Genomic DNA, 70536 nt, shown 5'->3' on the forward strand with positions numbered 1-70536 from the left:
GCTCCGCCACTTTTACACTTAAGTTCCTTCCTATAAAGATGTAATAAGAGAAACTTCAGCAGTTCATTTTTATCAAAGACAAGAGTGTTCCAATGATTGCTGTCACTTTTGTTTACACACGAAAACCCCCAGTGGGTGACTTAGCCGCGAATCCGTTTCGCCTAAGTTCAAAAAAAAATCCTACCGAGTGGAGAGCAAACCTCCCACTCAGGGGCTTAGCTGCAGTCCAGCACTCGCCTAAGTTCTCCTACGAAGAGACTTAGCTGCAGTCAGCACTCGCCTAAGTTTGAAAAATCCTACCGAGTGGAGAGCAAACCTCCCACTCGGGGGCTTAGCTGCAGTCCAGCACTCGCCTAAGTTCTCCTACGAAGAGACTTAGCTACAGTCAGCACTCGCCTAAGTTTGAAAAATCCTACCGAGTGGAGAGCAAACCTCCCACTCGGGGGCTTAGCTGCAGTCCAGCACTCGCCTAAGTTCTCCTACGAAGAGACTTAGCTGCGGTCAGCACTCGCCTAAGTTTGAAAAATCCTACCGAGTGGAGAGCAAACCTCCCACTCGGGGGCTTAGCTGCAGTCCAGCACTCGCCTAGGTTCTCCTACGAAGAGACTTAGCTGCAGTCAGCATTCGCCTAAGTTTGAAAAATCCTACCAAGTGGAGAGCAAACCTCCCACTCGGGGGCTTAGCTGCAGTCCAGCACTCGCCTAAGTTCTCCTACGAAGAGACTTAGCTGCAGTCAGCACTCGCCTAAGTTTGAAAAATCCTACCGAGTGGAGAGCAAACCTCCCACTCGGGGGCTTAGCTGCAATCCAGCACTCGCCTAAGTTCTCCTACGAAGAGACTTAGCTGCAGTCAGCATTCGCCTAAGTTTGAAAAATCCTACCGAGTGGAGAGCAAACCTCCCACTCGGGGGCTTAGCTGCAGTCCAGCACTCGCCTAAGTTCTCCTACGAAGAGACTTAGCTGCAGTCAGCACTCGCCTAAGTTAGAAAAATCCTACCGAGTGGAGAGCAAACCTCCCACTCGGGGGCTTAGCTGCAGTCCAGCACTCGCCTAAGTTCTCCTACGAAGAGACTTAGCTGCGGTCAGCACTCGCTTAAGTTTGAAAAATCCTACCGAGTGGAGAGCAAACCTCCCACTCGGGGGCTTAGCTGCAGTCCAGCACTCGCCTAAGTTCTCCTACGAAGAGACTTAGCTACAGTCAGCACTCACCTAAGTTTGAAAAATCCTACCGAGTGGAGAGCAAACCTCCCACTCGGGGGCTTAGCTGCAGTCCAGCACTCGCCTAAGTTCTCCTACGAAGAGACTTAGCTGCGGTCAGCACTCACCTAAGTTTGAAAAATCCTACCGAGTGGAGAGCAAACCTCCCACTCGGGGGCTTAGTTGCAGCTCAGCGCTCGCCTAAGTATGAGACACAACCCTTTTCCCAAGGACGACGAGGGGCAGGTCGACTGCCACCTTCTCCTTCGGAGCTGCACCACAGATACAAAGTTATTTCGAGTGAGGACCAAGTTTCACTCGACGGATCATCCAGAAAGAGATTCAACGACAAATCAAGTTGAAATAAAGCCTAAAAGGTCCCAGAGACCTCAGATCAATGTACTCGAGCCCCCGGCTCGGCAGAGTTTAACTGTTACACTTCCACTCGGCATTCCGAGGCAAATTTAAAGCAGAGTTTAACGGATTACAAAATACACTCGGCATTCCGAGGCATGTTTTTTCATTCCTCAGGAGGAGGAGGACTGGCAGGGGCGACAAACTCATCCAAGTCGATCCCGTCTGCGATGCGGGTAGCAGCAGCAATAAATGTCTCCATGAAGTCCTGGAAGTTGTGCTTTCTCGTGTTGGCGACTTGGATGGCGGCCAGCTTCTCCTCCCGCACTTCCTTGCAATGGACGCGGACCAGAGACAGAGCCACGTCAGCACCACACCGAGCTGAAGACTTCTTCCACTCCTGCACTCGGTCAGGGATTCCGTTGAGTCGAGTCATCAGAGACTCGAGATCATTCTGGAGCGTAGACTCTGGCCAAAGCATCGGGTCGATCCGCGCCATGGCAACCTTCAGTCGAGCCAAGTAATCCACGATGCCGTCAACACGGGATTCCAGTCGGAGCAGGTTCATGGCAGCTTCATCTTGCACCGGAGAGTTGATTGGATCCAAACCTGTTTCGATCCGCCCAGTCTCCTCTTCAAAGTTCTGGCAAAGTTCTGCATACACGACCCAAGGATAAGTCAAATTCCATAAAACTGAGTCGACACAAAATAACCAGTCGGAACTGAGTGTGCACCTTCGAGCTTGATGTACAATTTCTTGGCAAAGCTCCTCAAGTAGCCCTCCAGGTCATCCCTCCTGCGAGCGATGCCTTCCATCTTCTCGCTCAGGGTGAGGTGCTCCTTCTTCCAACGCGAACACTCCCTGTTGGCTTCCTTCAGAGCGGTCTTCAACTTGGTGTTCTCTCCTTCTAATTGGTCGACCGAAGCCAGCTTCTGCGCAGCCAGAGTGGTCTTGTCATCAGCCTCCTTACGGGCAGCAGCCAAGTCCTGATCCTTCTTCGCCAGAGCTTCTTTCAGTTTTTCTGCAAAAAATGATGATTGAGTCGGAGAAAGCGAAAAGATACTCAAGCCTGAAAATTAACCAGTCGACAAAGGCGTCTTACCTGCGGCGCCGTCCCTGACCTTCTGCAGCTCTGTCCTGGCCAGCTCCAGATCAAGGTTCATTTGAATTGCTGCTTCTCCAAGTCAGCCAAGCGGGTTCCAAGATCACAAGATTTCTGAAGTCAAAGGGGAGGAGTTACAGTTTCAGTAAAAAAAAGCAACAAAGGCAATAAATACTAAGACTACGGTCGACTGCCAACAGTCCACCATAGTCTCGGGGACTACACCTAGTGGGTGCACTTAGTGTGCCCCCACCGGTTCCTATCCCACCCGACCGACCCCTGAAGTCGAGTCCAAGACAAGTTGCTTCCGAGCAGCTAAGAGACAATAATGGAGTTTCTAAGACTACAGCCGAAGCAAAACATTCGACAGTAGCCTCGGGGACTACACCCAGTGGGTGCACTCAGCGTGCCCCCACAGTAAAAAAAAGAGAGAGAGAAAAAGACGTCGACTGCCCGCAGTCGACGAGATACTGTTCCATTCGACATGGCCCGATCAGACAGAGCGAAGAAACTCAACTACGACTCAATTTAAAGACTACAGTCGACTGCCAGCAGTCGACCGTAGTCTCGGGGACTACACCCAGTGGGTGCACTTAGCGTGCCCCCACTCGTCCAAGAATCGGCAAACACACCCAGTGGGTGTACAAACTTAAAGATCTTCGGAAAAGAGATTCTTCAAAGGACATATCAAAACAGATCAAGTGTTGAAGTCGACTGACCTGGACATTGCTCTGAAGAGCCGAGCTTGCGTCATAAGCCGCCTGGCAAGCCTCCCGAGCCACTTTTACCTGTTCCATCATGACTCCAGCCTGGCGTACAGCCTCCTTCGTAGCAGCCGCTTGGTCCTCAGGGACGGGGTACGCAGCAAAAAGCGAAGACGGATCTGCAGTCGACGCTGAAGGCCGCACACTCATCAGAGGAACAGCGAAAGTCACGGAAGCCCGAGTGGGTTCGCCATCGTCCTGAACTACGGCCTCAGGTGCCGGAGTGGATTGCGGAGTCTTGCCAGCCAACGCCTTCTTCTTCCTCTTCACCCTCAGTGGTGCGTTGTCGTCGTCGTCCGGGAGGTCAATAACATGAGGAGGAGCTGCAAGGAAAACATTCAATCGACCAGAGTCGCAATAAAGTTTCAGTCGACTCGTAAGCAGGACGTCAGTGATCGTACCAGGGTTGGAGGTGACAGCGTCCTCCATCTCTTGGTCGTCGTTCCTGGCGGAGACCTCAGAAGTTGCACCACTGCAAATCTCGAAAGTTAGTCAGTTGGCCCAGTGAATCGACCAAGGATCCGTCCACAGTCGACAAAGGAAAGCAAGTGTTACTGTTACCCGGAAATGGTGGGAACGACTATCTTCATCTTGGGCAAGGCCTTGGGCGGCTTGGATGGCGTCGTTCGTGGGTGCTTGGGAGCCTTCCCGGTCGGCGGAGGAGAAGAAGTCCGAGGGCGTTTCGACGACTGCCCAATAGGAGCAGTCGCCTTGCCACGTTCCTGTGCTGGATCGTGGGCGAGCTTGGACCGCCCCTCCGGGCGGGAGGGTTTAGCCTCCTCCTCCTTTTCGCTGGAGAAGATGTCGTCGCCTTCCTCTCCCTCGCCGTCGGACTCCCACTCGACCTGGTCGTCCCCGCTCTCGCCTCCGCTCCCCTCACCTTCCTCAGTCGACCCTTGTGCCCCGTTGGGCGTCGAGTACATCTCAGTGGTAGCCTGGAAGACAACAGACAGGGCGAAAGTCAATCGACTTACCCAAAGAAGACTAATACAGAAGGCCAAATATCCAACACAAAGACATACCTGATCCACTTCATATGAGTTGTCGAGTGGAATTACCCTTCTGGCTCCTCGGGGGTTGTCTTTGTTCCCCGTGATGCTTGACAGCCACCCCTCCAGCATCTCGTCGGTGACCTCCTCCGGGTGGATCCGAGTGGTGTCGTCAAGGCCAGAATATAGCCACATCAGGTGGTCTCACGCCTGGAGCGGTTGGATGCGCCTCTGGAGAAAGACCTCTAACAGATCCATCCCAGTCACCCCCTCACGGACAAGCTCAACCACTCGACCCGCCAATATCTTGACTTGGGCACTTTCCTCTGGCATGACTTTCAGAGAGACAGGCTTCTCGGCTCGATCGAGGGAAAAAGGAGGAAGACCAGTCGACTGTCCGGGGGTCGCCTGGTCCTGGCAGTAGAACCAGGTCGACTGCCAGCCGCGGACCGACTCCGGGAAGGTGATAGAGGGGAAACAGCTCTTCCCCCTCGTCTGGATCGCCAGGCCCCCGCACAGCTGGATCACTTGCGTCTTCTCATCACTCGACTTGGCCTTTTTAACCGACTGAGAGCGGCAAGTAAAAATATGCTTGAAAAGCCCCCAATGCGGACGGCAACCCAGGAAGGCCTCGCACATAGCAATGAACGCGACAAGATAGACTATGGAGTTGGGGGTAAAGTGATGGAGCTGCGCTCCGAAGAAATTCAAGAAGCTCCGGAAGAACAGATGGGGAGGCAGAGAAAACCCTCGGTCGATGTGGGTGGCGAGAAGCACGCACTCACCGTCGCGGGGTTGCGGTTCGATCTCCCTCCCCGGGAGACGCGCAACCTCGTGGGGAATGGCTCCTCCCTCGACCATGTCGTCGAGATCTTCCTGCCGGAGCACCGATGGCATCCAGTCGCCCTGAATCCAACCCTTGGGCAGGGTGGTCCGGGAGGAAGATCCGCCTCGTGAAGACTTCTTTCCTTTCCCCGCCACCGCCACCTTCTTCGCGCGCTCCAAAGCAGTGGTCTTGCCCTTCACCATCGTCGCCGGCGAGGTCTCGTGCGGGCTAACGGCGCTAGGGTACGGCCGAAGGTCGCGGGAGGGCTGGCGAAAGGAGAGAGGAAGAAGGAAGAAGAAGAGAAGCGCACGGGTTGGAAGCCCCGAGCCGGCAACTTATAAGGGGCCGCTCCCGAGTGGCTGACTGGTAGGCCCAGGCAGTCCAGTCAAATCCCACAACAGACGCGCGCGCAGTACGTGGCGAAAAAGGCGACGCGAGGATCGAGGAGTTTCCGCTTTATCGCTTCCGATTACTGCGGCTGCTCCCGTCCCGCGCGCTTCCCAAAATCCGAATCCCGTGAGATCCGCGGGCCGCAGAACCATTTGCCAAAAACAGAGTATCCCGCTCGCACCAACACTCGGCATGTCGCAAGCAAAGATATTCACTCGACGAAGGGCCTGGAATGGATCAAGGCGACTGAAAGAAGTTGATGACGTCATCCGTGGCAACCGACCCTAAACGAGACACTCATACGGCCCCGAAGAACCAGTCGGAAAGGATCCCCAACTCTTTCCCCACTCTAACCTCGATCCATTCGGGGGCTAATGATGAAGCTATGTACCTAGGGTAGGGACACGGACCCGTCCAAAGAGCCCTACCCAAGGACATCCCTAGAAGAAGTCACCTATCAATCGACTTGAAGGTATTCCACTCGACAGGTTCAAGACACTCGACCAAGAAGCTACCACTCGACCGTGAAGCTAATCACTCGACTGCCAGGAGACCTACAGTCACTCCGTAGGCAAACGGTCAGCTGTTAAGTAGTCTTCATGAACTTTTTAGCACTTTATTAGAGACGTTACCAGTAACGCCTAATCTTAAATGTACCTTAAACCCTGCATTACTGAGGGCAGGAGGGGGCCGGCGAACTCTATATAAGCCACCCCCCTCCTCAGTAGGAAGGGTTCGCACCCCTGTAATCCATACACGCATAATCCAGTCGACCGCCTCTGGGCTCCGAGACGTAGGGCTATTACTTCCTCCGAGAAGGGCCTGAACTCGTAAACCTCGCGTGTAACAACTTCCCAATAAATAGGATCTAGCCTCTCCATACTCACCCCCCTACATCACTGTCAGAGTTAGAACCACGACAGGGCGCGCCTGCCCCCCCCAGGTGCGCCCTCCACCCTCGTGGGCCCCCTGTTGCTCCACCGACGTACTTCTTCCTCCTATATATACCCACGTACCCCCAAACGATCAGAGAGGAGCCAAAACCCTAATTCCACCGCCGTAACTTTCTGTATCCATGAGATACCATCTTGGGGCCTGTTTCGGAGCTCCGCCGGAGGGGGCATCGATCACGGAGGGCTTCTACATCAACACCATAGCCCCTCCGATGAAGTGTGAGTAGTTTACTTCAGACCTACGGGTCCATAGTTAGTAGCTAGATGGCTTCTTCTCTCTTTTTGGATCTCAATACAATGTTCTCCCCCTCTCTTGTGGAGATCTATTCGATGTAATCTTCTTTTTGTGGTGTGTTTGTTGAGATCGATGAATTGTGGGTTTATGATCAAGTCTATCTATGAATAATATTTGAATCTTCTCTGAATTCTTTTATGTATGATTGGTTATCTTTGCAAGTCTCTTCGAATTATCAGTTTGGTTTGGCGTACTAGATTGATCTTTCTTGCAATGGGAGAAGTGCTTAGCTTTGGGTTCAATCTTGTGGTGTCCTTTCCCGGCGACAGTAAGGGCAGCAAGGCACGTATTGTATTGTTGCCATCGAGGATAACAAGATGGGGTTTTCTTCATATTGCATGAGTCTATCCCTCTACATCATCTCATCTTGCTTAAGGCGTTACTCTATTTTTAACTTAATACTCTAGATGCATGCTGGATAGCGGTCGATGAGTGGAGTAATAGTAGTAGATGCAGGAAGGAGTCGGTCTACTTGTCTCGGACGTGATGCATATATACATGATCATACCTAGATATTCTCATAACTATGCTCAATTCTGTCAATTGCTCAACAGTAATTTGTTCACCCACCGTAGAATACTTATGCTCTCGAGAGAAGCCACTAGTGAAACCTATGGCCCCCGAGTCTATCTTTATCATATCAATCTCCTACTACTTAGTTATTTACTTTGCCTTTATTTTACTTTGCATCTTTATCATAAAAATACAAAAAATATTATCTTATCATATCTATCAGATCTCACTCTCGTAAGTGGCCCTATAGGGATTGACAACCCCTATTTGCGTTGGTTGCGAGGATTTATTTGTTTTGTGAAGGTACGAGGGACTCGCGCGTAGCCTCCTACTGGATTGATACCTTGGTTCTCAAAAACTGAGGGAAATACTTACGCTACTTTGCTACATCATACCTTCCTCTTCGGGGAAAACCAACGCAGTGCTAAAAGAGGTAGCACGCGCCCTCCACCCTCGTGGGCCCCTCGTGGCTCCCCTGATGTACTTCTTCCGCCTATATATCTCCATATACCCAAAAACGATCAGGGAGCACAATAGATCGGGAGTTCCGCCGCCAGAAGCCTCCATAGCCACCGAAAGCCAATCTAGACACGTTCCGGCACCCTGCCGGAGGGGGCAATCCCTCTCCGGTGGCCATCTTCATCATCCCGGTGCTCTCCATGACGAGGAGGGAGTAGTTCTCCCTCGGGGCAGAGGCTTTGTACTAGTAGCTATGTGTTTGATCTCTCTCTCTCTCTCGTGTTCTTGATTTGGCACGATCTTGATGTATCGCGAGCTTTGCTATTATAGTTGGATCTTATGTTTCTCCTCCCCCTCTACTCTCTTGTAATGGATTGAGTTTCCCCTTTGAAATTATCTTATCGGATTGAGTCTTTAAAGATTTGAGAACACTTGATGTATGTCTTGCCGTGCATATCTGTGGTGACAATGGGATATCACGTGATTCACTTGATGTATGTTTTGGTGATCAACTTGCGGGTTCCGCCCATGAACCTATGCATAGGGGTTGGCACACATTTTCGTCGTGATTCTCCAGTAGAAACTTTGGGGCACTCTTTGAGGTTCTATGTGTTGGTTGAATAGATGAATCTGAGATTGTGTGATGCATATCGTATAATCATACCCACGGATACTTGAGGTAACATTGGAGTATCTAGGTGACATTAGGGTTTTGGTTGATTTGTGTCTTAAGGTGTCTAGTACGAACTCTAGGGCTGTTTGTGACACTTATAGGAATAGCCCAACGGATTGATTGGAAAGAATAACTATGAGGTGGTTTCGTACCCTACCATAATCTCTTCGTTTATTCTCCGCTATTAGTGACTTTGGAGTGACTCTTTGTTGCATGTTGAGGGATAGTTATGTGATCCAATTATGTTATCATTGTCGAGAGAACTTGCACTAGTGAAAGTATGAACCCTAGGCCTTGTTTCCTATCATTGCAATACCGTTTATGCTCACTTTTACCATTAGTTACCTTGCTGTTTTTATAATTTCAGATTACAAAAACCTTTATCTACTATCCATATACCACTTGTATCACCATCTCTTCGCCGAACTAGTGCACCTATACAATTTACCATTGTATTGGGTGTGTTGGGGACACAAGAGACTCTTTGTTATTTGGTTGCAGGGTTGCTTGAGAGAGACTATCTTCATCCTACGCCTCCTACGGATTGATAAACCTTAGGTCATCCACTTGAGGGAAATTTGCTACTGTCCTACAAACCTCTGCACTTGGAGGCCCAACAACATCTACAAGAAGAAGGTTGTGTAGTAGACATCAAGGATCCGGCGGCTGGGTGTCGAAAAGCAGCGCGGGGTGGTGGCGGCGGCTCGGAGTGGCCATCGGTTGGCGTATGAGTTGCTGTGACGCAGTGATGTCGGTGGCTTGGCGCCTCTGCGGGGTGCGTCCGGCGCGTGGTGGCAACATGGATCCCGCTCGGATCTGGCATAGTGGTGTCGTTCGGGTTCCTCCGGGAGATGCCCGGGCGGCCTGTGGCTCTCGGATGGTGGTGACCCGTGGTTCCAACTCGTAGTGGTGACCTGGCATGGTCTTACCTGTTGGCTGGGGTGGCGCGGATCTAGTAGAAGATGGTTTATATCATTCGTTGGGCGTAGGCATGGGGAGCCAACCTAGCCGCTATGATGGTGCAAGTTGTCACGTTGGTGCTCTCCTTCCTCCTGCTCGTTGGTGGCGGTGGTCTGTGTCGGGTCACGTGACACCATGGTGCTGTCAGTCCGATCGGCGACAATGTCTATGGGTGTGGCGTTGTGTGAGGTCGTCTGGGCCTAGGCAGAGGCTTGCTCGGCCACGGACGTCGGCAGCAATCCGTTTGTGCCCCTCCCCATAGGTTCATCGGGACTAGTTGGGGACTTAGCGCGTACGCTTCCTACAGTGGAGGGTTAACCCATGTTAGGCCTGCAGGAGGCGCCTTTCAGTTTACCTTCCATGGCTGGTGTGTTTTGAGGCAGAGAGTTGGCAGTGGCTCGAGACATGGGTGTCGAGATGACGGCCCTGGATGGCTTCTGCATGACTGGCTCTTTGGTGGGCATCATGGCAGCGGCAGTAGCTATGCTTCTTGGTCTTTTGGGCGAGAGGGGTGTAGTAGGGGTTGCTTGGGCTCGTCTTGTGCTAAGGCAGTGGCGACGCTCAAATCCAGGACCCGGAGACTTGGTTTCATCGCGACTATCCTAGCTACCTCATGGTGACATGGGTGAGCTGCCGAGCGAAAGCTCCGCGCTTTGGTGCCGACGACGGTGCCGCCTACAGGCGACGCCATCTTCTTGAAGACGTCGATGTGGTTCTTCTCTCCGTGTCAGAGTTCCGGGTGAAGACCATTGTCTGTCTTGAACTCGACAGCGGTGACACCTAGTGCCGTTTCTCCCCTCGAGGGCGTTGTCGTGGATCCTATGTGTTCTTGGATGTGTCGTAGTGTTGTATTCATGGTGTTAGCTTTCGGCGACGTAGTCGTCACTACTAGGGAAAAGGCTACTAGCAGCGCGGGTAAAATGGCTACTAGTAGTGCGGGTACTTGCGCTACTAGTATCGCGCTACAGCTAAAAGTTAGTGGTAGCGTGGGTCGAACCCGCGCTACTACTAACGAAGTTAGTAGCGGCGAGGGTTCAATCCGCGTTACTGCTATTATGAACCGCGCTACTACTAATGAAATAGTAGTAGCGTGTCTATAGTCCCAACGCTACTAGTATCCTAAATACTAGTAGCGCGCCATTTTATCCCCCACGCCACTAGTAACTTATTAGGAATTAAAAAAAATCAACCAAATTCATTCTATCACACAGTTGTCGTATCTTCTCTAGTTCCTCATTGTAGCAGCAACTCATGTATAATTTCATTCTATCGCACAGTTACATAAGCAACTACGTTCCTCCTTGTAGCAGCAACTCATGTATAATTCCATTCTATCGCACAGTTACATAAGCAACTACCTATGTAAGTTGTTATGGCCCGACCCGAAAATTGGACCACTCGTCAGTGTGAGGCGCCTGCCCGGCCAGATCTCGCGGCCTGCAGCTGCGACGAAACACATTGGATAGCCTCGAAGAGCCACACCTGACTGACGGCAGCCGCCACCTTGAGTTGCGACTCAGTCACGTCCCTCGCTCTGGCCATCAGCTCCAACAGGACCGGTCAATGTCGTCCTTGTGCCTCGCCACCAGCGAACGGAGGAAGCCATCGTACACGTGCCCCACTCCCCGCACTCTGAAACCCAAACATCATTAAGATTCAGATTCAGAATTGGCCGCATATCGAATCAAGTATATCTAAATGTTGATCATCTCTCGGGCTCGGGGTGTCTGGTCGACTGCTTACCCGTGTGCTGGGGTGACAGAGGTAGAGAACGAGCAGCAGCTTCGCTTCTCTGTACATCGGCAGCCACGACACCGTCCAGTCCACGAACCTCTCGACGACCGTCATCGTCGCTACCAGAACCCTGCAGCATTACAAACAAAGGTTCAGAAACTTCAGATTCTTCAGAAGAATGGCACGAAAAAACAATGCGGTACATGTAGATGCCAATGTGCAACATTTTTTTCCAGAGATTCTTATTTAAGCCGTAATGCACAATTGAAGCTATAAGCTATTTCCTAGTAGTGAAAAGTGCAGAGAATAGTTATATAAGAACGCATATAGATTTGACAAGTGCATAGAAAAACATAAAGCTCAAAAGAAACACAAAATCAAGCAAATCATGCAACCACATAATCAGGAGAAACTAAAGAAAAGCACTATCCAGTATAAGATACTTCATTAGTTGCACATCAGGAGAAACTAAAGAAAATCACACAAGGTGTAGTTATGTAGTTAAGGACACAAACCCTAGAATAGATACCAGTTGTGACAGTATTTGGATGCGCAAGGAAAACAAACAGTTCAAAAATGAAGCTAGCTCTTCATATAAACAATAGATACCCATACCAAGTAGTTCAGATATTGATCTATCTACAATCTGATGCATTTTTTAGTTTTAACCACCTAGCTGTAGTAAGAAACCAACGTTTCTATGGCTTTATGGTTAAAATGGAATTTTTTATTCCACTTGGTTAAGTAGTCGTCTTTTAATTCACACTACCACCACAATTGGCTCTACTCTATACAGTTATCTGGTACAAGAGAGGTAATTATAAGTTTAGCAAGGTTCTTTTGCGAGGATTGATGGGTCAAAGAAGTTGCAGAATATAATTGGCCAGACATCCACTAAGTTGGTTCAACACAAATCGATGGATGCACTTTGGTGGCTCAAAATCATGCTTATCTGCAGAAAAAATAGCATGTGTAGCATACTTTCGACCTGCACTCCAGAAGCAAATATTCATGCTCACCCAATCAAATTCAATCCAGATCAAGATGCATATGGCTCTACTCAATACTATTATCTCGTACAAGGGCGAGGTAATTATAAGTTTAGCTTAGCAAGTTTCTTTGCGAGGATTGAGAAGTCAACAAGATTCCTGAACATAATTCGCTAGAGATTCCTGTGCTAAACCAACTAAGTTTGTTCAATACAAATCGATCTAGTAGACGCACTCATGGCGGCTCAAAATTATGCTTATTCTGCAGACAAAAGCCAGCTTGTGTGGCATATTTCTACCTGGACTCGAGAACGGAATAATTCATGCTCATCCAATCAGATTCAATCGAGATCAAGATGCATAGGGCTTATCTATACGATCTAGCTGCAACAACTGCAATCGCGTCATCCTTGGCTATGAAAAAATAGGTAGAATTACTGGATTCCCTTGCACAAGCTCACCTGTGAAGAACTGGAGGAACTTGACGGGCAACATGACGGCCTCCTACAGCGCCTGCTTGGCGCTCTCGAGCCCGGCGACGATGTTTCACTTGATGTTGGGCTTCTCAGTGATGATGGCGGAGTTGAGGACGGCCCTCAGCTTGGACTGCTCGGAGTCGTCCCCGCCGGCGCCGCGCCCCCGCCGTCCTTCCCCTTGGTCTTGGGGCGGGTGGCGACGGCGGCGTCGCCGCCGTTGGGCGTGCCAGGGGGGCCGCCGCCGCCCTCGTCGAGGACGGCCCAGATCTCCTTGAAAAGCTGGAAAGGCTCCGCCTTTGCTGCGGATTCCGGCGGATCGGCGCGGGGGGCAGGCCGGGGGAGCGCGGGGGCGGCGGATTTGGCGGGGGGAGGGACGGGGCGGGGCGCACGGCCGCCGGCGTGGCGCACGCGGCGGGGGGCATGTGGGCGAACGTACGGAGGAGAGGAGGTGGAAGGGAGGCCGGCGGCGAGTGGGTTGGGAGAGGAGAGGAGGTTGGGGATCTAGATCGGGCTGCGTGATTTTTTTTAGACAGACGGGGGTGGGTGGTGTGCGACGGTTGGTGAGGTGGGAGTGTGGATCGGGCCGGGGTGGACAGGCTTCGTAGTAGAGTGGGTCTTACCTGCGCTACTACTATTTATTTAGTAGTAGCGCCGGTTTTATATCCCTCACTACTACTATGACCTATCCCGGGGGCATTGTTGGAGACCATTTAGTAGCAGCGCGGGTTTATACTCCTCGCTGCTACTGTCAATTTAGTAGTAGCGCAGTTTTTATACCCCTCGCTACTACTAATTAGCAGTAGCGCCCATTTTTAAACCGCGCTACTGATAAACTTCTGTGTATAAGGTTTTCCCAGTAGTGCGTGGTCGTTCCTATTGTCCGGTTATACCCAAATCTGCCCTGTAACTAGGCTCCTTCATCACCTTGTATTCTTTGACCGTATATTTTATGGTTTTTGTTTTACTAGCAAAAGAGCCCGTGCGTTGCAATGGGAAAGAAAACATAACACACGCTCTTAACTCAACAACTATCACTCAAGACTACAAATAGGTCCATCTCTTTTTTTTTCCGAGGCATCATATTTGTGTTGCTGCTTATTCTCCTTCTCATCCTCGCCGGCGATGGTCTCGGTGTTCACACAAAACAACAAAAAACATATGTTGAATATAGTTAATCCTAAGGCGTCTCTCTCTCCCTCTCTCCTCCCTCTCCCTCCCTCTCTCTCTCCCCTCTCTCTCTCTCGCTCGCTTTCTCTCACTCTCGCGATGAGAAATCTGTTGTTTTCCCCTGCGACATTTTTCAGAGGTATGCATGTGTAGTTATCGATGTTTTCATTTCCGTATATGGTTATAGTGGGGTGTTTATTTGCAATCCGGATCACCGCCGATATGAAAAAAAAGAATCTTGCGCAATAAATTATAAGTTTGCTTCCATTACAATATTTTAAAAATATTTAACAGGTAAAATTAACATCATATTTAGATTCCACACATTTTTCTAATAAAATTTCATATATAATATGTTAAAATCGAAGTTACGGTTTAAAAGATACAGATAATTTAGAAAATTATTTGGTTTGACTCAAATATATTCCAAAATAATATTTAAAAATACTTAATAGGTAAAAATAATCTCATATTCATATTCTACATATTTCTCTAATCAAATTTCATATATAACATGTTCAAATCGGAGTTACGATTTAAAAGATACGGATAATTTTAAAAAGCATTTGTTTGACTTAAATATGATCCACGGATGAATTACCTAAAACATCAGGGTTTTTTTTGAAAAATGTAAAATAACGGTTCGGGTGTGACTTAAATCCGGACGGCGGATTGATTTCAAAAAAATACAGGGACTTTTGTGTAAAATACGAAAATAACGATTCGTTTTAACTTAAAACAGGACTGCGGATTGAATTCTCTGAGATAGAGGGACTTTTCTAAAAAATGCCATGACGGACGAAAGAAACCTAATTTACTTTATTATTACTAGCAAATATGCCCGTGCGTTGCAATGGGAGACAAAAAATTATGGCTAACCAACTAAGTATGACTCAATATTCTAATATATGAGCGTACTCTATTTTAACATAGTGGCTCACAATGTTGCCATTCTCATCCTAGCCGATGATGGTCGCGATGTCTACGTGATCACAATGCATTCGACACGGTAAATCCCAAGGCTATGAGTTTGCCAGTGCATACCACACTTGTTATTATGTTGCGCAAGGAAACGTTTAAAACTTTAAAAACAAATCTCATTAACCACGAACTACTCCCAACGCCAAGACATATAAAGACTTTCGAAAAACTAATCAAATCCTAAACATAAAATACTTTTGAATCAGTGAACAGTTTTTCGAATTGACAAACATTTTTTTTGAAATTTTTGATTTTCTCAAAATCATGAACATTAGTGTTTTTACAAAAAAAAGTACAAACCGGTTTCGAATTCATTAACAGTTTTTGAACCAACGAACATTTTATGAATTGATGAATTTTTTTAAAATTGGGAACAAATTTGAAAAACAAATGTTTATTTTTATTTTTGTGAACATTTTTTTGCGGGAATTTGTGAACATTTTCTAAATTGTCATGAACATTTTTTTCAGATTCCCGAATATGAACATGATTTATTTCCCGACCATTCTTTCCAAATTGTGATTTATTTATAATTTTGCGAACTGTTTTACAAAACCAACGAACATTTTATGAATTGATGAATTTTTTTAAAATTGGGAACAAATTTGAAAAACAAATGTTTATTTTTATTTTTGTGAACATTTTTTTGCGGGAATTTGTGAACATTTTCTAAATTGTCATGAACATTTTTTTCAGATTCCCGAATATGAACATGATTTATTTCCCGACCATTCTTTCCAAATTGTGATTTATTTATAATTTTGCGAACTGTTTTACAAAACCACCAACATTTTTTGAATCTGCAAAATTTTTATGATTTTCAATTTTTTTAATTCACATATATTTTATGATTTCTCAAAATTGTTTTTTGAAAAATCACAACTTTTAGAATATTAAAATCCTGAATTAATTGAAAGAAGAAAGAAAACAGAATGAGAAAAGAAAATACAAAAAAATAAAATAAAACAAACAGGACAGCGAAGCCCCGCACATGGGCTGGCCCATGAACGCATAACAAAGGAGGCGGCAATTTTTGGTCCAAAAAATTGAATCGTTTTTTCACTTACGGGTGGCATTGGTAGGCCAACTTAGAGGGTAATTTTAATGACGGATGACCAGAAGCGATAGCCGCTTTATTAGTAGGTAAAGATATATATAGGTAAAAAAGATTTACAAAGCAGGGAGGGAGCCTGTTGCATGGAGATGTAGAGCCGAAATCAATTAGCGAATCTTGACACAACTGCACAAAGTACTCTATGTGATGCAGCGTGGCTAATTTTTTTCTTTTCGAAATGGCAAGATTCCTGCGTCTATTAAAAAGAAAAGAAAAAAGTTGCTTGATTAATTAGAGAAAACCAAGCGAACAATCAGATTGCACAGTTAAATAGGCAGACTGAGACGTGCCGGGCGACGAACGTTTCCTTTTTACAGGCACGAAAAACTTGCTGGCTTCCGTTGCTCGTCAGATTTAACTGGAAGTTGCACTGAAACGACACCTATCTATTCATTGCCCTCGGGAGTGGAAGCGAGGACTGTCTCAGCTCTCGAGGAGACGGACGGCGCAGTCTCCTCATTTTCCTAAACTTTTGCAGTCACGTTCACATACGAGAGACGCGTGCGTTCCCGTACTGAAAGAGTCATCCCCTAGAGCAGAGTATATATAGCGGGTGTGCATTGTGTATAGATGGTGCGTCTTCCTCGTCTCCAATTTCCCTCCTTGCCAAGTGGTCGGGAGCTCACCTGGGTGGAGTCGCTTCGTGGATCATGCCCTTCACCGGCGTATCTGTCATCACCGATGAAGGAGCGCGAGCGCCACGATCGTCCTCGCCAACCACAAGCAGCAACACCTCCAGCGGCTACCACCTGCTCATAGTCGAGGGGTACTCGCGCACCAAGATCAGCACACCGACGGGAGAGTGCATCAGGTCTCGCCCTTTCATGGTTGGCGGCTACCTTTGGTGCATCCAGTGCTACCCCAATGGCGACAGCTCGGAGAACGCAGATTTCATATCTCTTTATCTTGGTCTTCTAAATAATGATGCTGCACTTGCAAGCCCATTGAAGTTGCAGTTCAATATTAGCTTCGTCGATCAGATATACAATCAAGAAACCCCGCAGATTCGAGCTAGCCAAGTATATGAATTGCCTAGAAGCAATCTATGTGCGGCCTATCACCAGTTCATCAGAAGGGACACCTTGGAAAGATCAAAGTACCTTAAGGATGACGCTTTCGCCCTCCGCTGTGACATCGTGGTCGTTGGGGATGCCATAAACAGCATGGACACAGCCACCGCTTCTCCGTCCATCAAGGTGCCGCCTTCGGACATGCAACAGCATTTCAGCGATCTTCTTCTGGCTGAGGAGGGAACGGACGTGACGTTCAAGGTCGGCAGCGAGACGATCGCAGCGCACCGGTGTGTGCTGGCGGCCAGATCTGCCGTCTTCAAGGCAGAGCTCTTTGGCACCATGAAAGAGGGTACGGCCACTACAAGCGTCATACAGGTCGACGACATGGACGCGCAAATTTTCAGGGCGATGCTTGGGTTCATTTACAGTGACTGGCCGCCGGAGATAGAGGAGGAAGAAGGTGCAGATGTGATGTGGCAGCACCTGCTTATCGCTGCTGACAGGTATGATCTCCGGCGACTAAGGCTGATGTGTGAAGAGAAGCTGTGCGAGTACGTCGATGTGTCCACGGCCACGACAATCTTGACGCTAGCTGAGCAGCACAACTGTCGCGGGTTGAAGGAGACGTGCTTGGAGTTTCTCAACTCTCCTGCAAACCTGCAAAAGGTCATGGCGACCGGTGGTCTGGATAGTCTTGCCGCATGCTGCCCCTCTGTTCTCAAAGATCTCATTGCCAAGCTTGCCAAGCTTAAGCAATAAAAGTAGAGTAATATGCTAGTACTTGTTGCTATCTCAAAACATGTCGCCAAGAAGAAGTATTTGATCCTAGAGAGATCAGATACGGGAATTTTTATATTTTCGTCATATAGTATTTGATCCTGTTGCACATGGCTGCAAGAACACTGTGTGCTGCCCTGCCTCTACATCGAGGATCACGCGGTCGAGAAAAGCAATTCTCCCATGCACGGGAGATACCGTGCATGAGAGAGTCTTTGGATTTGCTTGGAGATTTTGTGTCATGCATGAGTTCTATTCATACCTAGTCAGCTTTTTCTCTCACCACATACTACAACCATATTGTTCACCATCCCATGATTTTTATCATCTGTTTTGTTTGGCGAGCGGGAGGCCAGAGTTTGATCCACTGGATGGCGAGATACTTGGCGATTGGTGCGCAAGGCAAAGTGCAAAGGGGTAACCAACGAAGAAACAACCATGCTCTGTGTCATTTGGGCATGTGAAAGATTTGGAAGCACCGGAATGACATCATTTTTAATGGAGGAACAGCGTCGCTGGATAGGCTTACGTGGAAGATCGACAGTGAAGGAAGAGCTTGAAGGCAAGCAGGACTACTAAAAGGGGACCCGGATGGTTTCTTCGCGGGATTAGCAGTGCAGGAGTAATTCTGTTTAGATTAAGAGTGTGGTGGTGGACAGATCAGTCGATGTAATTAACTATGTAAACTTGTGGAGTTTTATGAGATGTCTATCTGAATGATACACACACTTGTGCGTATTTGAGAAAAAAGTTTAGTTTATGGTTTGTTACATGCTTATGTTTATGATGACGAGGACTTCAAATGAGACCACTTTTAAATATATTTGAACAAGTTTAAATTTAAATTATGAAACATAGTTGAAACAATATGATTCTTTTTCCATATGGTCGACCGGCGAGTTGTAATGAAACATGATGGAACCGGTGAGTCATAGTGAAACAACATGATTTTCTTTTTGTGAAACAAAATGAAACACTGTTCATTTTTTATGAAATTATTAAATTTGGATGAAACTAGTTAGAAGCATGATGATTTAGTTATCAAAAATTTATATACAAATATATATATATATATATATATATATATATTCAATATTAGTATTGTTTTATCGATCTTATTATTTTGGAAAAGGAGGTTAAACCCTTGGGTTCTGCATCAATCGATGCATACAACCATCTTTATTAATTATTTCATAAAGGTCTGACAAGAAAATACATCAAGCCACCCGAAGCCACCACTCAAACCTACAAACTCAATAATGTGGAGTGCTCTCACCTCCATCTCTAAAACCGTTCTCGTTGCCGATCCGTCCACATGATGTATCGGGACCAACAGCCGGTGCAGCAGACCTAAAGCGCGCATCACATGCACACGTTTTAGAAGTCAGAAGCCGCTATTATCCTCATACCGCTGACCCATCTTCAGGATAGAGATCCGCGTCATTCTTTTCAGTCTAGACATCCGTCGACGCCACCACGACGCCCAACGGCACCACCGTCCTACACGCATTCATCCAGACGCGAAGACTTTGAAGATCTGCCGGGTGTAGCACCTGCCGACCAGGCACGACACAGCGTAGCACCTGTCGGCCAGGCATGACTTGATATCTTCCCCGAAGCTCCGTGCAAGACTTAGCCGCTCCACCTCCTGCCTCTATCTTCCAGCGCTGCTCCACAAACGATGCTCTCAAGAGAGTAACGACACTGCAGTACCGCCATCGTCCGATCTGGATGACCAGGTCTTAGGGTTTTCCCCGAAGCAGCATGAGTGGGTTGACATAAGTTACACGACGATGCCTTCATCAAGGTAATGACGCAAAGACGTCGCCATCGCCCGCCATCGGCTCGGTTTTCACCGGCAACTCTGCCTCCCCAACTCGCAGCCGGGACTAGACGACCCATCTGGAGATCCGACCACCCAACCTCAGGCTGACCATCTCCGGCGAAGGAGGCGGCCACCACCACCACACACAAGGCGGGAGCCCCCTACATCCTTGTGACGCGGGTCGATCCCAGGGGCAGCCTGTCGTTGACGGGACTGTACACGACATCAGCAAGTGCAGCCCGCCGAAGCCCATCTGAACCCAGATCGGGTGCCCAAGCCGCCGCCGCCTGCATGGCCGCCACTACCCCGCGCACTGCTGTAGATCCGGCCATCACGGACCGTCGCCATCCTGACTGAGTCTATGGCGAGGAGAAACGCCGCCGCTGCTATCGCACACAGGCTTTGCCTGCGACGCCCCCAACGGCTGCGACAGGGAGAGGGTGTGCACTGGAGTGAACGAGAGACAGCCGACAGGGGCTCTCCGGTGCAACCCGGCGGCGCCGCACGGGAGCGGGGTAGGGTTAGGAGCGGGGCGGGGGAGAACGAAACTATCAGGTTCTAATCTGTTTTAGCGATCTTGGGAGAGTAAAAACACAATCTTCAACCTCCAACTTCTTCCTCAAGTAGCCGCTGGCCAACTCAGCCATAACAGTCTATCCCCATCCCCCACAGCCGGCAGCTATCGCCGCCTTGCCCTTCTCTCGACCTACCTCACCATCGTGCTGGCCGTCACCCCGGCAATCCCTCTAAGCCTTGCATCACTGAACAACTCCGACGATTCCCTTGCAGCCCCACGTCCCTTAGATAGTAAGGCAGTTTCTTCTCGGCGTACCCGCACCCCACATTCCTAAAATAGACAGTGAGCATACTTCTTCCCCGCTGAGGTCCAGCCTCCCCACCTCAGGGCTTAGGAAGAAGAAAAAAGTGACTGGCGCCAAGAATAATTTCAAGCATTTGAGAAAAACGACCCTGATAAGTGTTACACGTGTGGCATGAAGCAATTTCACCCTGACATTTTTTATGAAAACTTTTGTTACCCAAGGATGACAACTTTAGTTGTGAAACATGATAACTTTCTGTTTGGATTGTAAGTTTTATTTTTTCTCAAACGGCAATTTTAGTTACAAAATCAGACTTATCCTCTAGGAAAGAAGATTAAACTGAGTGGAACCGCGCGCTCGGTCGAGCAGCAGGCATACTGCAGGACGTAGCTAGCGGGCATTGGCGGCCGAAGAGGCGCGTGTCCTGTCTCGTCACACGGAGGCGGAGCACAGCCGTGCATCTCGGCCAATGGCTGCCTTGCAACACGATCGAGGAGTTTGCGCGAGCTGCCCAGAAACTCATTGCAGCCAAGCACGCGCAAGCCAACCCCGTCATGTCATCTGGTCGTCTCGCCTCTCGAGATATGCCTATTAATTCTCCGAATGACCGTCGCTGCCTGTGCCATTGCCACCGCGAGTTGTCGAGTTCACGACGACTCGGCTTCCATCTTCATCTCAACCTGCACTGCAGGTTAGCATATCTCAACTTGCAGGTTGCTTTTTGCCTTACTGAATCCATTCGTCACTGCTTTCTCTCTTGGATACATATATAGGGTGACCATACGAGATCTGGCGATGCAGAAAAGGAGCGCCAAGGGTGTTGGTGAGCCAAAGAAGACCATGGGTTCTGGTAGTGGCAGCGCACCAAAGAAGGCGAGAACCACAGCAAGCAAGTGCAAGACGGAGCATGGAGACGAGGAAGAAGAGGTCTTCAACGTCTTCTCCCTTGAGATGGATACTCTGGAATGCGACATATGCTTTTTACCATTTGAGTCGCAAGTTTTCTCGGCAAGCACCTAAACTCCTCAAACATACTGATACTGTAGTAGTAGGACTAGGATATGCTTTGCTCACTGTTGTACTTTCTCTGTCTTAAACTCTGAATTGATGATTGACCAGTGCAAGAACGGGCACGCCGCGTGCGCCAAGTGCTGCATCAGCATGCACCGCAAGTGCCCCAGCTGCAGCGAGCCCATCGGCGACTTGCGGTGCCGTGCCATGGAGAAGATCCTCGCCGGCATGACCAGGCCCTGCAGGTTCAAGAAGCACGGATGCGGCGAGACCGTCCGGTACACCGAGGCGCGCGCCCACGAGGAGGAGGCATGCCTCTTCGCGCCGTACAGCTGCCCGTTCGACGGCTGCGCCTACCGCGGCCGCCTCCTCTACGGTCACATCCTTGACGCCCACGTGCCAGCCGGCGACGCCGCCACCTTCACCAAGGGTACCACTCCCAACACCACGGCCATCATAGTGACGCTACAGAAATCCACGCCCTTCGGCGCGCTGCTCCACCCCGACGACGAGAGCGTGTTCCTCCTGCTCAACGGCGGCGACGTCCTCACGGGCCGCTCGCTCTCGGTGGTCCGCGTCTGCCCATACGGGGCCGAGGTGGATCAGGAGGCGGAGTCAATATACTTGAAGGTGTATGACGACCGGCGGTGGGCGTTGTCGGCGTGGGGGGAAGTGCCGTTCGTCCGTAAGCTGCAGGGGTACAAGGCCAAACGCTTCCTGTTCGTACCGGACGATTTCTGGGGCTCAACCGGTAGCGTGGACGTCGCAGTGGCCCTCTGATATGCGGTGGCCCGTGGCCGATGTTTCGTTTCCGCTCGATCGAGAGCATGAGCTGTGTTTCGTTCCCTGACGCTGGTATCCTGCCGGTTGTGTACTTTTGGTTTTCGGTCCTCTAGACGGTCTATTGGTGTTACCTTCGAGTTTTTACCTGCTTTCTTTTTGCCAAATGTGGGGTTATGCATGCCTGGATTCTTTTGCTTAAGCACCTGCTTACATACCTTTGATGGAATTGTTCCTAGTGCGGTAGTTCTTATATATCGCCATGGTGTGTCAGTCTACTACTCTAGCATATATATCATCTCCAGTATGCAAAAGTACTAACTAAAAACTTAGCTAAAAAAACATGTAAGTACATTTTTACAGGGAGAAAAAAAAGATCTTATAACTCTGAATTTTTTTTCACCAAGTATGAACTTGATCAGGACAGTTTTTCTTTAGCAACTGCTTACATACCTGTTCAGCTAAGTATATATTACCTTGTATGGTCGGATCATTCTCTAATGTTTTCTTTTGCCAACCTTTACAGACGTGCTTCAGCAATTGACAATGTTCTAGCCTGGTAGTTCTTATTGCCATGTTGTGTCTGTCTACTTTAGTAGACAGTAGTGTATATTATCATCTCGAGTCTGCAATACTAACTGAAAAACTTGTGCTAAAAAAGCATAAATATTTTTACAGGGAGAAAAAGGAATCGTATAACTCTGAAAATCCGTTCACCCAACTATGAACTCGATCAACACTTGAGTAAAGTGGCACATCATAATGTATTTTCATGATACAATATGTCACACCATTTCCCCTTAAGTTACAAGCCTTGATGCAGATGACTTGCAACAGTAATACAACAGTACAACATTAACTAGTACCTCCTCACCTAAGAAAACAGTAACTACTACCAATTATGTAGTACATATGTTTTCATAATCTTCGCACTTATTACCCCACTGATTCTAAATGAAAATAGAGCACCATTTCAACTTTTCTTTCTAATAGGGAGAACCCATGTCCCTATGATTACAACTGCAAACCCAACACCAAATCCCAATCCAGAAAAGAGAAATAACACCATGTCTGTAGGGTTTTCCTTCGACGGATGAACCGTGGTATATGGCCTTGTATCATTGCTGCATTCTTTGGATAATGGAGGTCCGCACAACCCATCGTTCCTGAGAAATGAGCTGTTGGAAAATGACTGAAAATGAGGTGATCCTGGTATTCTTCCCTCCAGCATATTGTTGGAGAAGCTTAGTGTCCCAAGGAAGTCCAAAGATGCTAACTCTTGTGGAATTACTCCCGTAAGCTCGTTCGAGGATAAATCCAAAGACTCTAGTTTCTTCAAACGACCAAGCTGGGACGGAATTCCTTCAGTCAAGGAGTTGTGTGACATGTTGAGAATGTTGAGCAAAACAAGATCCCCGATAGCTTGGGGGATGCTACCATGGAATGCATTGTTTGACACATCAATGTGTACAAGGGTCCTTGCGATCTTTGGAAGTGTGATGGAATACCCTTTGTAAGTGAGTATAGTGGCGACTTGATATTCTTGTTGGAGCCTTTGTAGTTCAAATGTGTATTTCATCGCTGATATCCCGTTAGAGGTATCGACCATCATGGACTTTAGATTCATAAGCCAGCCCTCTGTCAATGTACCAGAGAAGTTGTTGGAGGCGAGATCCAGAATTCGCAGTCTTGGAAATTGACAATTGTTTTTATTATTAGCAACAGATGGTGCCACTTGTCCAAAGAATTCGTTAGAATTCAGGACAAGTACTTGAAGACCAGGAAGTCCACTCATCCAACATGGAAAAGAATCGTTGATCCGATTATTTCCCACATCCAGAACCTCCAACTTCTTGCAAGAAGATAGAGATCTAGGCAATTGCCCTTGGATCCAATTTCCACTGAAGTCTAGCACCTCAAGCATGCAATTGTTGTTGACATCATGAGGCATCTCTCCTTGAAGTTGATTTTGTTTCAGATTTAGAACCTTCAATGCATTTCCATCCTTCATTAGACATGAGGGTATTGTGCCATGGAGGATATTGTTAGATAGATCAAGAAATTGTATCTTTGTACCACAAAAATACGGTAAAATATCCCGAGAGAGTTGGTTTCCTGATGCCTTGAAAATTGTAGTTTTTTCAAGCTGAGTAGAAATATTATGTGGCATGGATGAAAAATGGTTGCATGAGAAATCTAGCACACTGCCAGAGGATCTTGGTATGGGTATAGGCCCCTTGAACATGTTGAAGCTGAGATCCAACACGTCTACTGGGCCCAAAGGGAGAAAGCTGTCATAGCCAACACTAGTAAATATATTGTGGGATAAGTTTAGGTAGAAAAGGTGTGAATTGCTCCATGTCTCCCAAGCCCACTGTGGCACGACCCCTTGAATTTGGTTGTTTGAAAGGTCAATCACATAAATCCCAGGTAAATGCTTCAATACATTGGGGAATTTACTTATGTTGCAAGATGCTAGCTCTAAGAACTTTATGTTTGGGAAAGACATGGAAGAAGTAATATCTTCTCCATCTATTACATTTAGTTTGTTATTTGAGAGCTTTAAGTTAGATAGGTTTGGTAATTTCCACAACGAGTTAAGTTCCACTTCGCCACTAAAATTATTCGAATGAAGTAATAGGGTGTCTAGTTGAGTTAAGTTAAAAATACATGGAGGTATTTTCCCTGAAAAGTTACAACTATAAACTGACAATATTCTCAGTTTTGACAACTCACATATGGAAGAAGGTACTGGTCCATGCAAGCCACAAAGGGAGAACTCAAGAACCTCCAAGGAAGTTAAGTTTGTGATCCATGGTGGCATAGATCCTACTACTTCTAAGCCAGAGACCTGCAATGAACTCAAGAATTTGAGCTCACTGATTGATGAGGGAAGATCACCAGCAAAACCCTGTGCGCCAAGGCCTAACTTCTTCAAGGATTTGAGATTACTGATGGAACTCGGAATTGTACCAGAGAAATTGGTGTTGCCGATGAGCAAATTCTCAATATTACTATCAGCTGAGAAATTGGGTAGAGTACCAGATAGGCCAGGAATTTGCTGAAGATCAATAGTCACCAATCTCTTGTGTTGAAAGATAGACGGAGGGACCCATCCATGAAGGTCATTATAACCGAGTTGAAGAACACTCAAAGAAGAGTATTCAGCAAAGAGCTCCGGAAATGGACCGGTCAAATGATTGTGCTGCAAGTCAATCACCGACAAAGACTGTAAACCGGCAATTGGTCCACAAATTGGGCCGGTGAGTTCACAGTATGGCATGCTAAGAACACGGAGATTCAAAGTGTACCTGGCCAAAGCAGTGCACCACTCACCCCCTTGACTGGAGAGATCCACGAAGCCAAGATGGAGCTCCCTCAGACCACCCATGTTTGCAAGTATGGCTGTTAAGTTTGGGAGTGTGAGCTGCCCTTGGCGAGTTATGTCGGCGTGAAACTTGCCATCGACGTGGAAAGGCCCAATTGATGGTTCGAAGCGGAAGGAAAGGTCGAGGGAGACGAGGTTGGTGAGGCGGCCTATGCTGCGTGGCACCTGGCCTGAGAAGTTGGTGGCTGAGAGGTTGAGGTGGGTGAGCTTGGTGAGCCGCTCAAACCCGATGGATGGTATCTCGGACATACGAAAGTCGTTTCCGGCCAGGTTGAGATACCTGAGCGAGGTTAGCTCGAACAACGAGAGATCGAGGTTGGGACTCTCCAAGCCGCGATCGCCCAAGTCAAGCGAGGAGATGCAGCCGGTGGAGCCATGACATCGGACGCCTTCCCAGCGGCAGCAGTCCGTGCCGGCCTTCCATGAACGGAAGGCGATGGTGGAGTGATTTGTGGCGGAGAAGGATCGTTTCAGCCGGAGCAGCGCTGACGCCTGGTCCGGCAGGCACTCCGGCGACGACATGGCGTGATGAGTGAATGTAGCCTCGGAAGGGAGAAGCGAGTTCACGGCCACGACCACGAGCTGGAGTTGGAGGAGCAGAAGCAGCGAGCGGAATGACTTGGGACATGCCATCGCTAACTGTGGAGGAGATGTGTGTTTGCAAATGATCCCTCGCAATGTGCAATGGCAGGTTCAGTTTGCGTGGTCTAACTCCCTTCGTTTGGAAATACTCGTCGAAGAGATGGATGTATCTAGAACGTATCCTACTACACAACACAAGTATGATGGATGTATCTAGCGAGCTGGCGACAGTGTATTGGATCGTGCACTACGCGGTAACGATGGCAGCAACGACTAGTCCGCGCGCGCATATATATTAGCCGCACACGACGCTGTCATGGTCATGGTGTGTGCCACGCAGCTAGCGCTACGCCAGCGGCGTTCCAGTCAGGAGCAAAGACTCAAGACCTTGAGTCAATGGTCGGCTGGATTCCCTCGTATTTACGTGGACTGTATTTTCTCTCGGATGAGCCTGCCTGCCAGAGAGGAGAGCGGTACATTCTGGTAGTGGCCAAATTCTGCTTTGACCTTTCTCTCGGATGCTTATATTTTCCCTCGGATGCTTGCATCGATGTATCTAGCGAGATGAGATCGGTACAGGATGATGACACCTTGACTTGAAAGTTTTTCTTTTTTTTGACATCAACCTTGACTTGGAAGTTGAAACTTCTCACCTGGACCATTGGGAAGAATATTTTTGAGTCAATTACACCACAGGTGACTAAACTTGGCACAAAAAGTCAGTATAGTGCTGAAACTTGTGGCATACGTTGATCTGGTTACAAAACTTGGCTTGATCGTTCATATACGGTCAGAATCACGTTTGGATACAAATAGAGGGCTGACTGGGATCGCCAGCGTGGCGACGGGCCCATTGTCAGTGGCTGCAAGGCGCGGGCAGAGGCGTCTGGCCTGGGTGTTTGCAGAAAACCCCCTGAAAGCTTTATTTTTTGTCACGAAAAAGCCCCTGCACAGGCGGAGAGAGGTTTGGCCTGTTAGTTATGCGGCCCCGCATATGGCTGAATCAGTTTACCAAAACCCTCCCTCGTCGACTCCCTCGCCTCGTGCTCTCCTCTTGTGTCTCTCCTCTTGATCGTTTGCAGGCGACGGCGGCGTCGATCGGGGCGACGGCATTGATCGGCGGCGTCGATGACGATGGAGCCCCGTCGGCGAGATCCCGGGGAACCAGCCCCTGTATATGGTGAGCATGCGCCCTCTATCTCTCTCTCTCTCTATCCACCACCTCTTTCTCCCCTGTTTATGTTAGGGTTTTAGTCAATGTGCTCGAATCGGTGAAAATTTTTAGATTGGTCTTGATTTCGTCAGTGGATGCTTGCTAGATGCAATGACGTAAGAAGTCCCCTTTGCATTCATCCGTATGTGGGCTGCGTATAGGATTTCTCCCGGGTCCAAAAGGGCTCTGTTTTCATGATCTAAAATATTCAGATTCTCTGAATAACTAACCCCCCGTGTATAAGATTATTAGAACATGTTTGCTCCAGTGAAACCATTGGATGTGGTACAGCAGCTTCTATTTCTGATGAAATTGTACGTAACTGAATTTTTGACACTTGCTAACTGAATTTTCAACACTTGCTAACTGAATGTTTGACAGTTGATAAGTGAATATTTGGACAACAGTAGATATTTGAAAGTTAGGAATTTTAAGCAGTAAGTAGTGTTAACTACAAATCCAGTAGTTAGTTCCATTATTTGTGACTGGACATGACAGAATCGTAATGGAATTTGACATTAGTGTTAAATGAAGATGTCATTCTCAACTGAATTTATTTTGGTTGTGAGAACTATAAATCCCTGCTTTTTTCTTTGCACTAAATTGCAGTTGCATGCTGTTTTTGGCAGTATGAAGTGAACATGTTAGCTGTTGTAAGCATAATTAATTGAAGATGTGTATAGTTTACTGAATGTTTTTGCATTCTCTGCATTGTAGGTGATTTTGATGGGCGGTTCACGGTTGAAATTCATCACAAAGGATTTTTCTATGGAGCTGACAACAACAAAAGCTACATTGACTATGAAGTTGATTGGTTTGATCATTGTGACTCTGACACTTGGTCCATACTGTGGATTGAAGACTTTGTGAAGCAGCTGGGCTATGACAGAGAAATAGGGCAGCATGTTGTATACTGGTGTCAGCCTGGTAGGACAGTTAAAGAAGGAATAAGAGAGATGAGTTGTGATGCTGATAGCCTTGCAATGATAGCAGCTAGTACAGTCCACAAGAATCTGTTGCTGCTCATAGACCATGGAGAGACACCGAGCAGCCTTCTTAGAGATGATGTTACAGTTGATGGACTGCCCGAGTTGCCAAAGGTCATAACCCCAACAAAAGATGGCAAGGGCAAAGAACAAGCTAGCTCAGCTAAAGTGAGAAGTGACTCAACTAAAAGGAGAGCAAGGAGATTTCTTACTAAAGCAACATCTTCAGGATGTGCTTCTGAAGAAATGGAGGAAGAAGATGAAAATGGTGCAGCAGGTTCACACACAGATGAGGAATTCTATGACAGTGACTATGATATTATGGATGGGGATGATGATCTGTTTGAGGAACATGTTGACAAAGAGGTGGATGATCACAGGGAGAAGGTTTACACATGTGACTATGAAACAGAGCTAGCCGAGGATGCTCTAGATGATCCAACCATAATGTTATCCAAAGAAGAGAGGGACAAGCTCAAGTACAACTTCAAGGCTTTTAATCCAGAAACTGATTTGAATGCCCCTGTATTCAAATTAGGTATGGTGTTTGGTACTGTTGAGGAGCTCAGGCATGCGATTACCTCCTATAGCATCAGAAATAGGGTTCCAATCAAAAAGACCAGAAACACATCAACTACAGTAGAAGCAGTATGCATTGATGATTGCCCATGGTACTTGAAAGCAGGGATGGACAACAGGAAAAATAGCTTTGTGATCAAGAAGTACTTTGATGAGCACACCTGCCCTAAGAAATGGAAGCTCAAGGGTCTGACTGCTCCATTTTTAACCAAGAAATTCAGAGACGAGTTCAGGGGCAATGAGAAGATGCCATTGCAGAAATTTGAGGAGAAGGTTCAGCAAGAGTACAATCTAATTCCAAGCAGGAGCAAATTGGGAAGAGCTAGAAGAGCATCAGTAAAGCAAATCAGAGGTGAGGATTATGACCAGTATAAGATGCTATGGGATTATGGAGAGGAGTTGAGACAAACAAACCCTGGCAACAAGTTCTACCTTTGCACAAAGGAGATCTTTGATGAAAAGACCAAGGAGACAAAAGAACATTTCTCAACTTTGTACTGGTCATTGGATGCATGCAAGAGAGGCTGGTTGATGGGATGTAGGCCAATAATATTTGTAGATGGATGTCACATTAAGACCAGGTACAAAGGGAATTTACTGACAGCAGTGGGCATTGACCCCAATGATTGTATTTCCCCCCTAGCATTTGGGATTGTGGAAGTGGAGTCCACTAGCAGCTGGGAGTGGTTTTTGGCTAGCCTAAAGGATGACCTCAACATATGCAACACCTCTCCATACACAATAATGAGTGATAAGCAAAAGGTATGTGCAACAACTTATATTTTTACCTTATTGCTTGCTATAATATAGTGTAGTTAGATTTAATGGGTACTTGCATTGTTTATGTGTTCTCCAGGGTCTTATAGCTGCAGTTGCAAAGGTGTGGCCAGATGCTGAACACAGATTTTGTGTCAGGCATATGTATCAGAATTTCCATAAGCTTCACAAGGGGGAACAACTAAAGAATAATCTATGGGCTATTGCAAGAGCCACTAACAATCCAACATATAAAAAAGCAATGGATAAGATGAAGGCAGACAGTGTGCGTGCATACGAATGGGTTGAGAAATGGCCACCAAGAACATGGATTAAAGCTTTTTTTAATCCTTTTCCAAAGTGTGACATCATGCTCAATAATATGTCTGAAGTATTTAATAGGTACACATTTCTTGGTTGTGCTTTTCTGAACTGTTAAATGCACTAAAGTGTTAAATGGAATGAACTAACAAGTTTTCATTTGAAATGACAGCTGGATTTTGCCATCCAGAGAACTTCCTATTTTCTCCATGGTGGACAACATAAATAGCAAGATCACAGCAAGGTTGTACAGCAAGCAAAAGGAAGTTGCACAAGATAGGAAATGGAGTATGAGAATGTGCCCAAAAATTCAGAAAAAGTTGGACAAGTACACTGATTGGGCTACAAACTGCATGGTCTTTGGAGCTGGTCAGAAAGTTTTCAAGGTTGTTTCAATGAACCACTCCTACATAGTGGACTTGGAAATGGAAACCTGTGACTGCAAGAGATGGGACCTGTCTGGCATCCCATGTCACCATGCTATTGCTTGTGCTAGAAATGAGAGAATTGATCCTACAAGCCTGGTGCATGAGTGCTATTCAGTAGGGACATACAAAAAGGCTTATGCTTTCAATGTAAAACCTGTGAGGGACCAAGAACATTGGACTAAGATGCATGGCATTGATGTACATCCACCTGTGTACACGAAAGTAATGGGCAGACCAAGGAGGAACAGAAAGAAAGATCCAAAAGAGAAGTTGATGAGAGAAGGAGGGAAGAAGCTGACAAAGCATGGTGTAACCATGCACTGCTCTATTTGTGAAAGTGCAGATCACAACAAGAAAGGACATAAGAAGTGGGAGGAGACCAACAGAGATGCACTGCAACCTACAAATGTTGCATATGATGAAGAAGAGGAGTATGATGATCCTACAATCATTTCTATAAGATGTAACATGTTGACCAACTCAATTTACTGCTCATATACACTTGGCAACATATACTGACAAGTTGTTTATGCTTTCTTTAGAACATTATGCCACACACAGTACATGCACACATGGATCCAAGTCAAACCCCAGGGTCCATGGTTTATCTCATGCAGCAAATGGTAACCTTCTGTTGACCATGTTAATTTTTTTGGTTTCTGAATTTTTGTCTAATCGTGCATTTTGGTCCACTCAGGAGAGGAGAGCATACAAACCAAGCATGGATCATGGACCTCTTCCAGAATCTACATTTGTTGCACAAGCAAGAAATGACATACCCCCTCCCAGGGTTACAACTGCTATGTCAAGAGGCAGGGTTAGAAGAAGAGGAATCACTGAAGACATACCAGAAGATGTACCACAGTCGAGCAACCAAGCAGCTGTAGCTTCAAGAGGAAGAAAGAGAAGAGTTGCTGGAGCTGGTGGAGCAGCTGGCAGGGTAGGCAGAGGATCTGTAGGAGCAGTAGGCAGGGAAGGAAGAGGTTCTGGAGGAGCACACAACAGGGGAGGCAGGGGAGGTAGGGGATTAGCTGGCGGAGCAGACGGAGGATATGTACAACATTCAAGCAACCAAGCAGCTGAAACAGGAGCAGGGGAAGCATATACTGGACCAGGTGCTGGGTTTTGGAACCTTATGTTTGGACCAAATTCGGAGAGTTCTTATGTGCAAGCAGAAGAGGAGCCAGTGACACAAAATGCACCAGAAGAAGAATGGACCGGTGATTTCCAAAGCTTATAGGTCACAATGCCAAGGACTTAGTTCATGAGTGAACTAGATACAAGTGCAAGTTTATGTATGAATTTTTGTCATAAGACATGCCATAAGACTAATTTCCCTTTTTTATGCTGTAATGTGAGGATCTGAACATGTGTTTCACTGCTCTCTTTAAGACAAAATGCAGTACTAATGATGCTCTGCTGCTATGAAGTTTGAAATTGTCCTGTCAAAAACTGTTGTTTTTTCTTTACTGTGTTACTAACAAAAATTGCACTTTTTGATATTTTGATGTCAAAACTGCATATACAACTGCAGAATAAACTGATGCTTATGCTTTTCTCTAAATTCATACTGACAAAAATTGCATACACAAATTATTTTCCTCTGTTTTAGTTATATGATTCTAAAGCACAAATACTGATTCGTCAAAAGGTAATATGGAATTCTAAAGCACAAGCCACAAAATACTCTGAAATTCAGCAAAGAGTCGATACAAATTTTCAACACTGCCAATGACCTACTACACTGGAATGACAACATCACTTCTTGCCGGCCATAGCAAACATGATTGCAACTAACCCAAAGTACATGAACACAGCAAGCATAATCATCCTATCTCTAACTAGATTGTAACTGATCTTTGTGCATTCTTCCAATCATCTTCTCCAGTCCGCGTTTCTCCTTCTCAGCTTCAATCTGACCATCTTTCTGCATTATCTTCTTCTCCAGCACCTCATTCTTGTTAGCAAGTTCAGCAATGATAGTCCATTCCCTCCCCTCCCATGGCTTGTCAATCCAATTGAAATAACCACATGTCCTAGCATCCTGCAGAGGCACACATTGCAGACTATTAAGTACATACGCACATTAATTTGGTCATGACAAAACAACAACCAGTGATGTAAGAGTAGGGGAGAAGGATTTAATTACCTGATGATTGCCCCAGTACACGACCTGATGCTTGAGAGAGAAGAACTGTCAGAGGTGTGAGAGAGGGGTACATGAAGAAGAAATGCGTGAGCTAACCGCCGCCGCCACCGCCGCTGGGCCGCCACCGTCGCTGCGCCGCTGTGGCGCCGCCGTCCTGCTGTGCGCCGCGGGGCCGCTGCGCCGCTGTGGAGCCGCCGTCGCCGCGCCGCTAGGCCGCGGGGCCGCTGCGCCACTATGGAGCCGCCGCCGCCGCTGCTATGGCGACGCCGCCGCCGGGGTGCAGCCGCTCTGATGAACCAAGGGAAGAGCCGCCACTCTGCTATGGAATTGGGGATCGCGGGTTAGCGATTTTGGACAGATAGAATTCAGGTCGTGGGGTTTTTTGTTACAAAAATAAAGCTTCCAGGGGGTTTTCTGCAAACACCCAGGCCACACGCCTCTGCCGTGCCTTGCAGCCACTGACAATGGGCCCGTCGCCACGCTGGCGATCCCAGTCAGCCCTCTATCCGTATCCAAACGCGATTCTGACCGTATATGAACGATCAAGCCAAGTTTTGTAAGCAGATCAACGTATGTCACAAGTTTTAGTACTAAACTGACTTTTTGTGCCAAGTTTAAACACCTGTGGTGTAATTGACTCAATATTTTTTTAGGCAAACTGGGAAAAATAGATATGTCCTAACCAACTACGGTAACGGGCCCGCCTAGCCGAGGTGCGTCTATGCGTCGGACGCCTATTGGACGCAAAGTGTGTGACTGTCGCTTTGCGACTCTTATCGCTACATTCGCCCACAACTCCTAATAGATGGCCGGGCTAAGTAAATGTCTATGGCTTACAACTTTGGTCATCATGTATTCACAAAATGATCATAGTCTATTTACAAACACATGGTGAACATTTTTTAATGCAAGATGATCACCGGGTCGGCCTAACCAAGCACGGTGACCACCCCAAAGATAGTGTTTGTTGCAAGGTTGTGAGCCTCAACATTTAAGGTCCTAAACTAATGGCTAAAATACAAGAAATAAAAGCACTAGATTGTTCTGTAATTTCATGCACTGCAGCTCCATAGATTGCACGGTGGCCCCCTTGATAGCTTCAACGACCACCTTTCAATCTGACGCCACGAAGATTCATTGGATATAAAGGTCCTCAACCATAGCTGATGCCTTCGAAGGTCGCAACGGGGCTCGGGCTTGATCCCTTGGGGCGCTGGGGTAGGCTGACGCGGCTGAGGGCAGCGGTCGACCTGCAGCGAGGTGCGCCGGGCGGCGGCAGCCCTCCCTTCCTCAGCGTTTGGAGCGGTCGGCTAGGGAGGCTGCACGGCTGGGGCGGCAGGGCGTGGTGGTTTCGTGGATCCCACACCAGATCTGTGGCGGTCATGTACCGGAGCTTGCCGCGTAGCGTCGTTGCGGTGCAGCGGCCTCAGATCCGGCGCGGGCTTGAGCCTTTACAGTGGCTCATGCGGCGGTGGTGGTGAGTCCTTGGGCACGGTGGAGGCGGTGCGGGATCGCTCGGGGTGAGACAGTGATTGCCCTGTTTTTGGTCTCGTTGGCTTGGTGGCGGCGGATGTGGAGCTACGAGATGCCCTCCCTCCCGCTGTGGTGGTCGGCTCGCTTGAGCATCTTCGGTCGATTTTGGGATTTGTGGTATGGGGTTGGGAGAAATCCTGCTTCGCGATGTTCGAGGCTGACAACGGCGACGCCCGCGGGCGTCGTACCCTTCATGGAGGCATTGTCTTTGGCCCCGACCTGAGTCCCTCCCTCTTACTCAGAGGAAACCCTTGGTCCGGCCTTCGGACCAGACGACGGCGGCGTCATGGCGTCGTTCCCTCCTTAGAGGCGTCGTCTTGTTGCTCGAGGACTCCGGTTGGTGTTGCTTGAGTCGGCCACTGCTCAATCGCCAGTGCCCTCTTGACGGCGACTCCTCTTGGTCTGCCCAGACCTGTCATCCACTTGTCGACTTCTTCTTGACGCATTGGCTGGAAGTACGTTGGTCCGTGTTGTCCTCAAGTATTTATTTTGTTGTAGAGGTGTTTGGCGTTGGTTGTGACACGGCTTGGTTGAGCTAAGACTTGCCTCATTGCCATTGGCATGAGATTGGTCTAGGGAAGCATGTAGCGTGGTGGTGTGTGTGACTGCTAATTTTTATGATTAGCGTTGTAATGACCGAAAGGGGTTGTATTGGGTTTCTTTGCCGCTTATTCTCTAATGCAATGATACGCATGCTTATGCGTATTCTAGAAAAAAGATTTGTTATGGAAATATTAACATTTTAAGAATATGAACATTTTATGAAATTTGTGAACATGATTGAAAATCAGGCAAAAAAATTAGAACTACAAAATAAGAAAAGTAAAAAAACATAAATAAATCGGTAAGACCGTTAACAACAGCAATGAAGAAAGAAAACAGAAAAAAAAAACAGATTGGAGAAGGTTCCCAAATTCAGGTTTCTTTTTTTAGACAATCCCGCAGTGTTTTTATTAAGCCGTCATAATGTTTATATGCATGAACACAAGATCACCGGGCTGATCTAACCAAACATGATAGCGAACCCTTAAGATTAAAGCATGCTTCAATACATTGTGAGCTTCGGATCAAGCACCTAAACTCATGAACAAAATTGCACAAGGTAAAAACATAGAGTGCTCTATGAAATTCGAGCACCTAAACTTATGACAATGCCATAAAACGTGACCGCCGCGTCTCGCGAAGGAGCACCCGACGAAGGAGACACACCGCGTGTGGGGACTGTGGACTCCACGCTCTCTCCCTTGTGCTGCGTTGCTGTGATTTGGGGACAGAATAAAAAGGATGCGGGGTGGGAGGTTGGAGACGAAGAGGAAACAGATAACGACGTCTGTGGAAAAGCTCGACATGTATATCCGGCACGTTGTCGCTCACAAACATTTGACTTTATAGCAGTGTACACACTCTTCAAATCATTCAAGAAAAAAACCAGGGGTAGTCCGGGCGGGTCCTCTACAAAAAATTCATGTTCCTTTGTCCTCCACCATGGAGAAGAGTGTGTCCACGCTTCTCCGACTCCTCTTCCTCTGCCTGCTTGTTCTAGCAGCCAAGGCCAGCGGCGATGACCAGCTCGTATACTCTGGTTTCACCGGCGCCAACCTCACCCTGGACGGCGCGGCCACGGTGACCCCAGAAGGCCTCCTGGAGCTCACCAACGGCACGGACCAGCAGAAGGGCCACGCCTTCTACCCGACTCCCCTCCGCTTCGCCGGAGGGTCTCCCGGCGGCAGCGCCGTGCGGTCCTTCTCGGCCTCCTTCGTGTTTGCCATCCAGTCCATCTACACCGACCTGAGCGCCCACGGCATGGCCTTCGTGGTGGCGTCGAGCACCAACTTCTCCTCCGCGCTGCCCGGCCAGCTCCTGGGCCTCACCGACGTCCAGAACAACGGCAACGGCAGCAACCACTTCTTCGCCGTCGAGCTCGACACCATCCAGAACAAGGAGTTCGACGACCTCGACGCCAACCACGCCGGCGCCAACGTCAACGGCCTCCGCTCGCTGCAGTCCTACTACGCCGGCTACTTCGACGACGACGACGGTAGCTTCCGCAACCTGAGCCTGATCAGCCGCGAGGCCATGCAGGTGTGGGTGGATTACGACCACAGGGTCGTTCAAATCACCGTCACCATGGCTCCCCTCAACGTGGGCAGACCAGTAAGGCCGTTGTTCACGGCCACCTACAACCTCACGACCGCGGTCACAGACGTCGCGTATGTCGGCTTCTCCTCCGCGACCGGCACGATCAATGTGCGACACTATGTGCTTGGCTGGAGCTTCGCCATGAACGGTCCGGCTCCAGCCATCGACATCTCAAAGCTACCAAAGCTTCCCCGCATGGGACCGAAGCCACGGTCCAAGGTGCTGGACATTGTTCTGCCAATAGCATCCGGAGCGTTCGTCCTCAGCATGGGCGCCATTGTTCTCCTGGTGCTACGGAGACGGTTCCGGTATGCCGAGCTGCGAGAAGATTGGGAGGTCGAGTTCGGTCCACAACGGTTCTCCTACAAGGATCTGTACTGTGCAACGGAAGGTTTCAGCGACACACACCTGCTTGGAATTGGAGGATTCGGGAGGGTGTACAAGGGCATCCTTCCAGTGTCTACTAGAATGGAGGTTGCTGTGAAGAAGGTTGCACACGACTCGAAGCAGGGCATCAAAGAATTCATTTCAGAGGTTGTCAGCATAGGACGTCTCCAGCACCGCAATCTAGCGCCATTGCTTGGCTACTGCAGACGGAGAGGTGAACTGTTTCTGGTGTACGAGTACATGCCAAACGGGAGCGTTGACAAGTACTTGCACGGTAGAGAAGGCAAACCAATTTTGAATTGGGCTCAGAGGTGGCATATTGTCAAAGGCATTGCATCATGCTTGGTCTACCTTCATGAAGAGTGGGAGAAAGTGGTCATCCACCGGGACATCAAAGCCAGTAACGTCCTCCTCGATGGCGACATGAATGGAAGACTCGGTGACTTTGGCCTCGCAAGGCTGTACGACCACGACGCCGACCCGCAAACCACACACGTGGTGGGAACCATAGGATACCTCGCTCCTGAGCTAGGGCATACTAGCAAAGCAACACCTCTCACCGACGTGTTTGCCTTTGGAGTGTTTGTTCTTGAAGTTACTTGTGGGCAGAGGCCTGTCAATCCAAACTTAGAGGATAGCCAAGTATTGTTGGTTGAATCGGTGCTCGATCAATGGAACAAGGGATCGCTCCTTGATCCCGTGGATAAGCAGCTTGGGGGCAACTACAACGCCGACGAGGCATGTGTGGCTCTAAAGCTAGGCCTGCTATGCTCTCACCCATTCGCCAATGCAAGGCCTACCATGCGGCAGGTGATGCAGTACCTTGATGGCGACATGCCATTGCCGGAGATGTCACCGACGGATTTAAGCTTTCAGATGATGACCATAATGCAGAATGGAGGATTTGATCAATTCATCATGACGTATCCTTCATCAACAGCGCGTATTGACAGCACATCCGTCCTTACAGTTGGGAGGTGAATTGCATGATCCTCACTGTGATATGTGACTTGAGTCATTGTGCCTTCTTAGTGCCCGGTTAATTCGAGCTTTGTGTTCTTTTTGCTTGTCACTTTTGTCCGATGTAATGGATGTTTGATACTCTAATCTTAGCAAATATGGATGTGTGCATCGTCTGATGCAGAGGCGGGGTAAACCGTCATTTTTTTTAAATGGCTCTATCCTTCACTAGACCAACATATAATTACAATGAAGGACATGTACTAAAACTGCTAGGAAGTGTAATAACTGGTGCATACATACTGTAAAGAAAAACATGTGCATATATAGAATATACTTGTTGGCAAAATACATGTATTTATTGGCCAGAATTATATGGACAACACATACAATTACTGCCCTTGTGACTAATTCTAAAGAATTAATATATGGTCATATGTTATTCAAAATAACTAGCTTAGTTTCTTTCTTGAAAGATCCAACGGATACTGGCTTTCTATATATCAAGGAGATAACATTTTGCACATTTCTACGATAACGTGGATATGTTAATAGCAAGAAGATGCAAATTATATCCAGGCTCTACACCATCACGATATCAAAAACTAGTCAAGACATTGAGAATGTAGAAAAGCAAATTATTAAAAAAAAATGCATAGCTCACGCATCAACACGCAACAAAACCAACCACAGACCTTGGCAACACAGACATGGAGTCTTGAAACCACCTTACAAAGTTGATCTCATCCAATGCTACAGTCTCCTCAGTGGACCGACTCCTCTCCCTCCTCCCTTCGCTTTCACATTTCTCTCATGCTTTTCCTGAAACTCCAGCCATGCAACCGGATCGCCCTGGGTTAGCCACACAGAAAAATGGCTGTCGCAGTAGACTTTTATCAGAGAATAGACAAGCTCTTCTGCAGGCACCCGTTTGACTCTACAAACAACACATCCATCAGTTTGGGACCGTCCAACCCGACATGGAGACGTGCATGATGTAGGTGTCCACCGTGTAGCGACGGCCCAGTCCTTGGTGTTGGGCGGATGAGGATGTCCTTACATACAGTATGTAGAAAACTCTAGGCTAGCTACATTATATGTGCGGTGCATACCTAGCCCGGACCACCTCAGATTCAGCAGAAAAGTCCAACAGAAGTGCATATGCAGACCGCTAGCCAGAGGACGCCGGGATTGACCATGACGGATCATGCATACCCAGTCGTTTTAGACGACTATCCAGACTTATCACCAACAGAAGTGTACGCATGCTACTCTACTTTCTGGCTTGATATTCAAAGGCTCTTCCCTCGTCTCGGAGGAGAGAATTATAACAACGTGTTGCTACTTGCTAGTGGTTGCCGTCTAAATCAGTCTGATTTAGACAGTTCCACAAAGATGTTCAGACTTCAGCGTCGATGGGGAGACAATTTTTCAGTATCTAGGAAGAAAATTGAACCTGTTGGACCACTTTCTCTTCGATTGCACACGTGGATGGTGATGTGTCTCTTGCTTGCGACTTAGCAAAATTACTAAGTACTATAAATTTTATGGATTTACTTCTTAGTAAATAATCATGGGCAGTTGTTTGCCACTGTCACGCGCACATACAGCAGTACTACTTAGATAGGATAGCCACACCGGTACTAGTTGTTTATCAGCCACAAAATATCGTAATATTTTCCTTGCCAGAGAGCTCAAGGCATGGCTCCGAGGGAGCACATCTTCTTCCTCCTCTATGCCATCCCACTCCTCGTTCTTCCCTGTGCTGCATCCACAACCAGCAACGACAGTTTCAGTTTCCTATACAACGGCTTCTCCGGTGTCAACCTCACCCTCGACGGCAGCGCCAAGGTGACGCCGGAGGGGCTCCTCGAGCTCACCAACGACACCATCAACCTCGGCCACGCCTTGTACCCGACCCCGCTGAGCCTGCGCGGGTCGCCCAACGGCACGGTGCGGTCCTTCTCCCTCAGCTTCGCCTTCGCCATCCTCTCCGTCCACGACGGCATAAGCGCCGACGGCATGGCCTTCTTTGTCGCCCCCACCAAGAACCTCTCCAACACGTGGGCGCAGTACATGGGCCTCCTCAACAGCGGCAACAATGGCAACGCCAGCAACCACATGTTCGCCGTCGAGCTCGACACCACCCAGAACAAGGAGTTCCAGGACATGGACAACAACCACGTTGGCATCGACATCAACAGCCTCAACTCCTTGCAGGCCTACCGCACTGGGTACTACGATGATGAGAGTAGAGCCTTCAACAACTTGACTCTTATCAGCGGCAAGGCGATGCAGGTATGGGCTGACTATGATGGGGTGTCCACGCAGATCAACGTGTTCTTGGCTCCTCTGGGAGTAGCTAAGCCGGTGAGGCCGCTGCTTTCATCTCCCTACAACCTCTCCACAGTTCTGAGAGAACCATCGTACATCGGCTTCGCAGCCACAACCGGCGCAATCAGCACGATCCACTGCGTTCTCGGCTGGAGCTTCGCCGTAAACGGCCCTGCTCCAGCCATCGACACATCTAAGCTCCCAAAGCTACCACGTCTTGGCCCAGAGCCTCGCTCCAAGGTCCTGGAGATCACCCTGCCTATTGCCACGGCCACGTTCGTCCTTGTAGTAGGAACTGTCATCATTTTGTTTCTTCGCAAGAGATTCAGGTACAGGGAGCTGCGGGAAGATTGGGAGGTCGATTTCGGGCCACACCGCTTCTCCTTCAAGGACCTGTTCCATGCCACGGAAGGGTTCAAGGAAAAGAATCTGCTTGGTGTGGGCGGGTTCGGCAAGGTATACAAAGGGACACTCCCAAAGTCCAAACTGAAAGTGGCGGTGAAGAGAGTGTCTCACGAGTCGAGGCAAGGGATGAAGGAGTTCATCGCGGAGGTTGTCAGTATCGGCCGGCTCAGACACCGCAACCTTGTGCCCCTGCTTGGCTATTGCCGAAGGAAAGGTGAACTTCTTTTGGTTTATGACTACATGTCAAATGGAAGCCTCAATCAGTATTTATACTTTAAAGATGGCAAGCCATCACTGAATTGGGAGGAGAGGTTACATATTATCAAGGGTGTCGCGTTCGGATTGTTTTACCTTCACGAGAAGTGGGAGAAAGTTGTCATACACCGAGACGTCAAGCCGAGCAACGTGCTTCTGGACAGTGAAATGAATGCAAGACTAGGTGACTTTGGTCTCTCAAGGTTGTACGATCATGGCACTGATCCACAAACCACACATATGGTTGGAACCATGGGATACCTGGCGCCTGAGTTCGTACGGAAGGGCAAGGCATCCGCTCTGACGGACGTGTTTGCATTCGGCATATTTCTCCTTGAGGTTACTTCTGGGCAGAGGCCTATCAAGCAGAACCCATTTGGCAACAAACATACATTGGTCGACTGGGTTATAGAGCGTTGGCACAACGGATCGCTCATGGATACCGTGGATCAGAGACTGCAGGGTGACTACAACATCGATGATGCATCATTGGTGCTGAAGCTAGGGCTTCTGTGCTCGCACCCTTTTACTAGCGCAAGGCCCACAATGCGGCAAGTCATGCAGTATCTCGAAGGTGATACACCACTCCCAGAGCTAACACCAGCACACTTCAGCTTCACTATGCAGGCCTTGACGCAAAACAGAGGATTGGAATCACCAAACTTGCAATACCCTCAGTTATCGACGAGTTTTGCCACTTTTTCCGACCTTTCAGGAGGAAGATAACATATACATATACGGTGTTCAGTGTTATCGTGTCTCTCTTAGATGTTAAAACATCTACTTTCTTGTGCATTTCGTCTGGATAGATACTATATTTTAATGTATTCAAACACTAGCTAGGGAGCATATCAAACATTTACTTCACTTCAGATGTTACTCTGGTTGTCTATGCTCAGTTTAATTACTCACGGGGTTAATGAATCAATCTTCTGTATGTTCTACATGGTTCCAGTCTGAAACTACTTGGTGTATGTAAGCACCTAGCATGTACATGTGAACTCATGAATTTTACAGAAGTTTCTGTCTGTGCTTGTTTGGAATTCCTTTGAGAAACAATGAGAGTTCACTAACTGAATGGATTACATCGGCTCGTAAGTTGTCTGAAACATCATGGCCTTTGGGTCAGTTTGAGTGATATATACAGGTGTCAGTCGTGGAGCTTGAAAGAAATCTTAGGAGGGACGAAGCTGTAACTTTTTAGGACTACCCCAAATCGTCCGGGTTGAATCAATTGTACTTGAAGTGTCGATCTTGCGTACCATAAACTTTGCAATTCCACAAAAGGGTCTGCATAAGGACTGCTTATTCGAACCACAAAAGGGTCCGCTGTGTGGTATCCCTGAAGATTCGAACCACATCTTCTTCTCCTGTGTGTCCGTTTAATTCGTGTGGAGCTGCTTTAGAGAGGTAGTGGGAGGTGATTGGTGCCACATCAACTTTCCCGACCTCTTTGCCGAACTTTAGAACTTCCCCCTGCTCTCTTGCCACATTAGGTGGCTTGAGATTGGGGCACTCGCCTGGACCCTCTGGACAATTCGCAATAAACTTGTGATTCAGCGCATCCCTCTTCGACGGGCTACTGACGCTCTTTTCAAATTGTCTGGTTTCTTGCAGCTTTGGCGGTCGCTTAGCGGCCTTCGGGACCGGGACGCCATCTCCGCCTTCATCGCCGACCTTCGCTCGATGGCCTTTCGTCTGTCGCCGCCGCCGCCCCCTCCGCCTCCTCCGGAGCCAGATTAGGCGCCGGACCTGTTCTCCGGCTTCGGCCTTTCTTTTCTTTGTTGTTTTTTGGGCTTGTTGAGCTGTGTCCTCAGCGGAACCTTTGTACCTCTTGTTGTGTATCTTGGGTGTGTGTGTTCCGGACTAGTCCGTGTATGTGTGCTTTTGACGGTTTGCTTTATTTATAAAGCGGGGCGAAAGCCTTTTTCGGTAAGGACTGCTTTAAATCTGCTCGCCACAGATCATCACTTTGATTAGGTGGATAATTGCCAAATATGTGGACACAATGCTGGATCCCGTTCCAAGAATTTAATCCCTCGGAACAAGACTTCGATTGTTCGAGTTTGATTTGTTATTTATGACTTTGATGTTCAAACTAGAGTAGCAAGAGAGGAGGCCGAGCATTCAGTAGCTTCACATTCACCTCTATTTCTTTTGTATAAAATGAATCGACAGTATATTAGCATTCCCCTAAACCATGGCTAGATTCGGTCCTTTATAAACAGCAAATGTGTCTAGTGCAAAACATCTGACCTAGTTAGAATCCCCCACTAATTAAGATGCAGCGGAAAACTAGGAATCGAACTGGATAAAATTACCGAATGGGGAGGGAGAGTAGACTGATCTTGCTGCTCACTGGCTCACCGCGCGTAGAGCCGGCGTCGCCCTGATGCGGAGCGCGGCCGCGACGAGGCGTCGAGGCCTCTGGCCATCTGACGGGCTGGAGAACGCACGCCCGCCGCCCCCCGCGCCCGAACGCATCTGCCCCGGCCCCAGCCAGACCCCGTTCCCCAACGCAAGTCCGCGCGAGAGTCGAGACGAGAAGAACAGAGTTTTTTTTCCTAGATGGAGCAGAACAGAGCTGGTCACTGCTGGCTGCCTAGCTGATGAAATTCTATACGGCACCTATACCGAGGCGCCCCAGTTTTTTTTCGTATTTTTTTCTGTTTGTGGTTTCAAAAATATGAATTTATAAGAAAGATGTTCATGAACGTAGTAAATGTCCCGAATTCTGAAACAAAATCACGAATTAAACAATGTTCGCATATTTAGAAAAAAATACGAATCCAAACATTGTTTTCGAAAAAAAATCACGATTCAAAAAATGCACAGGATTCCAAAAAATGTTCATGGTTTCAAAAAATAATCTTGAATTTCGAAAATATTAGTGAGCTTAAAAAATGATCACAAGTTTTTTTTAAAATGATAACAAATTTCAAAAAATTGTTCTCGACTTCAAAAAAATGTTTACGAATTCAAAAAAAATATTATGGACTAAAATTATATCCGTGAATTAGAAAGACATTTGCGAATTAAAAAAAACTGTGACTTAAAAATGTTCACATACATAGAAAAATATGTAGGTGGATCCAAAAGTCATTCATGAATTGCAAAAAATTATTCATGAATTCAAAAAATATTTGCAGATTCATAAAAATATTCACAAATTTAAAAATAATCTTACCAAAATTATTAAAAAAAATAAAAGGATAAAGAAAGAAAATAAGAAAAAAGACAAAAGACAAAAATAGAAAAAAGAAAATAAAAACAGGACGAAAAACCAAAAGAACAAGAAAAACCCGCTGGGAGAAACCAGTATAGGCCGGTCCGTACAGAGGACGTGGCGCATGGGGAGGTATGCGTTGGGTTGCTATCCAGTGACACATACCATATAGGAATCACCCCTATAGCGCCGGTTGCAAACCACTAGTGGTTGCGGCCTGCCAACGCGGGCTGCTTAAGAGGAAGCTGAGTGCTTATTTCACCGGACTTGTAAAGCATAAATCTATTTCGGTTTATTTCATGAAATTGAAATATTTGATATTTAAAGTTTAGCATGCTTCATAATTACACTTTAATGTCATTTTTTTCCAGAAAGGAGGATAACTCCCGGCCTCTGCATCAGGACAATGCATATAACTATATATTATTAAGAATACAAAATCCAGCAACCGAACAACATTGAACCGGAAATAAAGCGAAAAGAAAACCCGAGGTCGCATGCCTCCCGACAGTGACTGCTCTAAATAACCACTAATCCTATGTTACAAGACGAGAGCAAAAAGAAAAATGCACAACTCGTAGGCTACACTTTCAAGAAAGAATCGTCACGCGTGCACCGATGATGACGAGTCCAACACAAGGTTGAACTTCGGATTCTCATCTCCAAACCAAACTTCAATCCATCACGTTCAGCAAGGACACGACACAAACACGTCGACATAGTGATGGGAGGCGGCCGACTGATGACTAGTAAGACTTGTCGAAGATGGAAACAAAGGAATGTCCCAATCTTCCATCGTATCAACTATCAAGTACTAGTACAAGAGAATGTGAAAAGGAGGACTAAAATGCATCAGATATTTCTTGGAGAACCACGCAGATAAGGATCCCCAGAACACACGGCCGTTAAGCGGCCACAAGCACCGGTAACTACCACAACTCCAGGTTAACATACACGAGCTCCTCTGCAAGGCGCGTGGGATCGGCAGAGTAGCAGCCTGTCGCTCTGCTTCACACCATGGCGTCTGCAGGCGACGTGTTCGACCATGGACGCCATGGCACCAGCCTTACCAAGGTCGCGCAGGCCACGAGGTGCTGTCCGACCAGTCCCGTCGACGCGCAGTCTCCTCCGAAGCCGCTGCTGGTGGCCGCCCCGTGCGACGCAGGGGAGTACCCGGTGCTGCTCTTCCTGCACGGCTACCTCTGCAACAACTACTTCTACTCCCAGCTGCTCCAGCATGTCGCCTCCCATGGCTTCATCGTCGTCGGTCCTCAGGTATCTTATATCAACAAGGTCGTCAAGCTAATGTCGGCGCGGCAATGAATTTCTGCTCCAGAGATGAACACTGAACTCGAGTACAATTGTAGCTGTACACGGTATCCGGGCCCGACACCACCGGCGAGATAAACTCGGCGGCCGCCGTCATCGACTGGCTCGCCGTCGGCCTTTCTTCCAAGCTCCCACCCGGTGTTCGACCGAACCTAACTGCGGTCAGTTTACCATCGATTGCTCTCTAATTTAACCGAACAATTATTCATCAAGATACTAACAATTGCATCATCATTCATCAGGTGTCCATCTCCGGCCACAGCCGGGGCGGCAAGGTGGCCTTCGCGCTCGCGCTGGGCCACGCCAAGACCACCCTGCCTCTCGCGGCCCTCATCGCCGTCGACCCCGTGGACGGCACCGGCATGGGCGACCAGACGCCCCCGCCGATCCTGGTCTACAAGCCGAACGCGCTGCGCGTCCCGGCGCCGGTCATGGTCATCGGCACGGGCCTCGGCGAGCTGCCCCGCAACGCCCTGTTCCCGCCGTGCGCGCCTCTGGGCGTGAGCCACGCGGAGTTCTACGACGAGTGCTCGGCGCCGGCGTGCCACCTGGTGGCGAGGGACTACGGGCACACCGACATGATGGACGACGTGACGACGGGCGCCAAGGGGCTGGCCACGCGCGCCCTGTGCAAGAGCGGCGGGGCCAGGGCGCCCATGAGGCGGTTCGTCGCCGGCGGCATGGTGGCGTTCCTCAACAAGTGGGTGGAGGGGAAGCCCGAGTGGTTGGATGCCATGAGGGAGCGAACGGATGTCACGCCTGTGGTGCTGTCCGTGGTGGAGTTCCGTGATGAGTAGCCAGGATACTGATGCCCTGTCAGTCCTCATTAGAGTTTCAATCGATAGCGGTTACTCATAGCTCCTGCGCGACACATTTGAGATGAATTAGCAAGGGTGCGAGGTTGTTCGAGCGAATGGCTGTGGTGCGATAATTTTGACCAGGTAAATAGCCCACGCACGACATGGCTGTTAAACTCAAATGATGCCCTCGTTAGCTGTTGGGGGCTGGACCCACCACTTATCCACGTAAGCGCGGGACCCACCACTTGTCTACTCGTGGGACCCACCTCCTTGCAGCTAGAAGAGACGAGCGCCCATGCCCGTCCGCCCGCTGCCACCCATTCATCCCCTTTCCCCAATCTTTCTCTTCTCCGGCGACCTAGCGCAAATGTCTACCTCCTCCGCCACACATTTAGAATGATGTCAGTATGGACCAGTGCTGCTCACAAGGTGCCCTGACTGCCCACGCCCAGACCCTCTTAAACGGCTGGTCACTAAGAGGGATGACAATGGCAATCTTGGGCGGGAATTTGTGAAATGCTTGAGCAAACCAATGGCAGGAAGGGATGGCAAGGTTAGATCTCAGTTCTAAGCCCGTTCTTTCGCTGTCTTTTGCTCTGATTTCTCCATATTTTGTTTTTCTCCTCGATTGGGATTTAGGGTTCATGTTGTTGTTTTCAGATCCTGAAGAAATGTTACCATTTCGAGTAGATTGATGAATATGTTGATAGGATTCAGTTTGAGGGCTACGTTGATCCGAGCGTGGCCGCAACCTGGGAGCTCAATTTGGGCGGGGTGCCGCCGATTGCTGTGGAGAATATGGGGAGCTCGGGCGGAGGGGCGGGCAGAGTCGTGCCGATGGCGATGTATGTGCGCAATGCTGAACTGCATGCGGAGTTCGAATTGACCGAGGAACTGAAGAAGATCAAGAAACATCTAATGCAGATGATCGATTTGCAGAAACAAGCAAATATCATGGCAGGGAGGTTCTATTGTTGTATCATTGCTCTGTTTTTGTTTTATTTCTTGTTCATCCGTCATTAGAAATGGGCATTTAGGCCTGTCAGGGTAGAGGATGTGATTTGTGCGCCATGCCAAGTTATGTATCTGAATTGAAGCAACAATTTGGAACACAAATTATTCAGTGTTCTTGCTGTGTTTCCTCTGTTTTTGTTCTTCAGTTAACAGAGTACACACCCAAATTCAGTTTCTAGTAAAAAACAAAACTGGGCTGTCGAATAGATGTTGGGCCGTAAGAAAATAACCATGCCCAAATAGAGACCAGCCCACCCGCGTAGGGGCACGAGCTCACTCGCGTAGGGACACCAACCCACCTCTAACTTCGGCAAATAAAATGTTACTTGTTTTTACTTTGACCTTTTTCTTGCACTAAATTTTGTGATGGACATTTTTTGATGCACTAAAACTAAATGTTACTTGTTTTTATGCATGTCTACGGTTCCATGAACTAAAAGAGTTGCATACTTGCATGAAGTAAATTAGTTTGCATTTCCTAGTTGCAGGTCGATAGTGGGTTTGCATGGGGCTCCTAGTTGCATGTCTATGGTTTGGGTCATGACCCATTATTTGGCCAATATTTTGAAGATGGTGTGTGTGGTGATTGGGGTGTAGCAACCCGGGCCCGTAGCAACCCATAGCAATACACAAATAATAGCAAGAACAACCCATAGCAATCTACAAATAATAGCACGAAACACACAATATATATAGTAGCATAACGATTATATAGAAGCATAATGATTGCAACCCATACTTCCACGGTAGCCTTACAACTCCACGATATCCTTACAACTTAAAATACTAATACAACTTAATAATAGTAGCATAACGATTACAACTTAAAATACTAATATGATAGATATATAGCAAGCTAGATAGATCGGGAGGACCAAACGCGGGTTCTTCGGGTTCTTCTCCTCCTCCTCCTCCGGGTGAACACCACCTCGCTCCTCCGGGCGCCCTTCACGCCTCCCCGTTGTTGATGGGGTACGGGAGCGTGTGCATAACATCATTGTTGGGGAAGATGCTGTTGAAGTCGGTGAAGATGTTATGGGTGGTGAAAGCTATGAACTCACAACCAACCCAATACACTCGCCCGAGGAGGTGGAAAGCATCGAAGGGGTTAGTGAACGTAGCGAGGAGCCCAACCACAACGCCATTGTGGTTGACCTCCTCAAGATGGTACATCCTCGGAGAGCCGCGGGGGAGGTGGCGGAAGCCGGTCGCAAGGAAGAACTCCGTTAACTCCCTTGCGCCCCTCCACCTTGAGATCGCCCACACCCTAAGGGTTCTCTCTACGTACACTCCAGCAGGGTAGAGTGGGGGAGTCCTGGATTAGGGGGTGTTCGGGTAGCCGGACTATACCTTCAGCCGGACTCCTGGACTATGAAGATGCAAGATTGAAGACTTCGTCCCGTGTCCGGATGGGACTTTCCTTGGCGTGGAAGGCAAGCTTGGCGATGCGGATATTCAAGATCTCCTACCCTTGTAACCGACTCTGTGTAACCCTAACCCTATCCGGTGTCTATATAATCCGGAGGGTTGTAGTCCGTAGGCAATCAACTCCATACACAACAATCATACCATAGGCTAGCTTCTAGGGTTTAGCCTCCTTGATCTCGTGGTAGATCTACTCTTGTATTACCCATATCATCAATATTAATCAAGCAGGAGTAGGGTATTACCTCCATCGAGAGGGCCCGAACCTGGGTAAAAAACATCGTGTACCTTGTCTCCTGTTACCATCCGGCCTTGACGCACAGTTCGGGACCCCCTACACGATATCCGCCGGTTTTGACACCGACATTGGTGCTTTCATTGAGAGTTCCTCTGTGTCGTCGCCTTTAGGCCCGATGGCTCCTTTGATCATCAACAACGATACGGTCTAGAGTGAGACTTTTCTCCCCGGACAGATCTTCGTCTTCGGCGGCTTCGCTCTGCGGGCCAATTCGCTCGGCCACCTTGAGCAGATCAAAAGCTACGCCCCTGGCCATCAGGTCAGGTTTGGAAGCCTAAACTACACGGCTGACATCCACGGGGACTTGATCTTCGACGGATTCGAGCCACAGCCAAGCGCGCCGCACTGTCTCGATGGGCATGATGTAGCTCTGCCGCCGAACAGCGCCTTGGAGGCCGCACACGCATCGGTTCCGACCATTGATTCGGAGCCTACTGCGCCGATCGAGGATCAGTGGTTGGACGCTGCCTCAGGGGCTGCGATCTCAGAGGCGATCGAGCCGAACTCCAGCCCCGCACTCCGCATGGCCCATGACTCCGAGAAACCGGATTCCTCTCCGAACTCCGAGCCCCCCGCGCCCCTGCCGATCGAATCCGATTGGGCGCCGATAATGGAGTTCACCGCCGCGGACATCTTTTAGCATTCGCCTCTTGGCGATATCCTGAATTCTCTTAAGTCTCTCTCTTTATCAGGAGAGCCCTGGCCGGACTACGGTCAGCGAGGGTGGGATACGGACGATGAGGAAATTCAAAGCCCACCCACCACCCACTTTGTAGTCACTGTCGACGATCTAACCGACATGCTTGACTTTAGCTCCGAAGACATCGACGGCATGGACGACGATGTAGGAGACGAACAGGAACCAGCACCTGTAGGGCGCTGGAAGGCCACCTCGTCATATGACATAGATATGGTGGATACTCCAAAAGATGGAGATGGCGATGGAACAGTGGGGGATGACGCCCCCAAGAAACAGCCAAAGCATCGGCGTCAGCGGCGCCGCTCTAAATCCCGCCAAAGCAAAAACGGTGATTCCGGCACGGGAGATAATACTACCCCGGATAGCGCCGAAGAACACCCACCTCAGCAAGATTCGGCATAGGAAGATGGAGAAGCCAGCCCTCATGAGAGAGCGGCAGACCGAGAGGTCGAGGATGATAACTATACGCCTCCCTCCGAAGACGAGGCAAGCCTCGATGACGACGAATTCGTCATACCATCAGACCCCGCCGAACAAGAGCGTTTTAAACGCAGGCTTTTAGCCACGGCAAGCAGCCTCAAGAAAAAGCAGCAATAGCTTAGAGCTGCCCAAGATTTGCTAGCTGACAGATGGACTGAAGTCCTTGCGGCCGAAGAGTATGAACTCGAACGCCCCTCCAAGAGTTACCCGAAGCGCAGGCCGCTACCCCGATCAGAGGAGGAAGCACCTACATCACCAGCGCATGACATGGCAGACCGGCCACCTCGCGGCCGTGACAGAGAGGCCTCTCGGCCCTCCACCCAAGCCATGCCCCGACGCCGCTCAACTAAGGCACGGGAAAATGCGCCCGACCTGCGAGACATACTGGAGGATAAGGCAAGACAAACAAGATCAATCTATGGATCGCACAGGCGCCCTACAGCACATGACAATGATCTTCACTCCGGATACAACAAATCCGGCCGGGCCGAACACAACAGACATAGCTCTTCCGAGCTGCGTCGTGATATAGCCCAGTACAGAGGCGCCGCACACCCGCTATGCTTCATGAATGAAGTAATGGATCATAAAATCCCAGAGGGTTTCAAACCCGTAAACATCGGATCATACGATGGCACAACAGATCCGACGGTATGGATCGAGGATTATCTCCTTCACATCCACATGGCACGCGGCGATGATCTACACGCCATCAAATACCTCCCGCTCAAACTTAAAGGACCGTCCCGGCATTGGCTCAACAGCTTGCCAGCAGACTCAATCGGTTCTTGGGAGGACCTGGAAGCCACATTCCTCGACAAGTTCCAGGGCACTTACGTGCGACCGCTGGATGCCGACAACTTAAGCCACATAATTCAGCAGCCAGAGGAATCGGCCAGACAATTCTGGACACAGTTCCTAACAAAGAAAAACCAGATAGTCGACTGTCCGGACGCAGAGGCCCTAGCAGCCTTCAAGCATAACATCCGCGACGAGTGGCTTGCCCGGCACCTGGGACAGGAAAAGCCGAAATCCATGGCAGCCCTCACGACACTCATGACCCGCTTTTGCGCGGGAGAAGACAGCTGGCTAGCTCGCAGTAACAACTTATCAAAGAACCTTGGTAATTCGGATACCAAGGACAAAAGTGGCAGGACACGTCGGAATAAGCAAAAATGCCGCGTTAACAGCGACATCAATGAAGACACGGCAGTCAATGCCGGATTCAAAGGCTACAAATCCGGTCAGCGGAAAAAGCCATTCAAAAAGAATACTCAGGGTCCGTCCAGTTTGGACCGAATACTCGATCGCTTGTGCCAGATACATGGCACCCCCGAAAGGCCAGCCAATCACACTAACAGGGATTGTTGGGTGTTCAAGCAGGCAGGCAAGTTAAGGGCCGAAAATAGAGACAAGGGGCTGCACAACAACGACAAGGAGCCCAAGCCGCCAAACAACAATGGACAGAAGGGCTTTCCCCCACAAGTGCGGATGGTGAACATGATATACGCAACCCACATTCCCAAGCGGGAGCAGAAGCGTGCGCTACGGGACGTATACGCGATGGAGCCAGTCGCCCCAAAGTTCAACCCATGGTCCTCCTGCCCGATCACTTTTGATCGAAGGGGCCATCCCACTAGCATCCGTCATGGCGGCTTCGCCGCATTGGTTCTCGACCCAATCATCGACGGATTTCATCTCACAAGAGTCCTCATGGACGGCGGCAGTAGCCTGAACCTGCTTTATGAGGATACAGTGCGGAAAATGGGCATAGATCCCTCAAGGATTAAGCCCACAAGAACGACCTTTAAAGGCGTTATACCAGGTGTAGAAGCCAACTGTACAGGCTCAGTAACACTTGACGTGGTCTTCGGATCCCCGGACAATTCCCGAAGCGAAGAGTTCATCTTCGATATAGTCCCGTTTCGCAGTGGCTATCACGCCCTGCTCAGACGAACCGCATTCACAAAGTTCAATGCGGTGCCGCACTACGCATATCTCAAGCTCAAGATGCCAGGCCCTCGAGGAGTAATTACGGTCAACAGAAACACCGAACGCTCCCTCCGTACGGAGGAGCATACGACGACTCTCGCAGCGGCGGTACAAAGTAGCCTTCTCAGGCAATTCTCCAGTCCGGCCATTAAAAAGTCAGACATTGCCAAGCGCGCCCGGAGTAACCCACAGCAGGACCACCTGGCACACTCTGAGCAAGCGTAGCAATGCGGCCCCAACCCCAGCTTTCGCGACATAGCGAAACCAGTACCTCGCGTACATAACTACGCCCTTGAAATACCATGGGCACAGGGGAAGGGGCACAATAACGGCATGCCCAAAATACGGCTTAAAACGTACTAGGGGCTGCCTGATTCTTTTTTTAATTTTTTTTCTTACTTTCAGGACTCCATACTTTGGACGACCTATTCGGCAATTCGAATGCCGCACAAACGGTGCAAGATCCAGGGAGGCAGACAAGCCATGCCGCATTATGGAACCCCCAGGTGCTCTCTATCACGAGCAGTATACCTGTTTTGAATACAATTCCGCGGCCAGCCCCTGGCTAGGACATGTTAAATAGTCCAATATCTTTACCTTATAATACCACTTGTATCGTTCTGCTTTGACAGCAACCTTTATATAAACAATGCATAGCTTTTGTCTATTTTCTGCATTACTCTCTTTTATATATGTTCATTAATGACATGTTGCACCCGTACACTGTGGTACGGCAAGTACGCCAGGGGCTTCAGTACCCTTTAATATGGTGTGAGAAGTCCGTACACTTTCACAAGTGCGGCTCCCCGAACTTATAACACTATATGCATCGGCTCCGAATCATGATTTGGGTCAATAGTTGGGTTTGCCTGGCTCCTATGTTTTGGTGCCTTATGTTCCGCTATATCGGCTAAGGTAGTACTAAGAGAACCACTGCGATTGTGCCCCGGTTGAGCTGGGTTAAGCACCTCAGTGGAGAAAGCTAAAATTGACTGTCATGATGAGGCGAGAGACTGGTCGCTGTTCGAGAGGTTTTTCGAGTCCCTAAAGACTTATGCCGCTTCGAGCGAGGAGCCGGATTTGTCCGGCCAAGGCATGGATAGCGCCCCGAACTCGGTCTTCCGAACTAGGGGCTTCGCCGAAATTTAAAATTATAAAGTTCTATGGCTAAGTTAGAGTGTTCAAGCATTATAGTCCGATTGCCTGGTTCGTTGTGCTGAGCGCCTCCCTCGAAGGACCCAACTATGGGAAAAAGAGCGATCAGGTTTATCCCGAACACCCCAGCACTAGTGGCATGGGGGCAGAAGTCGACGACTGGCCATCTCTCAATTTTTTGATAAACGGCCGCACAGAAAATAATATTTTAAATTCAACAAGCATTGCTTAAGCGCCTATGAACAAGTTTTCAGCGCACAGGATAAAAACGAGCGAGTTTATTCAAAAATTACATCCTTGGTACATTCATCCGCCACAAGGCGGGCACCCGCAAGAACATCCTTGTAATAGTTCTCGGGCTTGCGATGCTCCTTCCCCGGCGGCGGCCCGTCCTTCACAAGCTTCTCACCGTCCAGCTTACCCCAGTGCACCTTTGCACGGGCAAGGGCCCGACGGGCACCTTCGATGCAGACGGAGCGCTTGATGACCTCGAGCCTTGGACAGGCCTCCACCAGCCGCCGCACCAGCCCGAAGTAGCTCCCAGGCAGGGCCTCTCCGGGCCACAGCCGAACTATGAAGCCCTTCATGGCCTGTTTGGCCGCCTTGTGGAGCTCGACCAGCTGTTTCAGCTGGTCGCTCAAGGGCACAGGGTGTCCGGCCTCAGCATACTGAGACCAGAACACCTTCTCCGTCGAGCTGCCCTCTTCAGCTCGGTAGAATGCGGCGGCGTCGGATACGCTGCGGGAAAGGTCTGCGAATGCCCCTGGAGAACTCCGGATTCGGGTAAGTAACAAGTAGTTTACTTTTATATTCCTGCTTTGCATAAAGAATGCCTTACCCGCTGCTATCTTCTTTATCTCCTCCAACTCTCGGAGGGCCTTTTGGGCTTCGGCCTTGGCAGACTTGGCAGTCTCAAGGGCCGCCGCGAGCTCGGACGCTTGGGTCTTTGATTCAAGCTCCAAACTCTCATGTTTTTTCATGAGAGCCTGAAGCTCTTGCTGCACCTCGCCGACCTGAGCCCCAAGTTTCTCTCGCTCGGTGCGCTCCGCGGCCGTTTTCTTTTCGTCCTCGGACAACGCCTGCTTGAGGGTCGCCACCTCAGTCGTGGCCCCTATAATAAGCAGTGCAATCCTGTTATTTTTTGCAATCACGCCTCTCTATAGGCGCTTTTTCTGTAAGGTATTTCTTACCTTCTTTCTCCTCGAGCCGCCGCTTGGCAAGGCCGAGCTCTTGCTCGGTCTGCTCGAGGTCCTGCTTTAGGACACCCACCTCCGCAGTCAGTGCGGCGGTGGATAGCAGCGAAGCCTGCATACGCATATTGACTCTTTTTGTTAGACTCCTGCGAAATTTACCAGATCCTCTATTCGGCTTTTCTTTCCGAACGCCAAACAGAGCATTAGAGGCTACTGTCTATGCGGGTATATTTTTACATATTTTTACTTACCTCGAAGCCTGTTAGGAGGTTAGCGCAAGCTTCACTCAGTCCGCTCTTGGCGGACTGAACCTTCTGGATCACCGTACTCATAATAGTACGGTGCTCCTCGTCGATGGAGGCGCCGTCAAGCACCTCGACCAGATTTTCCGGCACCTCCGGTTGGACGGAGGCCGCCGGCTCAGAAGGCTTGCTCCTCTTGGAAGGAGTTCGCCTACCGTGGTCCGAAACTGTTGAAGATTCCGGCGCGGTGTCCGGCACAAAGCCGGACTTGGAGCCCTGGGGGGGTCTTGTCCCCTTTACTCCTGGGGTCCGGGAGGTCGCCTTGCGGCTCCTCCAGGACCACCTCCTCCTGCCCCGGAGCTCGTTGTGACGCCACTTCGGCGTCGTCCGCAGTGCGGGGGGAGACAGCGGGCGGAACTGAGTTCACGTCCGATGAATCCAGGGAGCCGCTCGACGACTCGTTGAGTTCGGCCTGGGGCGGGCTGCATAATTATGTTCGACATTAGGGAAAGCTGTGTGACAAAGGAACATCATGAGTTATTCTGATATCCGAACTTACGATTTCGCCGGACGCTTGGCCCTGTTTGGCCACTCCTCTTTGCCCTCTTCGGCGTTGGGGGTGTAGTCCGGCGGAGGGGTCTTCCTTTTCCTAGACCCCTCGGCCTCCCCCGTTGGGGCGGCCTTCCTCTTCTCTCCTCCCTCCGCTGGGGGGGGGAGAGTTTTCTTCTTCCTCCTCCTTGTTTTCGCGGGAGGAGGGCGTCTCGGACTCGTCAGATGACGAGTCCGACACCACCACATTACGGGCACTCTTTCGAGTCCCCGTGGCCTTCTTCTTCTTGGCCTTCTTCTCCGGCACCACATAAGGCGCCGGAACCAGCAGCTTCACTAGGAGAGTAGGGGCTGGGTCTTCGGGCAAGGGAGCCGGACAGTTAATCGATCCGGACTTCGTCCGCCAAGCCTGTCAAAGGTAAGGGAGTTTAGATCCCGCATAGAGTCAAACTATGAAAAAACTTAACATCCTGTAAAAGGTGAAAATAGCTTACCTCGCTAGCGTGACGCTGCGAGTTGTATCCGCGGTCCTCGGAAGCGGATGTGGGAGCCTCGACGCCTTTGGTTAGCACCTTCCAGACGTCTCCATACGTCGTGTCGAAGAGCCTGTTAAGGGTTTGGTGCTACGCCGGGTCGAACTCCCACAGATTAAAGTCCCGTTGTTGACACGGGAGGATCCGGCGGACGAGCATAACCTGGACTACATTGACGAGCTTGATCGGCTTGCTCACCAGGTACTGGATGCATGTCTGCAGTCCGGTCACCTCTTTTTCGTCGCCCCACGACAAGCCCGTCTCTTTCCAGGACATAAGCCGCGTGGGGTGTCCGGATCGGAACTCGGGGGCTGCGATCCATTTTGGATCGCGCGGCTCGGTGATGTAAAACCACCACGATTGCCACCCCTTTAGGGTCTCCACGAAGGAGCCCTCGAGCCATAGGACGTTAGCCATCTTGCCCGCCATGGCGCCTCCGCACTCCGCCTATCTGCCGCGCACCACCTTGGGCTTGACGTTGAAGGTCTTGAGCCAGAGGCCGAAATGGGGGCGGATGCGGAGGAAAGCCTCGCACACGACGATAAACGCCGAGATGTTGAGGATGAAGTTCGGGGCCAGATCGTGGAAATCCAGGCCGTAGTAGAACATGAGCCCTCGGACAAATGGGTGGAGTGGAAAACCCAATCCGCGGAGGAAGTGGGGGAGAAATACTACCCTCTCATGGTGCCTTGGGGTGGGGAGAAGCCGCCCCTCCTCGGGAAGCCAGTGCGCGATGTCTTTGGACAAGTATCCGGCCTTCCTTAGCTTTTTGACATGGCCCTCTGTGACGGAGGAGACCATCCACTTGCCTCCCGCTCCGGACATTGCTGGAGAAGGTTGAGGTGGGAAGTGCGGGCTTGGGCGCTGGAGCTCGAGTGCGCAGGAGATGGATAGGCAAAGGAGGAAGAAGGCGTAGGTAAAAAGGTGGATCCTTATCCCCTTATATGGGCGGATGCGGTTGTGCGTCCCCACCAGCCTAGTAAAACTCACTTGTCTCCCAAGCGCCGTGATAAATGGCGCGGTTGGGTTACCCACGTCCGTATTGATGAGAATCCCATAAAAGGGGTACACGATCTCTGCTTTGACAAGACGTGCCAAGGGAACCGCCTCGCAAAGCACACTGAGGTGGAAAAGTAAAAACGATTCGAGTAAAGGACTTGGCCGTAGTGTGATGACGCACTGTGGAATACGTCAGCAGATTTGGTTTGTGTTAATATTATTCTCTCTATGGCAATATGTGGAAACTTATTTTGCAGAGCCGGACACTACTCTTGGTGTTTACAATTTTCTACGAAGGACTTGGAGGAGGAACCCGCCTTGCAATGCCGAAGAGAATTTGCGCGCCGGACTCGTCGTCATTGAAGCCTGGTTCAGGGGCTACTGAGGGAGTCCTAGATTAGGGGGTGTTCGGGTAGCCGGACTATACCTTCAGCCGGATTCCTGGACTATGAAGATGCAAGATTGAAGACTTTGTCTCGTGTCCGGATGGGACTTTCCTTGGCGTGGAAGGCAAGCTTGGCGATGCAGATATTCAAGATCTCCTACCCTTGTAACCGACTCTGTGTAACCCTAACCCTATCCAGTGTCTATATAAACCGGAGGGTTGTAGTCCGTAGGCAATCAACTCCATACACAACAATCATACCATAGGCTAGCTTCTAGGGTTTAGCCTCCTTGATCTCGTGGTAGATCTACTCTTGTATTACCCATATCATCAATATTAATCGAGCAGGAGTAGGGTATTACCTCCATCGAGAGGGCCCGACCCGGGTAAAAAACATCATGTCCCTTGTCTCCTATTACCATCCGGCCTTGACGCACAGTTCAGGACCCCCTACCCGAGATCTGCTAGTTTTGACACCGACATAGAGCCTTTTCAGCACGGTTGGGGGGAAGCGGTAGGTGGGGGCGTTGTACTGCATGGTGGCTCGAGGTCTCGATCGGGTTTGATGGAGAAGAAGGAAGAAGGAGGGCAGAGGAGTTAGAGGATGGGGTATGGATGAGGAGGAAGAGGAAGACGATAGTGCCCGGCTTAAATAGCCCAAGTGCGACGTGGTTTTTGATTTCTTCGAGTGGTTTCACCGGGTAGAATTAATGGGCGGGCGACGTTTGGTGGCGCCCCATCAAAGTGTGTACATGAGCGTGGGAAACAGGCTGTGACGCTTCTGGGGCTTCTATGCCACCGGTCGCGGGTCAAGGGGGACGGGCTCACACATGCGTCTGTGCCGTCGTGGGTCAAGGGGAGTAGGGGACACGCCTGCCCCGGGTTCTCTGTGTGTGCCGCCCGTGCATGCATGCATGACAATGTAGCCTGCTTGCTAGGGCCTGGCTAGAGGACAACGTTCGGTCAATGGGAGATGTGACAATAATGGACACCTTAATTTTCCCATCTTGTAACGAGTAGCACGCCATTTGAACTGCATCGATACCCATCATGCCAGTATTGTGTCGTTCAAAGAGGAGCACGCCATGCACCGTTGGCTTTTTGGTTGTCTCTTCATCGGGGTCTGGCTGCTGCATTGTGGCCAGGTGCATGCTTTGATGCGACGCTGCATCGGTGCTAATGGTAGGCATGCGACAGCTCACTGCGTCGAGAGGGGTGGCGGAGCAGGGCTACGTCGAGGGCATGCATGCAACGCACGGGCGCAATGCTGCGGGTGGGCATGCATGCTGCAACAGGCGCCGGCGCTGCGGGTAGGCACGCATACAACGATGGAAAGGGCACTGCATAGGCTTGGTCCATGCACTGCGTCAACTCGTGCCGTTGGATTCAAATGAACGGTCCTGATGCCCCAACGAGAGAGGCTGATCCAAACCCCACTGATTCTACCAACCAACGCGTCTCATTCGGATCGAAGGACACTGTAGCTAACCCTATCGCCTGATCTCAACCATCCACGCACAACGATCGACGACCCAGTAGTGTGCGGGGTTTTGAGAGGTTTTGAGGGGTTTTGAGTGATTAGGGTTGAGCATAACTAATTTGAAAAAAATCAAAAAAATATAAAACTTGCGCACATAGTCTTATTATGTCGTATAGTAACGAGAAAAATATATAAATATGGTTTACATACATTTTTTACGAAAAATCCTTCACTAAATTGTCATTCCTCGAACAATGTAGTATGGAGTTCAAGGGAGAGAATAGTGGGCACCCGAGAGTAGGTGGGGTTTTGAAAATGAAAAGTGTGAAAACCCAACCAAAACTTCATTTTGGATTGACTAAGAAAGATCTTAACTTACTTTCTCATTTTCATGTTTTAAACTTTTTTATATATAATTTTCTATTAAACCTTGTTTTTGAAAAATAAAATAAAATAATAGAAAATTAATTCAATAAATAGTGAGACTTTAGATTTACAATATATAGGTAGAATAGATGTGTAGAAAATTTATTTGGCTGGCTTAGACAAGGTGCCAAAAAAACTTGCTTAAATATGAGGCTGTTTACCCTACCTTTGAAGGTCATTTGAAACACATTTTTCATGACTATGAGTTCAACTTACCAAAAGGGCTCGGATTGATCAGCAAGCAAACATATTTCAGTTGAGGTACTTTAGATAGCATTAAAACATCAATACCCCATCCCTAATTCAAATTTGAGCCCAAATTTGAATCCAAATTTGAATTTAAAACAATGACCAACAAACAAGTTCGAATAGAAATATGAGGATACATAGTGACTACCAGTACGCACCAAGTTACAAATATTATTACATGACACAAATTTTCAAACAGTTCTCTGTTCTACCTCTTCCTACCACGTCGTGTGCCCTTCTTCGCCTTAGCACTTCTTGTTTTTGGTTCTACTACACACACAAGTTCACTGATCATCTTGGTTTTCTTCACTGGTCTTTTCAACACCTCGCCAACACCCTGAGATTAGTGTCTTCAGTCTGAATGTTGACAGCAGTTTCAGTTTCTTCGGTGTGTGGTCCGAGATCGCTCGCTCCATCGCATGAACCGGCACCAAAGGGTACTTTTGTTCCCAATCCACACTAGCGAGTACCCTATCCAACTTCTCATAAGTCGGAATGGGCAATGTATTGGACCATATAAATTGTCTACCGGTGAGCTCAATTTCTCTTATATTAAGACTCTCGATAATCATGTTAAACATCATAGACCGCCGTCCATCAAAATTGTCATTGTTCTTTTCATCTTTCCTCCGAATGATATTAAAGTCTGCACCGACTAGGATTGGCAAAGTTTCATCTCCACATATCCGCACTAAGTCGGCTAGAAAATCAGGTTTAAGTTCGGGTTGTGCTATGATGTCTACTACACAACCTTCTTCTTATAGACGTTGTTGGGCCTCCAAGTGCAGAGGTTTGTAGGACAGTAGCAAGTTTTCCTCAAGTGGATGACCTAAGGTTTATCAATCCATAGGAGGCGTAGGATGAAGATGGTCTCTCTCAAGCAACCCTGCAACCAAATAACAAAGAGTCTCTTGTGTCCCCAACACACCCAATACAATGGTAAATTGTATAGGTGCACTAGTTCGGCGAAGAGATGGTGATACAAGTGGTAAATGGATGGTAGATAATAGTTTTTGTAATATGAAAATATAAAAACAGCAAGGTAACGAATGATAAAAGTGAGCGTAAACGGTATTGCAATGTGTTGAAACAAGGCCTAGGGTTCATACTTTCACTAGTGCAAGTCCTCTCAACAATAATAACATAATTGGATCATATAACTATCCCTCAACATGCAACAAAGAGTCACTACAAAGTCACTAATAGCGGAGAACAAACAAAGAGATTATGATAGGGTACGAAACCACCTCAAAGTTATTCTTTCCAATCAATTCGTTGGGCTATTCCTATAAGTGTCACAAACAGCCCTAGAGTTCGTACTAGAATAACACCTAAAGACACAAATCAACCAAAACCCTAATGTCACCTAGATACTCCAATGTCACCTCAAGTATCCGTGGGTATGATTATATAATATGCATCACACAATCTCAGATTCATCTATTCAACCAACACATAGAACCTCAAAGAGTGCCCCAAAGTTTCTACCGGAGAGTCAAGACGAAAACGTGTGCCAACCCCTATGCATCGATTCCCAAGGTCACGGAACCCGCAAGTTGATCACCAAAACATACATCAAGTGGATCATATAATACCCCATTGTCACCACAGGTATCCCACGCAAGACATACATCAAGTGTTCTCAAATCCTTAAAGACTCAATCCAATAAGATAACTTCAAAGGGGAAACTCAATCCATTACAAGAGAGTAGAGGGGGGAGAAAACATCATAGGATTCAAATATAATAGCAAAGCTCGCGATACATCAAGATTGTATCACCTCAAGAACACGAGAGAGAGAGAGATCAAACACATAGCTACTGGTACATACCCTCAGCCCCGAGGGAGAACTACTTCCTCCTTGTCATGGAGAGCACCGGGATGATGAAGATGGCCACCGGAGAGGAATTCCCCCTCCAGCAGGGTGCTGGAACGGGTCTAGATTGGTTTTCGGTGGCTACGGAGGCTTCTGGCGGCGGAACTCCCAATCTATTGTGCTCCCCGATTGTTTTAGGGTATATGGATATATATATAGGTAGAAGAAATACGTCAGAGGAGCCACGAGGGGCCCACGAGGGTGGAGGGCGTGCCCCCCTGCCTCGTGGCTTCCTCATTTATCCCCCGACGTGCACTCCAAGTCTCCTGTATTGCTTTCTTTCCAAAAATAAGTTCCGTGAAGTTTCAGGTCAATTGGACTCCGTTTGATTTTCCTTTTATGCGATACTCTAAAACAAGGAAAAAATAGAAACTGGCACTGGGCTCTGGGTTAATAGGTTAGTCCCAAAAATCATATAAAATAGCATATAAATGCATATAAAACATCCAAGGTTGATAATATAATAGCATGGAACAATAAAAAATTATAGATACGTTGGAGACGTATCAGCATCCCCAAGCTTAATTCCTGCTCGTCCTCGAGTAGGTAAATGATAAAACAGAATTTTTGATGTGGAATGCTACCTAACATATTTGTCATGTATTTCTCTTTATTGTAGCAAGAATATTCAGATCCATAAGATTCAAGACAAAAGTTCATATTGACATAAAAATAATAATACTTCAAGCATACTAACTAAGCAATCATGTCTTCTCAAAATAACATGGACAAAGAAAGTTCATCCCTACAAAATCGTATAGTTTAGTCATGCTTCATTTTCGTCACACAAGAATGCTCTCATCATGCACAACCCCGATGACAAGCCAAGCAATTGTTTCATACTTTAGTAATCTCAAACTTTTTTCAACTTTCACGCAAGACATGAGCGTGAGCCATGGATATAACACTATGGGTGGAATAGAATATAATGAGGGGGTTATGTGGAGAAGACAAAAAGGAGAAAGTCTCACATTGACGCGGCTAATCAATGGGCTAGGGAGATGCCCATCAATTGATGTCAATGCAAGGAGTAGGGATTGCCATGCAACGGATGCATTAGAGCTATAAGTGTATGGAAGCTCAACAAAAGAAACTAAGTGGGTGTGCATCCAACTTGCTTGCTCACGAAGACCTAGGGCACTTGAGGAGGCCCATTGTTGGAATATACAAGCCAAGTACTATAATGAAATATTCCCACTAGTATATGAAAGTGACAAAACAAGAGACTCTCTATCATGAAGATCATGGTGCTACTTTGAAGCACAAGTGTGGAAAAAGGATAGTAGCATTGCCCCTTTTTATTTTCTTTTTTTGGCCTTTCCCCTTTTTTATTTGGCCTTTCTTTTTTTGGGACAATGCTCTATTAATGATGATCATCACACTTCTATTTATTTACAACTCAATGATTACAACTCGATACTAGAGCAGGGTGTGACTCTATATGAATGCCTCCGGCGGTGTACCGGGATGTGCAATGATGGTTGAGTGACATGTACGAAAGAATTATGAACGGTGGCTTTGCCACAAATACAATTTCAACTACATGATCATGCAAAGCAATATGACAATGATGAAGCGTGTCATAATAAACGGAACGGTGGAAAGTTGCATGGCAATATATCTCGGAATGGCTATGGAAATGCCATAATAGGTAGGTATGGTGGCTGTTTTGAGGAAGATATAAGGAGGTTTATGTTTGATAGAGCATATCATATCACGGGGTTTTGGATGCACTGGCGAAGTTTGCACCAACTCTCAATGTGAGAAAGGGCAATGCACGGTACCGAAGAGGCTAGCAATGATGGAAGGGTAGGAGTGTGTATAATCCATGGACTCAACATTAGTCATAAGGAACTCACATACTTATTCCAAAAATCTACAAGTCATCAAAAACCAAGTATTACGCGCATGCTCCTAGGGGATAGATTGGTAGGAAAATACCATCGCTCGTCCCCGACCGCCACTCATATGGAAGACAATCAAATAACACCTCATGTTTCAAATTTTTTACACAACGTTTACCATACGTGCATGCTATGGGACATGCAAACTTCAACACAAGTATTTCTCAAATTCACAACTACTCAACTAGCACAACTTTGATATCACTATCTCCATATCTCAAAACAATCATCAAGTATCAAACTTCTCTTAGTATTCACTGCACTTATATGAAAGTTTTTATTATATCCCTCTTGGATGCCCATCATATTAGGACTAATTTCATAACCAATGCAAATTACCATGCTGTTCTAAAGACTCTCAAAATAATATAAGTGAATCATGAGAGTTCATCTATTTCTACAAAATAAAACCACCACCGTGCTCTAAAAAGATATAAGTGAAGCACTAGAGCAAATGACAAACTACTCCAAAAGATATAAGTGAAGATCAATGAGTAGTCGAACAATTATGCAACTATATGAAGACTATCTAATCATTTAATAATTTCATATCTTGGTATTTTATTCAAACAGCAAGCAAAACAAAATTAAATAAAATGACGCTCCAAGCAAAACACATATCATGTGGCGAATAAAAATATAGCTCCAAGTAAAGTTACCGATGAACGAAGACGAAAGAGGGGATGCCATCCGGGGCATCCCCAAGCTTAGGCTCTTGTTTGTCCTTGAATATTGCCTTGGGGTGCCTTGGTCATCCCCAAGCTTAGGCTCTTTCCACTCCTTATTCCATAGTCCATCGAATCTTTACCCAAAACTTGAAAACTTCACAACACAAAACTTAACAGAAAACTCGTAAGCTCCGTTAGCGAAAGAAAACAAAATACCACTTCAAGGTACTGTAATGAACTCATTCTTTATTTATATTGGTGTTAAACCTACTGTATTCCAACTTCTCTATGGTTTATAAACTCTTTTACTAGCCATAGATTCATCAAAATAAGTAAACAACACGTGAAAAAAAGAATCTGTCAAAAACAGAACAGTCTGTAGTAATCTGTAACTAACGCAAACATATGGAACCCCAAAAATTCTAAAATAAATTGCCAGACGTGAGGAATTTATCTATTAATCATCTGAAAAAATAATTAGCTAAATAGCACTCTCCAATAAAAAATGACAGCAATTCTCGTGAGCGCTAAAGTTTCTGTTTTTTACAGCAAGATCAACAAGACATTCCCCAAGTCTTCCCAACGGTTCTACTTGGCACAAACACTAATTAAAACATAAAAACTCAATCATAAAAGATGCTAGATAAATTATTTATTGCTAAACAGGATCAAAAATCAAGGACCAAAAATAAAGTTGGGTTGCCTCCCAACAAGCGCTATCGTTTAACGCCCCTAGCTAGGCATGATGATTTCAACGATGCTCACATAAAAGATAAGAATTGTAACATAAAGAGAGCATCATGAAGAATATGACTAACACATTTAAGTCTAACCCACTTCCTATGCATAGAGATTTTGTGAGCAAAAAACTTGTGGGAACAAGAATCAACTTGCATAGGTAGGTAAAATAAGCATAACTTCAAAATTTTAAGCACATAGAGAGGAAACTTGATATTATTGCAATTCCTACATGCATATGTTCCTCCCTCATAATAATTTTCAGTAGCATCATGAATAAATTCAACAATATAACCAGAACCTAAAGCATTCTTTTCATGATCTACAAGCATAGAAATTTTACTACTCTCCACATAAGCAAAGTTCTTCTCATTCGGAATAGTGGGAGTATCATAAGAAACTCGAATACTATAAATTGTTTCCACATTAAAAGAGTAATGTTCAGAAAAGGGGTAACCATAATCATTCCAAGTTTTATAAATATAATCACTACTTTTTATAGCATAAGTATCATCACAATAATCATCATAAGTAGGAGGCATGCTATCATCATTATAAATTTGCATATCAAAACTTGGGAGACTAAAAATATCATCTTCATTAAACCTAGCATCCCCAAGCTTGGGACAAACATTAATTGCAGAAAATATATTCTCAAAAACATCATCTTCATCAAACATAGCATCCCCAAGGTTGGGCCTTTTCATATCATAAGCATAATCACTCTCATCATTAATAGTATGGATAGCACCAATAGTATAGCAATTATCATATTCTTCCAAGCAAGTGCCAAAAAGATTTTCAACATCATAAGAAGTATCATTATCTTCCACAATTATATTTTCATGAGGCACAATAGTAATAGGAGCAGCATTATTTGGGAGAGATATCTTTTTACCTCTCTTCCTCTTTCTTTTCTTCTTCTTCACTACATCGTGTGTGGGTTCAATCCTCTTTTTGGAGCTCCTTATTAATGAGATTGGTTGAATAGGAGGCTCCTCCTCGTTACCTGATTCATCATAAGAAATAATAAGAGGATATTGGGAAGTCTCTTCCCTTCCATTAGTATTCTCTTCATCCTCTATTTGTTTTCTTTTCTTTATGTAATTGGCAATATAGGGGTTCTCAAGGCAATTCACCGCACAATACATATAAATTTCCTCTAGATCAAAGCCAAGAAGTTTATCACGGGCAAATACTGGAAGATAGTTAGTTATACATTTCATTTCTTCATAACCCATAAGCAAACTAAGTTCATTATGATGTGCAAGGGAAATCAAGTCATCACAATTTTTGGAAATGATTAGATCATGAAACAATTTGCATCGGATGGTTAAATGACCACGTTCATTGCAAAGTTCACAAGTATGGCCAAGAAAATTTGAATTTTCAGCACATTCATCTATCCTTTCTTGCAACAATTTAGTTTCTAAGTACTTATGCCTCTTGCAAAATCTATCTTCCCTAATTAGTGTGTACTTGCAAACCCAATGCACTCCACAAAAATTGACATGTTTATAGGAGACATTTTCATCATAACTAGTGCAATCATCATTAGTACTGTGGATACTCAAGGAATTCATACTAACAACATTGCAATCATGCTCATCATTCAAATATTTAGTGCCAAACATTTTAATGCATTCTTCTTCTAACACTTTGGCACAATTTTCCTTTCCATCATACTCACGAAAGATATTAAAAAGATGAAGCGTGTGAGGTAAACTCAATTCCATTTTTTTGTAGTTTTCTTTTATAAACTAAACTAGTTCTAAAACAAGAAACAAAAAGATTCGATTGCAAGATCTAAAGATATACCTTCAAGCACTCACCTCCCCCGCAACGGCGCCAGAAAAGAGCTTGATGTCTACTACACAACCTTCTTCTTGTAGACGTTGTTGGGCCTCCAAGTGCAGAGGTTTGTAGGACAGTAGCAAGTTTCCCTCAAGTGGATGACCTAAGGTTTATCAATCCGTAGGAGGCATAGGATGAAGATGGTCTCTCTCAAGCAACCCTGCAACCAAATAACAAAGAGTCTCTTGTGTCCCCAACACAACCAATACAATGGTAAATTGTATAGGTGCACTAGTTTGGCGAAGAGATGGTGATACAAGTGGTATATGGATGGTAGATAATAGTTTTTGTAATATGAAAATATAAAAACAGCAAGGTAACGAATGATAAAAGTGAGCATAAACGGTATTGCAATGTGTTGAAACAAGGCCTAGGGTTCATACTTTCTCTAGTGCAAGTCCTCTCAACAATAATAACATAATTGGATCATATAACTATCCCTCAACATGCAACAAAGAGTCACTCCAAAGTCACTAATAGCGGAGAACAAACGAAGAGATTATGGTAGGGTACAAAACCACCTCAAAGTTATTCTTTCCAATCAATCCGTTGGGCTATTCCTATAAGTGTCACAAACAGCCCTAGAGTTCGTACTAGAATAACACCTTAAGACACCAATCAACCAAAACCCTAATGTCACCTAGATACTCCAATGTCACCTCAAGTATCTGTGGGTATGATTATACGATATGCATCACACAATCTCAGATTCATCTATTCAACCAACACATAGAACCTCAAAGAGTGCCCCAAGGTTTCTACCGGAGAGTCAAGATGAAAATGTGTGCCAACCTCTATGCATCGATTCCCAAGGTCACGGAACCCGCAAGTTGATCACCAAAACATACATCAAGTGGATCATAGAATACCCCATTGTCACCATAGGTATCCCACGCAAGACATACATCAAGTGTTCTCAAATCCTTAAAGACTCAATCCGATAAGATAACTTCAAAGGGGAAACTCAATCCATTACAAGAGAGTAGAGGGGGGAGAAAACATCATAGGATCCAAATATAATAGCAAAGCTCGCGATACATCAAGATCGTATCACCTCAAGAACACGAGAGAGAGAGAGAGAGAGAGATCAAACACATAGCTACTGGTACATACCCTCAGCCCCGAGGGAGAACTACTCCCCCTCGTCATGGAGAGCACCGGGATGATGAAGATGGCACCGGAGAGGGATTCCCCCTCCGGCAGGGTGCCGGAACGGGTTTAGATTGGTTTTCGGTGGCGGCGGAACTCCCGATCTATTGTGCTCCCCGATCGTTCTAGGGTATATGGATATATATATAGGTGGAAGAAATACGTCAGAGGAGCCACGAGGGGCCCACGAGGGTGGTGGGCGTGCCCAGGGGGGGTGGGCACGCCCCTGCCTCGTGGCTTCCTCGTTGATCCCCCGACGTGCACTCCAAGTCTCCTGTATTGCTTTCTTTCCAAAAATAAGTTCCGTGAAGTTTCAGGTCAATTGGACTCCATTTGATTTTCCTTTTCTGCGATACTCTAAAACAAAGAAAAAACAGAAACTGGCACTGGGCTCTGGGTTAATACGTTAGTCCCAAAAATCATATAAAATACTATATAAATGCATATAAAACATCCAAGGTTGATAATATAATAGCATGGAACAATCAAAAATTATAGATACGTTGGAGACGTATCATGCTACCCCATATACAGCCACAAGAGACCACCGGAAACCATCCAATTTTGATCTCACCCGAAACTTGACCTTAAAATCTCCCCGAACCACATTAAGCACCTCAAGTGTTTCACATCGAACCCCTAGTAAAATCCCACCGGACCTTCCTCTAGGCGGTAAGACATGCCAATCAAAATCAATTCCTCCGGGTAGAGTTCCAAGGAACTGTGAGATGAAATTATCTCGTCGTGTTTCCAAAAGCGCAATAAAATCTAAACGCTTGTCTATCATTGTCTCAGCCAAGAATCTACGTTTAGCCAAGTCAGCTAGACCTCTGCTATTCCAAAAGATTCCTTTCATAAGTCATCATGGATTTTTTTCTTTAGCTTAACCCTAGCACTTCTATGGGCCGCCGAAGTAGGATAAATTTTTTGTTTCCAGGGTCGCTTGGGCTTCTCCCCATCACCCTCCGTGACCGTAGGGTCGGCGAAACACGAGGCAATGCCCTCCATACTTAGAGGTTCTACAGTGTCCATAGTCTCCAACCCCTCCTCATCTTCGGCCTCCTCACTAGGCAAGATTTTATTGCAAATGTTTTCTAGGGCTACAATTCCAAGGTTGTTCACGTCATCGTCACTCATAGGTTTGACTGATGCGAGGTTTCTAATTATTTCAGAAGCCCACTCTGCTTCTAAATTTAAAAGATCATTAACAGATTTCACTACCTCCTTTTCATTTGAACCCAAAGTTATTCCTAGGTCATTTGCCTTATCAATAATTTCATGCTCGGTGAAATGCATAATTGAACAACTCTTATCAAAAGACATTCATGTAGCTGTCTCGACATCGCGAAGCATGTCCGCCCTCTTGGCGCGCGCTAGCTGCATGTCATCAGCATCTGGCTGTCCCTGGATCCGGTGACTGACACGCCTGCCAACTGAGACCGGATCCGTGATCCCATCGAAGGAAACAAGCTCCTCCGTAGTCCTCTCCCGAGGCATGTGCTCCCCACTCTGACTCCCTTCCCTAGCTATCGGTGACGGAGGGTAAGGTGTGCTTTGGTTAACATTTGCCAAATATTGGCCAACATTTTTTTAAATGTTTTTTAAATATTTTGGAATATGTGATCAAAATTTTCATGATCTGCATGACATTAGACGATTATTTTCAACCCTAAGCGAGACATATCACTCCCCCCTAATAACCCACAAGTATAGGGGATCGCAACAGTTTTCGAGGGTAATATTCAACCCAAAATTATTGATTCGACACAAGGGGAGCCAAAGAATATTCTCAAGTATTAGCAGTTGAGTTGTCAATTCAACCACACCTGGAAACTTAATATCTGCAGCAAAGTGGTTAGTAGCAAAGTAATATGATAATAGTGGTAACGGTAGCAAAAGTAATATTTTTGGTTTTATAGTGATTGTAACAGTAATAACGGAAAAGTAAATAAGCGAAGAACAATATATGAAAATCTCATAGGCAATGGATCGGTGATGGAGAATTATGTCGGATGCGATTATTCATGCAACAGTTATAACATAGGGTGACACAGAACTAGCTCCAATTCATCAATGTAATGTAGGCATGTATTCCGAATATAGTCATACATGCTTATGGAAAAGAACTTACATGACATCTTTTGTCCTACCCTCCCGTGGCAGCGGGGTCCTATTGGAAACTAAGGGATATTAATGCCTCCTTTTAATAGAGTACCGGACCAAAGCATTAACACATAGTGAATACATGAACTCCTCAAACTACGGTCATCACCGGGAGTGGTCCCGATTATTGTCACTTTGGGGTTGCCGGATCATAACACATAGTAGGTGACTATAGACTTGCAAGATAGGATCAAGAACTCACATATATTCATGAAAACATAATAGGTTCAGATTTGAAATCATGGCACTCGGGCCCTAGTGACAAGCATTAAGCATAGCAAAGTCATAGCAACATCACTCTTAGAACATAGTGGATACAAGCGATCGAACCCTAACAAAACTAACTCGATTACATGATAAATCTCATCCAACCCATCACCTTCCAGCAAGCCTACGATGGAATTACTCACACACGGCGGTGAGCATCATGGAATTGGTGATGGAGGAAGGTTGACGATGATGATGGTGATGGATTCCCCTCTCCGGAGCCCCGAACGGACTCCAGATCAGCCCTCCCGAGAGAGTTTAGGGCTTGGCGGCGGCTCCGTATCATAAAACGCGATGAATCCTTCTCTCTGATTTTTTCCTCCCCGAACACGAATATATGGAGTTGGAGTTGAGGTCGGTGGAGCGTCAGGGGGCCCACGAGGCAGGGGGCATGCCCAGGGGGTAGGCACGCCCCCACCCTCGTGGACAGGGAGGGCCCCCTGACGTGAATTCTTCTTCCAGTATTTTTTATATATTCCAAAAATAATCTCCGTTGATTTTCAAGTCATTCCGAGAACTTTTATTTCTACACAAAATAACACCATGGCAATTCTGCTGTAAACAGCGTCAGTCTGGGTTAGTTCCATTCAAATCATGCAAGTTAGAGTCCAAAACAAGGGCAAAAGTGTTTGGAAAAGTAGATACGACGGAGACATATCAACTCCCCCAAGCTTAAACCTTTGCTTGTCCTCAAGCAGTTCAGTTGATAAACTGAAAGTGATACAGAAAAACTTTTACAAACTCTGTTTGCTCTTCTTGTTGTAAATATGTAAAGCCAACATTCAAGTTTTTAGCAAAGATTATGAACTAACCACATTCGCAATAACATTTAGGTCTCATGTTTACTCATATCAATGGCATAAT

General features: G+C 47.4%; 5 protein-coding genes, 1 long non-coding RNA gene and 2 pseudogenes across 8 annotated transcripts; 6 read left to right on the forward strand and 2 right to left on the reverse strand.

Moving 5' to 3' along the window:
* Positions 1-10650: 10650 nt before the first annotated feature.
* Positions 10651-13255, reverse strand: LOC125542866 (uncharacterized). Its single transcript, XR_007298158.2, has 3 exons — positions 12660-13255; positions 11219-11339; positions 10651-11107 (listed from the first exon to the last, which is right to left on the reverse strand). It is a non-coding gene; the product is annotated as an uncharacterized LOC125542866 (long non-coding RNA).
* A 3331-nt stretch (positions 13256-16586) lies between these two features.
* Positions 16587-17708, forward strand: LOC125546662 (BTB/POZ and MATH domain-containing protein 2 pseudogene; annotated as a pseudogene).
* A 3452-nt stretch (positions 17709-21160) lies between these two features.
* LOC125546663 (E3 ubiquitin-protein ligase SINA-like 2) lies at positions 21161-22319 on the forward strand. Its single transcript, XM_048710836.2, has 2 exons — positions 21161-21380; positions 21492-22319. The coding sequence occupies exons 1-2, from the start codon at positions 21168-21170 to the stop codon at positions 22161-22163; spliced, it is 885 nt and encodes a 294-aa protein (XP_048566793.2). The 5' UTR covers positions 21161-21167; the 3' UTR covers positions 22164-22319.
* A 1647-nt stretch (positions 22320-23966) lies between these two features.
* LOC125542867 (receptor-like protein 6) lies at positions 23967-26508 on the reverse strand. 3 transcript variants are annotated; one of them, XM_087546386.1, is made up of 2 exons: positions 24900-26508; positions 23967-24150 (listed from the first exon to the last, which is right to left on the reverse strand). In XM_087546386.1, the coding sequence occupies exons 1-2, from the start codon at positions 26182-26184 to the stop codon at positions 24104-24106; spliced, it is 1332 nt and encodes a 443-aa protein (XP_087402512.1). In that variant the 5' UTR covers positions 26185-26508; the 3' UTR covers positions 23967-24103. The 3 variants fall into 3 exon arrangements, with proteins under 3 accessions (XP_087402512.1, XP_087402513.1, XP_048562048.2); XM_087546387.1 differs by having other exon boundaries at positions 24030-24168; positions 24900-26506; XM_048706091.2 differs by lacking the exon at positions 23967-24150 and having other exon boundaries at positions 25214-25368; positions 25475-26438.
* Positions 26509-27261: 753 nt separating this feature from the next.
* Positions 27262-31656, forward strand: LOC147978578 (uncharacterized). The gene is made up of 6 exons (XM_087546388.1): positions 27262-27313; positions 28064-29673; positions 29768-30069; positions 30161-30871; positions 30958-31039; positions 31114-31656. Exons 1-6 carry the CDS (start codon positions 27262-27264, stop codon positions 31654-31656), a joined length of 3300 nt encoding a protein of 1099 aa, XP_087402514.1.
* A 3468-nt stretch (positions 31657-35124) lies between these two features.
* On the forward strand, positions 35125-38405 carry LOC125542868 (L-type lectin-domain containing receptor kinase SIT2 pseudogene; annotated as a pseudogene).
* A 367-nt stretch (positions 38406-38772) lies between these two features.
* Positions 38773-41506, forward strand: LOC125542869 (L-type lectin-domain containing receptor kinase SIT2). The gene has a single exon (XM_048706092.2). The coding sequence runs from the start codon at positions 39286-39288 to the stop codon at positions 41302-41304; it is 2019 nt and encodes a 672-aa protein (XP_048562049.2). The 5' UTR covers positions 38773-39285; the 3' UTR covers positions 41305-41506.
* A 3171-nt stretch (positions 41507-44677) lies between these two features.
* LOC125542870 (chlorophyllase-2) lies at positions 44678-46091 on the forward strand. Its single transcript, XM_048706093.2, has 3 exons — positions 44678-45079; positions 45172-45294; positions 45376-46091. Exons 1-3 carry the CDS (start codon positions 44822-44824, stop codon positions 45928-45930), a joined length of 936 nt encoding a protein of 311 aa, XP_048562050.1. The 5' UTR covers positions 44678-44821; the 3' UTR covers positions 45931-46091.
* The last annotated feature ends 24445 nt before the right edge of the window (positions 46092-70536 follow it).

Source organism: Triticum urartu, chromosome 3A, assembly GCF_056163025.1.
Source record: "Triticum urartu cultivar PI428250 chromosome 3A, HENAU_Tu73, whole genome shotgun sequence".
NCBI lineage: Eukaryota > Viridiplantae > Streptophyta > Magnoliopsida > Poales > Poaceae > Triticum > Triticum urartu.

Coding starts and splice junctions, on each gene's coding strand:
- LOC125546663 (XM_048710836.2), top strand. CDS start 21,168: ATGCAGAAAAGGAGCGCCAAGGGTGTTGGTGAGCCAAAGAAGACCATG. Junction 21,381..21,491: donor TTGAGTCGCAAGTTTTCTCG/GCAAGCACCTAA, acceptor ATGATTGACCAG/TGCAAGAACGGGCACGCCGC.
- LOC125542867 (XM_087546386.1), bottom strand. CDS start 26,184: ATGGCATGTCCCAAGTCATTCCGCTCGCTGCTTCTGCTCCTCCAACTC. Junction 24,151..24,899: donor ACCAGTACCTTCTTCCATAT/GTGAGTTGTCAA, acceptor AATGCATTGAAG/GTTCTAAATCTGAAACAAAA.
- LOC125542870 (XM_048706093.2), top strand. CDS start 44,822: ATGGCGTCTGCAGGCGACGTGTTCGACCATGGACGCCATGGCACCAGC. Junction 45,080..45,171: donor TCATCGTCGTCGGTCCTCAG/GTATCTTATATC, acceptor GTACAATTGTAG/CTGTACACGGTATCCGGGCC. Junction 45,295..45,375: donor TTCGACCGAACCTAACTGCG/GTCAGTTTACCA, acceptor ATCATTCATCAG/GTGTCCATCTCCGGCCACAG.
- LOC147978578 (XM_087546388.1), top strand. CDS start 27,262: ATGACGATGGAGCCCCGTCGGCGAGATCCCGGGGAACCAGCCCCTGTA. Junction 29,674..29,767: donor TAATGAGTGATAAGCAAAAG/GTATGTGCAACA, acceptor TGTGTTCTCCAG/GGTCTTATAGCTGCAGTTGC. Junction 30,872..30,957: donor GATGATCCTACAATCATTTC/TATAAGATGTAA, acceptor ATGCTTTCTTTA/GAACATTATGCCACACACAG.
- LOC125542869 (XM_048706092.2), top strand. CDS start 39,286: ATGGCTCCGAGGGAGCACATCTTCTTCCTCCTCTATGCCATCCCACTC.